At 41.5% G+C, this 72,089-nt stretch overlaps 3 protein-coding genes across 5 annotated transcripts in view; all 3 read left to right on the top strand.

Moving 5' to 3' along the window:
* nags (N-acetylglutamate synthase) overlaps positions 1 to 9,980 on the top strand; it is a 10,040-nt gene extending 60 nt beyond the window's left edge. Inside the window, exons 1-8 of the mRNA XM_031833884.1 lie at positions 1 to 516; positions 3,905 to 4,182; positions 4,283 to 4,496; positions 5,120 to 5,300; positions 6,363 to 6,402; positions 7,732 to 7,863; positions 8,194 to 8,376; positions 8,713 to 9,980. The exon at positions 1 to 516 is cut by the window's left edge and continues 60 nt beyond it. Of these exons, the coding sequence (XP_031689744.1) occupies positions 151 to 516; positions 3,905 to 4,182; positions 4,283 to 4,496; positions 5,120 to 5,300; positions 6,363 to 6,402; positions 7,732 to 7,863; positions 8,194 to 8,376; positions 8,713 to 8,887 (1,569 nt within the window). The 5' untranslated portion in view covers positions 1 to 150 and the 3' untranslated portion in view covers positions 8,888 to 9,980. The remainder of the gene's footprint in view (positions 517 to 3,904; positions 4,183 to 4,282; positions 4,497 to 5,119; positions 5,301 to 6,362; positions 6,403 to 7,731; positions 7,864 to 8,193; positions 8,377 to 8,712) is intronic.
* A 3,336-nt stretch (positions 9,981 to 13,316) lies between these two features.
* LOC109897578 (beta-1,4 N-acetylgalactosaminyltransferase 2) lies at positions 13,317 to 49,956 on the top strand. 3 transcript variants are annotated; one of them, XM_020492086.2, is made up of 11 exons: positions 13,317 to 13,436; positions 32,016 to 32,158; positions 32,387 to 32,530; positions 32,856 to 32,962; positions 33,108 to 33,145; positions 35,134 to 35,311; positions 35,411 to 35,497; positions 37,902 to 38,083; positions 44,054 to 44,197; positions 45,081 to 45,312; positions 49,303 to 49,956. In XM_020492086.2, exons 2-11 carry the CDS (start codon positions 32,016 to 32,018, stop codon positions 49,485 to 49,487), a joined length of 1,440 nt encoding a protein of 479 aa, XP_020347675.1. In that variant the 5' UTR covers positions 13,317 to 13,436; the 3' UTR covers positions 49,488 to 49,956. The 3 variants fall into 3 exon arrangements, with proteins under 3 accessions (XP_020347675.1, XP_020347676.1, XP_020347677.1); XM_020492087.2 differs by lacking the exon at positions 13,317 to 13,436 and adding an exon at positions 13,861 to 13,995; XM_020492088.2 differs by lacking the exons at positions 13,317 to 13,436; positions 32,016 to 32,158; positions 32,387 to 32,530; positions 32,856 to 32,962; positions 33,108 to 33,145 and adding an exon at positions 33,986 to 34,069.
* Positions 49,957 to 65,865: 15,909 nt separating this feature from the next.
* On the top strand, positions 65,866 to 68,090 carry gngt2a (guanine nucleotide binding protein (G protein), gamma transducing activity polypeptide 2a). The gene is made up of 3 exons (XM_020492085.2): positions 65,866 to 65,996; positions 67,306 to 67,395; positions 67,541 to 68,090. Exons 2-3 carry the CDS (start codon positions 67,312 to 67,314, stop codon positions 67,667 to 67,669), a joined length of 213 nt encoding a protein of 70 aa, XP_020347674.1. The 5' UTR covers positions 65,866 to 65,996; positions 67,306 to 67,311; the 3' UTR covers positions 67,670 to 68,090.
* Positions 68,091 to 72,089: the final 3,999 nt, after the last annotated feature.

Here is a 72,089-nt window from a genome sequence, read left to right as displayed (position 1 = left end):
ACCTTTTGAGTACCGTCCTTCCGTCGTCTACACTACTTAAATCCCTCTGCCTGAATCCTGTCTGTCAGTAATAGTTTTAGGCGTGTTGGAGGTGTAGAACCAGTTTAGTTACTTAGCTAGTTATAAAACGACCGGTATTAGCCAGCAAACATGGCTAAAGTCAACAGTGGTACCTCCAGTTGCAGAGTCATGGTAATGGCTGGTAAATACTTGACGAACCCCTCACCGGGGCTTGTCCCGAGCACATGTCACCGGCGAATGTTAAAACTTCAGCGACGCTTGGCGAGTTCAAAGGCGGCCGGCCAGGGAGGCAAAACCCCGGCGTTGGCCCAGCAAGAGTTCCCTAACTCTTTCTCAGCCTCTGACCGCTACGTTCTGTCAAACCGCACGTTAATTTATCGGGATGTGAAAGCGTTTCTCAATGAAATTGGTGGAGACCCTCGAGAAGCTCGGTACTGGTTGACCCAATTTCAGAGAGCCAGTTTGGCACAAGCGCCAGCATTTGCAGTGCTCGAGGTAAGTGGCTAACAAGTTAGGCTAATGCCAGTGTAACTTGCAAAAAAAATATAGGGGAACAATGAATGAAAATAACTGTCAAACGGAATAGCGTGATTAAAGCGAACTAATAATTGTGTACAGCTGTCAGAATTTAACTAGTTACTGCCTGGCATCTGTCCAACAAGTTTAACTAAAAAGCTCATGATAACCTATCCAATTCTAATTATGCTATAACTAGCTAACTGTAACTAGTAGCTCATACATAGGCAAATATCTCCTCCGTTTAACGTTCTGCGCAATGCTCATGTGCTACACACAAACCTTAGAAACAATAGTCGCTAGCAAAAATCGCTGGCGCTGCATAGCTTTATGGGCAGGAGGAGTGTACCTCTTGACATTGTGAGGTGACTGTAGCTCAAGAGCAGGATAAGTTCACCAGTCAGCCACTTTTAGAGCAGGCGTGGCCAACCCTCCTCCTGAAGAGTTACTGGGTGTACTGCCTGCAGGCTTTTGTTCTAGCCCTGCTTGAACACCTTATTCTAATCAGCCACTCAGCAGGACCTTGGTTACTGAATCAGGTGTGTTAGTGTATCTGGAATAAGACCGTTACATCAGGGCCGGTACTGGACACTGCCGATAATAATCAAATTGCCTCCTCTACTAGAATAGTCCCAGTAAGCAAAATTATGTTTAAAATATGTATTTTCCAGATGTTGAAATCGGAATTATTTTCAGTGATGAATGAAAGTTTTTCAAATATGTAATTTATATCAGCTACCCAACTTTATCAGGAGGAGTTATTCTGAGCCTATTTGCAATGTGTTTACACAGCGGGAAATGCAGAATAGTTTTATTTTTCACTATGATCAGCTCGTAAAAAAATGTAAGGCTACAAACTTGAAGCCACTGATCATGACAATTTAGCCCGCTGGATGCAACTCCTGAACAGCAGTTGTGAGTAGCTGGGAGTTTTTCCTAACCACGTACTTCCACATCTGCATTGCTTGCTGTTTGGGGTTTTAGGCTGGGTTTCTGTATAGCACTTTGTGATGTCTGCTGATGTAAAAAGGGCTTTATAAAATCATTTGATTGTTGATTCCATAGTGTCCATTTTACTTTGACCTGTCCTGTTTTTAGGATATGTTTAACATGTCAGAGCATTGTTTTTTATTAATTGGGTGCCATTTAGGTTAGGCTATTTGACCGGAGATACCTGCATGATGTATAAAGTTTCCATCTCATTACATTGTCATACATTTTTATCTCCAGCCTGTAGGCTACAGAACAGGCCACATACTATTTCTACCACAGGCTATATCTGTTACATGATTTGTGTTAGATAATGTTTTTGGGGGGACAGAATGTTGTTGGTGCGCCGCAGCAATGCGTCTCTCCAACAGCACCCTGTAGAGGTGCGCTGGGAATGGACAGGATAAATATGTTGCATCCCTGCCTTTGACAAAGCGGACACTGCTTATCACAGGGTGGCATCAGCTCTCACCTAAAAAGCCAACATGCCACTTGAGAGAAATTGTCATTGTTTTTAGGCAGAATTATGTGATGTTTTATGTGTTGTTGGAGGTGCGTCTTGGTCAGTTTAGCTCAGAAAATGCCGCCCTAGTCAATCTGCCGCGTTATCCTGCCTAATGAGCAGTCCGGCTCTGCTACACGCCCAGTAGCTCTCATCATGGAAGGTTTTAGGATATTGCGAGATTATTATTATTATTATTATTATTATTATTATTATTAAAAATATTTTATAAAAGACAAGCAAACGCTTGGTAATCCTTCTGTGGGAAGATGGCAGACAAAGAAGAAATGAAGAAAGTGGAGCATATTCTGAGTAAATATGGAGTGGGGGTATTGCACAAGCCTTCTGGAAGATCTGGTGAAGGAGAAGATGGTGGATTGGAGGAAATTGGGTTATGTTTTGAGGGAATATGGAATGAGGATCGCACAGAAGTTTTGCTAGAGAAGGAAAGTGAACGTGAAGAGAGTGAGGCTGAATTAATTGTGGTGGCAGGTGCAGTGATGACCACCGAGAAGGAGCTCAGTGTAGAGGGAAGCAGTGTGGTGAGGAAAGGAGCTCAGTGTAGATGGAATCAGTGTGGTGAGGAAAGGAGCTCAATGTAGAGGGAAGCAGTGTGGTGAGAAAAGGAGCTCAGTGTAGAGGGAAGCAGTGTGGTGAGGGAGGTTGGCGTCAAGTGCAAAAAGAGGGATACGTCCCATAGTAGCTCAGAGATGGAACCTGACGAGAGGAAGGCTGTAGTACCTGCAGTGAGGACTGCAGAATTTGTTGCGAGGATGCAAAGGATGATTCTGGCCCAGTGGGAGTGTGATTCGTGGAGAGAATGGATCCTTGCATTTTGGCTGATCCATATGTGGTGTCAGGTTGGGTGGAGAAGAGGTTGGGGACTGTTGAGTTAGTGAGATTAAGTGATTGGACTAGTGGTGATTTTGTGTTTCTTCAGGGAGCGGGTGCTCCGGGTCACGCGATTAGGAACACGAAATGTGACTTGCTTTGCCTTCCAGAGCAGGGTGCCGTTGAAAGGAGTGATAACGGGGAGGCATTAAGTGTTAAGGGGGATCAGTTGAAATGGAGGAGTCCCGTTGTCTGCGACGCCAGCCGCTTGGTGTGATGCATATCCGGGGGAGAGTGTGGGGAAACGGAGAAGACTCAGTCTTGCAGAGTCTTTGCCAGATAAGGTCAAGTTAGGAAGTTATCCCGTGAGAGATTCCGTTCCGAAAATACTACAGTGTTTTAGGTGTCAAGTTTATGGGCATGTTACAGCAGTGTGTAGGAGGGAGATTCCTTGATGTGAGAAGTGTGCAGGAGGAATGTGAAGTATCATTGGAGAGAGTGGTTAGTTGTGGGGGTGCCCATAGGGTTGGAGATGGGAGGTGTGAGGTTGAGGTTGCCATGGTCATAGTAGTACAGAAAGTGTTGTATGCAGACGTAGTAGAGGAAGATGGTTACAGGGTGAGGGATACTGAGAGGATTCCTGTGAGTAACCAGAGACCAATAGAGAGGAATGGGAATAATGTGTTTCAGTAAGGTGGGTTTCTTAGCATTCATAGCCACGGTTGTCAACTGTACTGCGGAAATGGATTGGAATTCACAGAAAATAAAGATTGAGGCAGCAGAGAAGTACTTGGGATTGCAAAGATTTACCTTTTCCCATATTTTTTTTATTATCGTATCAAGAATGTAATGTAGATAGGCTGTGACTGGCCTCACACACCAGTACAGAAGGTGGCGGTGTATGCGCCTAAAAGTTGGATGCGATCCGCCAAACCAAATCAGAAAGAAGAAGAAACTCTCGTCATGGTTAGCCCTTTTATGAGTTGATAAATTATTGATATCTAGCACTTGTTCACTGACATTTGAAATCTATCTTCATGTCAGGTGGACAAATCTGTATTCGACAGCCGAGAGATGCTGCAGAGTCTGGCGTTTGGGCTCTCGTTCCTGCAGCGGATGGACATGAAGCCAGTCGTAGTGATGGGACTGTCACGGCCTGAGGATGACGACGCTCCAGACGGGTTTACTTCCAACTCCAGGGCTGATATCGTTCAGCGGTGCCAGACCCTAACAGAGGTCCTACAGCACCACTCAGCCAGTGTCATACCTTTCTTCAGTGCAGAGGCCTTGCTGCTGGTGCAGGATCCACCCCAAGGAAGCAGGTCTCCCCTACCACACTTACCCTATCCTCCTTTGCATTACGATATTACTAGTTTGTTTTGACTTCTTTTTAAGAGGAATAACGGCCCTATGTGTTGTCAGTGCAGGGTCCTCCATTGCAGTGGACAAAGGCCTGCTCCAGTGGAGCCTGGACTGTGGGGCCATCCCCCTAGTGTGCCCTGTGGGGCGGGACACCACGGGCCGCTCGGTGGCCCTGGACTCGGTGAATGTCACGGCCTCCATCTCCAAGGTCCTGCAGCCACTCAAAGTCATGTTCCTCAACAGCTGGGGAGGCCTCCGCAATCAGAATCACAAGGTGGGTTGATTTGGGGTTATTTTGGGGGGGGGGGGGGGGGGGGGGGGGTGGCAGATTGCTGGAGGTTAAGTATTTTCTCAATGCACGTGCGTTCATGGTACTTGACCTACAGCATGTAGTTAAGGAGCTTGTCGCTGTCTTCTTTGCTCTTTGAAGGTAGGCCCATCAGACTTTTCACAGCAGATAAGTCCGTACATTTCCTGTACATTAGAAGCAGTAGGCTATTACGCTGTTTCAGGTGCTGCTCCAGAATCTCCAATAAGTGTTCAATTGGGTTGAGATGTGGTGACTGAGATGGCCATGGCATATGGTTTACATCGTTTTCATGCTCATCAAACCATTCAGTGACCTCGTGCCCTGTGGATGGGGGCATTGTCATCCTGGAAGAGGCCACTCCCATCAGGATAGAAGTGCTTCACCATAGGTTGAAGGTGATCACACAGAAGGGCTGTGTATTTATTGGTGTTTACCTTTCCCTCCAAGGGCATGAGAGGACCTAAACCACGTCAGGAAAATGCACCCCACTCCATAACCGAGCCGCCAGAACCCTCATTTACTCAAGTGTTTCCTTTATTTTGTTCACCTTGATGTGTTTCTGTCCCACTCTCCTGTCCACATATCAGGTGCTGGATCTAGTGTCTCTGCCCGGTGATCTTCCCAGTCTGTCGGGGGCGCCGTGGCTGAGCTTGGCAGAGCGTCGGAGGGTGGGCACCATCGCCCAGCTCCTGAACCAGCTTCCCTGCGAGTCCTCTGCAGTTATCACCTCTGCCAGCACAATGCTCACAGAGCTGTTCAGCCACAAGGGTGAGGGAGACCTGTATGTGTGTGCCCCCCCCACCCCCCCACTGACTAACCCCTATGTCTAACCGATGCTCTCTACACACTCACTCCCACTCTGCACCTGTCACTGCTGCTGTTGATGGCATGTGGGGCTCACCTCTCATGTTGCTGAGCAGAGTTTGGGGCCCCTTAAGGCAGGCATAGGCGTTCCGCAACTTCAGTCCTCTGGAGTCAGCCCCTGCTCTCTCCCTTTCCGCTGCTTCCCTTTTATCTCCCAGGGGCTTTTATGTATCTAGCATAGGGTAGGAGTGCTGATCTAGGATCAGGTCCTTCCTGTCCATATAATCGTATTCATTATGCTCCGAGACACTTCATACATACGGCCGCCGGTGTCCCAGTTCTTAATCACTCGCTGAATTGAAGTAAAGAACAGACCCCAGCAGACACTCTGGCCCTCGAGGTGTAGTAGACCACAGGAGGTTGGTGGCACCTTAATTGGGGAGGACGGAAACGCGGTAATGGCTGGAGCGGAATGAGAGGAATAGTTTAAAAAATACATAGTTTGACGCCATTCCATTCGCTCCGTTCCGGCCATTATTATGAGCCGTCCTCCCCTCAGCAGCCTCCACTGTAGTAGACTGTATGTCCATGCATGCAGCTCATGTTGTGCACGGCATCTATGTGTATCTGTGACACCTGAAATCCAACCAAGGGTCATGTTAAGGTCCTAGGATGTGTATTTTGAGAAGTGACCTTAGCACAGCAGAGGTTTTAAAGATGCACTCGTTGACCTGGGTGTCTCCATTTCTTTATCATACAGCACAGATATGTAAATGTGAGTCACTGCATGCAAAGTCTACACGACAGGTAATCAATCCTTCACTGACCTAACTGGTTAGATTTATCCCATTCCGTACACTCAAAGTACTGACACAAGGAAATGGCAGACTCCTCAACAGTCCTTGGGTAATTCACTTTTCAAGCTAGTTCACCTTGTCCTCAACATTGTATCGTGGCATGTGTGCTTCCTGACTTGACATACTTTGTGTACACAATTGTTCATTTTCACCCCTGCTGTTTTCATAGGTTCTGGTACACTGTTCAAGAATGGAGACCCCATTCACAAGTGAGTAGTTCAGTCTCTTGTTGTGGAAATTCAGTACTGCGAGAGACTTGGTCATTTCTTCAAACAATCATCTTTATTTAATATCGATTTAATTATTGCAATGAGGCTGGTCGACCGAGTAACCTAACCTTTACACAAATGCAGAGTACTATATATAGCTGACACTAGCAATGCTCAGCCATGGTTGGTTCAATCCCCTCTCATGCAGACCAAGGAGCATCATAAGCCACTCTGGGTTCATCCTGTCGTTATCTGCACTTGGGTTGTTGTCTTAACCCCTCCCTGGCTTAGTTTCCCAGATGCAAGGATGATTTAGAGACAATGAGGAATTGTTCTAAACTCCTCCTGGATATCTCGGTTACACCCACCACATCAGTCTTTAACTAATTTGTCAGCTCAAGCCGTCTCTAGTGACCATACGTCCAGATTAGCTGCAGGGAACTAGTGGAGCACATGAAAACGCAGACACTAACAGGACAGTGTTACTATTCGTTAAATATGAATTGTTAACCATTCATATCAAATAAGCCAGCTAAATATGTAAGTTCTCTATCATACTCTCTTCTCTGTTAGCTTGCAATTTTGCTTTCAACTTGGATGTGTTCACTGTGGGCGGAGCCTCCTATCTTGAGTCGTGCATGTTTAACCTGACTATTACGGAAACTCTTCCATTGACGTCACAGTGCAAATTTTTTGTGTGAAATTCAGGAACAGTTAGGCTACTTGCTCATGCCATTTACTTCTGACATTATATCGCTTAGTTTCCTCACTAAGCCTTTCGTATCGGCACCATAACAATAATTTCACCTGTCACAGTGATAGCTCTGGAACCATAAGTCTAGGGAGACAAGTGTCTGTTCACACATCACAGGTGGTATTTTCCACTTCTAATCGCACACAGGCTGTGCACCGAGTACTCCCTCATGACAAGCCCGTGCAGATGGCCATTGTGCTATCTGATGTGAAACAAGGACATTGGAACAAATACTCTCCTACAACCACAACTCCTTAACTAGATGTAGAGTTAGCAAGTTAAGGTTTGCGCAGGAAGAAAAATATCAACTACAGATTTATAGTGTTTGATAAGATCAATTCTGACTTCAGTCTTTTGTGCACTGCATGTGTGCAATTAGGCATGGGGAAAGGTGACTTTTCCCCCGTCAGCCAATTAATTCATTCTGACTTTGAGACGGGTGATGCCTGTCATCCCAAGGGTCTTGTCATAGATAGTTGAGCTTGTCAGGTCTGTTAAAAGTGATGCAAAGTTAATCACAACTACAATTACTGTGTGCAACTACCATCTCTCTCTCTATCCTTTTGTTTGGCCAGGTACAGCACTCTGGATGACATAGACCTAGACCGCCTACTGGCCCTGATAAACAAGTCTTTCGAAAAGAACCTGAGGGAGGACTACATTGAGTCACTCAAAGGCCGCCTCCACTCCATCTACCTCTCTGAAGGGTAGCCCCCCCCCCCCCACACACACACACACGTCTTCATGTGTGGCATCCTTTTTTCCTTTTCCTGATCTGTGGCTACATATCGATTCTCTACCCTTCTCCAGATGTGTAAACTTGTACAATCCGCTCTCATAGATGACCCCCAAAAAATGTTGTGAGGAATATGGCAGTGGAAGGAAACTTCCTCCAGCCATGCTTACACCAACCCAATGATTTTCAATGCATGAGGAGGAGTGAACGAGTCCACGCTACTGGAGAAGGGTAGGGAAAGAACGGGAACCTTGCCCGTGTCTCAAAGAAACCACAACATGGAATGTTCTATCACCTGCAGGTACAGTGCAGCAGCCATCATCACCAGGGAGCCTCTGAGCAGCGATACGCCCTATCTGGACAAGTTTGTGGTGAGCAGCAGCAAGCAGGGTGAGGGCACCAGCCAGATCCTGTGGGAGTGTATCAGGCAGGACCTGGGCAAGCTTTTCTGGAGGTCCCGCACCACCAACCGCATCAACCCCTGGTGAGGAGAACATGACACTGCACAATGGACACAAGAAACATGACTTATGACTGTTTTGGCCCCACATAATGGCTGAAGTATCAGAGTCAAGTTGCGAGTATCTAGAAGATTTTCTCTCCAATTCTGTGGGGCAATTTGTCAAGTTTTTTTTTTTCACTACCAAAAAATGCATTTATTTATTTTTTAACTGTGAATTAAAAATAAAAGTCAAGCTCTGTCTTTCTAATGTAGATGTTTTGGATACTAGTTGTCCCTGCCTGAACCAACACCTAGACTCACTGCTGTGTACAGGGTTGTCTCTTTTTTTTAAATGTCTTTTTCTCCACCTATCCTCAGGTACTTCAAGCATTGCGACGGAAGCTTTGTCAACGGCAGCTGGATTGTATTTTGGTTCGGTCTCTCAGACATCAGGGAGTCGTACCAGCTAGTAGAGTATGCCAAACGCGTTCCAGACTCCTTCCACGATCCGATAATGGGGGGAGCCCCCCAGCAGCCACCCCCAGGATCCTGAATGAACTCTCCCAACATTCCTCTTCCAAGCCTAAATAAATGGTTGCAGAACACCATGCTAAAATAAGCAGTTCCTCCCATTGAGAAAAACTGTTTTGTGGTAAATTTGATGTGGTGTGGCTTGGTGCAGTAGGTCATTGTTTTGAGTGCCAGAGAGCATCTTGGGTTAGACTGCGGTGGTTATATTTGGATCTGGCAGAATTGCAGTAAGCTTGCCTTCAGCACACTGGCTGCTGAAGGTTTGTTTGGTGGAAAAGGTTGTACATTTAGTCAGGATTCACCCCCCTCATGTAGTTGATTTCACTACTGTGCTTGGGCCAAATCCCAAATTGAGGTACATGCTCAAAACTCACACTCTGTGCACCTTGCATTGATGTCATTGGGGGATATGTGAGTGTTGAAGGCAGATCTCAAGTTATGATTTGGCCCTTAGAAAGCCCTGAAGCAAAATCTAATTTAAGAAATACATGATGAGAGATTAATGTCTTCTGGAGTTCATAGAGTGGCTTCCCTTTTTCATCTTGGAGCTTTTAATTATTTTTATTTTTTTTACATTTCAGCAATATGTTTCAAATACAAACATTTCAAGATCGTGCTTTAAGAGACTTGTGCCAATGTTTACATTTCAACGGGTATTTCTTCAGTGTATATCCAGCATCTGATCACTTTCATGCTGGATTAACCACAGTGGTCAATGCCAGTATCATTTTTTTTTATACTTTTGTCTTAACTCTACAACAAATGTGAAGCTTAAATTTATATGTGACATTTTTTTACTTGAATTTCAAATAGACTCAATGCTGGTTTTGGAGTTACGGTAGTCCATTCAAGGACCAAGGTAATCTAAAAAAATGCAGCTAGCCTTTTACATGGCTGACCTCCTGTTAAATGCACAAAAGATTGCCAATCAAATTAACTGACTTAAAATGGGCATGATTTTAGTCATCTGGGGGAAAAAAACAGTAATTGACTTCATACATTCTGGAGGTTTACAACATGCATATTTTGAACAATAGTTGAAATGTATAAAAATGATCAGCCATTGGTTCAGCATGTAATTTTACATGGAATTAAAGTTTACATTTTGAAACACACAGACCTACTGTGGATTTTGTCTGGAATTCCATGAATGCCTTAAATTAACTGCAACAATCCAATGGACAAGGGATGCAAACTAGGGGGGGGGGGGGGGTTGGTTGAAGAGGCAACCAATTTACTAGTTAAAACATCAGCGCACGCTCTGGAAAGGCAGCTTTACAGCAGCGCGTCCCCTGAACAGTGTTGCCATCTTAGTGACTTGGTCACTATATTTAGTGAGTATTCAGACCCCTCTAGCGACACAACATGAAACGTTACATAATACAGAATATTAGTAGACAAGGACAGAACTACATCACAGTTTTTTTTTTTTTTTTTTTAAGGCACACACCGCCTACATATCAATAGGTACTCACAAACTACCTAGGTCAAATAGGAGAGAGGCATTGTGCCGTGAGGTGTTGCTTTATCTGTTTTTTGAAACCAGGTTTGCTGTTGATTTGAGCAATATGAGTTGGCTCTACATAATACTATACGCTTTCTTGAATATTTTCTGGATTTGAGGACAGAAAAGACCCCCGGTGGAATGTCTGGTGGGGTACGTGTGTGTGTCAGAGCTGTGTGTAAGTTTACTGTGCAAACAATTTGGGATTTTCAACACAATGTTACTTATAAGAAGTGATGCCAAGAGAGACTGGCATGCATAGTATTTATCTCAGCCACCTGAATACAATGAAGAGAACGACGTGCCGCTCTGTTCTGGGCCAGCTGCAGCTTAATTTGGTCTTTCCTTGCAGTACTCGACCACACAACTGGACAATAATTAAGATTAGACAAATCTAGAGCCCGCAGGACTTGCTTTTAGGAGTGTGGTGTCTAAAAAGCAGAGCATCTCTTTATTACGGACAGACCTCTCCCCAACTTTACAACCAATTAATCTATGTGTTTTGACCATGACAATTTACAGTCTCTAGGGTAACGCCTAGTAATTTAGTCTCCTCAACTTCTTCAACAACCACACCATTCATTACCAGATTCAGCCGAGGTCTATAACTTAGGGAATGATTTGTGCCAAATACAATGCACTTAGTTTTAGAGATGTTCGGGACCAGTTTATTACTGGCCACCCAACCCAAAACAGATTGCAACTCTTTGTTAAGGGTTTCAGTGACTTCATTAGCTGTGGTTGCTGATGCGTGTCTGGTTGAATCATCAGCATACATGGACACACATGCTTTGTTTAATGCCAGTGGCAGGTCATTGGCACGCCATACTTTACATGTTTGACATTAGAGAAGCTACCATTAAAGAAAGAGATCTGAATCCACGATATGGTAGAGTTTGAAAAGCCATTACACAAATACGTATTTTTTAACAGGTTATGGTCAATAATATCAAAAGCTGCACTGAAAACTTGCAGTACAGCTCCCTCAATCTTCTTATTATCAATTTCTTTCAACCTATCAGTCATTTGTGTCAGTGCAGTACATGTTGAGTGACCTTCTCTATAAGCATGCTGATAGTCTTGTTAATTTGTTTACAGATAAATAGCATTGTATTTGGTGAAACACCATTTTTTCCAACAGTTTGCTAAGAGCTGGTAGCAAGTTTATAAATATGCTGTTAGAACCAATAAAAGCCGCTTTACAACTCTTGGGTAGTGGAATTACTTTGGCTTCCTTCCAGGCCTGAGGTGAAATACTTCCTTCTAGGCTCCGATTAAAGATACGACAACTAGGAGTGGCTATAGAGTCAGCTACCATCCCCAGCAGCTTTCCATCTAAGTTGTCAATGCCAGGAGGTTTGTCATTATTGATCGATAACAATACATTTTCCACCTCTCCCACACTAACTTTACAAAGTTTAAAGTTGCAATGCTTTTCTATGGTTACTAGTTTATTTTTATGCATGAATACGATGGCTCACTGTTCGTTGTTGGCATTTCCTGCCTAAATTTGCTCACTTTGCCAATGAAGAAACCATTAAAATAATTGACAAAAATCAAATAGTTTTGTGATGAATAAGCCATCTGATTCGATGAAATATGAAGTTGAATGTGTCTTTCTGGAAGCGAAAGAAACGCACACCAATTTAGGCGAGGTGTTGGCTAGCGGAGTGGAACACTTGGAAAAAAATAAAGGAGTGCTGCACACTCTAGGGGCTCAGATGCATCAATATTTATATAGGTCGACAGACAAGCTGTCTTCATCAGGGTATAACGACAAAACACTGCGGGATGACTAATTTATATAGTGTCAAAAGACACACATAGGCAGTGTTGACAACTCCTCAGTAAGGAAAGTAGCTATTTATTTTTATTTAAAAAATAAATACAATTGTTGGCAGATTCATTTTATTTTTAAAGTATTTTATTTTATTCAAAATACAGATCAACAATTTACATTATTACATCAAAACATTACATCAAAACAGAACGCAGGTACTAATGAGAAAATACTGGAACAAACAACAAATATTTAAATAAAACAAACAATTTTAGTGCAATTGTAATTACTCTGAGAAAATCTTATTGTAATGATTTAGGAAGATGTTATTCTTGTTATTGTTTACTAGGGTTAATGTTTTAATAAAATAGTTAAATTCAATCCAAAACATTTGTAATTTTGGTATAGAATTTTGGAATATTTGTTTGTGTATGAAGTATTTGGCAACAAGAATTTTTAAAAATCACAATCATTTCAGTGGTCTTGTTATCATTGCAATAGTAACATATATCTTTCATGTCAAAAACATAGGTAGTGTTCATAATGGTAAATAAGTATTTTGCAAGGTTTTCCCAAAATGACACAAATTTACATTCAAAGAACAAATGAGACAGATTCTGACCTTGTTTTTCACAGAAAACGCAGATATCATCAATAGCCACAAATTTGGATATTATAGAATTAGAATAGAATAGAATAGATATATCTTATGTAACATTTGGTGTGAGTTGGTTTTGTGAATGAAGAATTTGTCTTATATATTTATTACCTCAAGATCTCTCAAGTAAGGCGACACTTTCCAATCTGAGTTCTGGATAAACTTTGTGATCATTACCAAAACTAAGATGAGTTTTCGTTAGTGTAGTTAGACCACTGGGAACAGCTTTGATCACAGAAATAAACTCTCTGAAAGGTATTGGAAACTCTTTCAATGATATAAATTGTTCATATGTGAGAATATTACCCTTGTTGTCGAAAACATCAAGAACAAAGTCAATATTCCTCTCATGCCAGCTGGGGTAGAACAATGACTTATTCCTTACAGTTATGTCTGAATTATTCCACAAAGGAGCTTTATGTGGGAAAAGAATGTGCAGGAAACATATTTTCCAGGTCATTAAAGCTTGTTGGTGAAACCTAGCCAATTTAGCAGGTATGGAAAGTAGCTATTGGCTGTCCTAAAATTCGCTAAATGACGTCATCGGCCAATTTGCATAATTTACCATGTGAATGTAATTGTGATGGACGCTGCAGGAGAGAATAATAACGTCTTGGGAGAGACAAAAAGTGAGTAAAAAAACACCCTAAATATATTTAGAATTACAAATGAACTTTCTTCTGTCGATTCTTGTTTTTTTAATGTCACAATTCCAACCCTCCTCTTTTATCCGGGCTTGGGACCGGCAAAAGTTACCCAAAATAGACACTGCCGGAGTTACTTCGGTTTTTATTTTCATTTTTTGGTTTATTTTTCTTCATTTGTTTTGGTTTTGAACCTTATTGTCCACTTAGGAGCCTACAACAAGTCACAGTAAAACATGAACATTTTTAACCATAATTTTTTTTTTACATATACAATCTAAAAAGACAATAGAAACAAACTGTCAATGGCAATGTGAGAAAATGTTGGTAACTAGTCTGGCCCTAATCAGGTTAATTGTAAAAAAGAAATAATAATGTAATGTAAGCCAGAGCGGGATCAGCCAGCGGCGGCTTCCCGCATGCGCGATTCATTTCCAGTCTGGACGCGGAGGGGTGAACATCTCCTGCTCTGACTGCAGCGCGAATACTGGGCGGCTGAGAGTGCTTTGGGACGGGGGTAGGCACCCGCTGCTCGTTGAGATGAGTAAGAACGATACGTGTTTTCACGTCAGAGTCTCCAATAACACCAGAAAAAGTAGCTAGATTTGTCGCTAGTCGCTTTTTCTTTTTTTGTCTCTAGAGGGGTCTGAATACTCGCTAAATTGGCAACACTGCACACCGATGCCTGTAATCATGGCCGGGTGTGGCCTGATATCATTGTTTAATTATCATATATTAAAATAGCATACAAATAACATTAAATGGATAGCGTACGATCATAGATACCATTTGGCTGCATAGGCCTACAAACATTTACAATAGCAAAATCACAAGAATGGCTTCAGATCAAAGTCTACGTTGAGACCCGAAGGGAGCAAGGGCAGCCTCTCGTTTAAACAATACATTGTCGAGGTCACCCCCTCTCCTCGGGAGGGTGACATGTTCGAGGCCAATATAACGTAGAGACGAAATCGAGTCGTTTTCTTCCAAAAAGTGGGCCGCAACTGGGTGTCGAGTTTTTGCACCTAATGATGCTCCGAGATACGTACTTTTAATTCGCGCTTTGTATAACCCAGATCATTTTTACCACAAGGACAAGTTATAAGATAAATACCTGTCTAAGTGGAGCCCGTTTTAACTCCTTTTGATTGGGATCTGTTTCCCTGTTTGGGGGTGTTTTAAAGGATCTACATTTATAAGTGCCATTGCATTGAGCACAGCCATTTCATTTGTAGTTTCCATCCAGTAGGGGAGCAAATAGACGTTGTGCAGGGATATCTTGGTGGTAAATCAGAGTTCACCAATTGATTTCTGAGGTGTCTGCCCCGCGAGAATACGACCAAGGGAAAGTATCGGAAATGTGTTTTCGAACCATCATCGGTTCTTTGAATGTGCCAATGTTTGAACAATTCCCTTAATTTGTTCAGAACCCCTTGAATAGCGAGTAGTTAGAACGCAAGACTGCTTATTTTTGCTAGAATCACCTTGAAAAGGTCATGTTTTTAATTTTCTCAATGGCAGTATTTATCTGACCATTTTTGTACCCCTTCTACTTGAATTTTCTTTGCATCTCAGCCATATTTCTGTCGAAATCCTTTTTCTTTTTTGACCAATTCTTTTGACTCGACAGAATTGGCTGTAGGGCACACTATTTTTCAAGGGAAGTGGGTGACAACTATCAGCCCTCAACAAACTGTTACGATCAGTAGGTTTCCTGTAAAGATCAGTGTATAGAACATTATCTTCACACAAGATCAGAAGATCAAGGAAACTGATTTGACGTGTATCAGATTGCATAGTAAATCTCAGATGCTCAAAACAGGAGTTAAGAAAAGCATGGAACACCTGGAGCTGTTTTGCATCACCCCTCCATTGAACAAAAATATCATCAATATACCGATCCAAATAATGTTAGGCAAGAAAACATTTGAGAGAATTGAAAATGGACTGTTTCTCTATGTAACCCACATACAAATTAGCGTAGTTAAAAGCCATTGGGGGATCCCATAGCAGTACCCTTCGTCTGAATAAAGAAATAATTTAGAAACATTAAGTAGTTGTGTGTGTGTGTGTGTGAGTACTATTTAGACCAATGTTATAATGGATGCACTGGAAGGTAGTTCATTAGGATCACGTTGCAGAAGAAAATGTTCCATAGCTTAAATACTGCCCTCGTGTGGAATATTTGTGTAACGACTCAACATCATAAGCAACTAACAAAGTATTCTCAGGACACTTCTGGTGTCCTTTACAAAGGAGTGGAGCCGTTTTGCGAGTGGTCTCATAAAAAAGTCAATAAAAGTCAATGGAGGGGCTGTTAATGCATCAATGCCTGCTACAATAGTGCACCCTGGAGGTTTTATAACACTCCCCATCTTTACAACCAATTAATCTATAAGTTTTGAACATGACAGTTTACAGTCTAGGGTAACGCCTAGTAATTTAGTCTCCTCAACTTGTTCAACAGCCACACCATTGTTTACCAGATTCAGCCGAGGTCTAGAACTTAGGGAATGATTTGTACCAAATACAATGCACTTAGTTTTAGAGATGTTCAGGACCAGTTTATTACTGGCCACCCATTCCAAAACAGATTGCAACTCTTTGTTAAGGGTTTCAGTGACTTCATTAGCTGTGGTTGCTGATGCGTGTCTGGTTGAGTCATCAGCATACATGGACACACATGCTTTGTTTAATGCCAGTGGCAGGTCATTGGTACACCATACTTGACATGTTTGACATTAGAGAAGCTTCCATTAAAGAAAGATAGATCTGAATCCACGATATGGTAGAGTTTGAAAAGCCATAAAAAAAATATTTTTTAACAACCGGTTATGGTCAATAATATCAAAGGCTGCACGTAAATCTTGCAGTACAGCTCCCTCAATCTTATACATTTCTTTCAACAGTTGGAATTGGCTAAACTTTGATCGTTGAGGTAGTAAATGAATGATAGAACCCAGTCCCTTTCATTTCCTATGTCGGAAGTTAATGGTTCCCCGAAGAAAGACGGATTGCTTCGGAATGTGTTGTGGGGGGGATGAGAGGAGAGCAACGTGTCCATCTGTTTCCCGATTCACATCAGTGTATTAGGTGGAGGAGGTGAAGATGAGGACAGATTCTCTTAAGGGAGTAATAAAGGTTTATTATCCTGTTACATTTTTTGGCTCCACGCGAAGATGATAAAGAGGGCAAGGTTTGGAGAGAAGTGTTTAGGATTGTATGTAGGATTTGTATATAACTGTGATGTGAGATATATATATATATTTTTTTTTTTTTTGCTGTCTGATTACAGCTGTACAGAACCTTTGGGAAGACTTAAACTTGGTTAAAGCTTCTCTAGTGTCCGTGAGTCATTTACTCTGAAAAATAAGAACCTAACACAACAAATCGTCATTTGTGTCAGTGCAGTACATGTTGAGTACCCTTCTCTTTAAGCATGCTGAATGTCTGTTGTTAATTTGTTTACAGATAAATAGCATTGTATTGGTGAAACACAATTTTTTCCCAACAGTTTGCTAAGAGCTGGCAGCAAGCTTATAAATATGCTGTTAGAACCAATAAAAGCCGCTTTACAACTCTTGGGTAATGGAATTACTTTGGCTTCCTTCCAGGCCTAAGGCGAAATACTTCCTTCTAGGCTCAGATTAAAGATATGACAAATAGGAGTGGCTATAGAGTCAGCTACCATCCTCAACAGCTTTCCATCTAAGTTGTCAATGCCAGGAGGTTTGTCATTATTGATCGATAACAATACATTTTCCACCTCTCCCACACTAACTTTACAAAGTTTAAAGTTGCAATCCTTTTCTATCGTTATTCGTTTCTTATGCATGAATACGATGGCTCACTGTTCCTTGTTGGCATTTCCTGCCTAAGTTTGCCCACTTTGCCAATGAAGTAACGATTAAAATAATTGGCAAAATCAAATAGTTTTTTTAACGATTCGATGACATGGAGTTGAATTTGTATCTGCCCATAATTTCATTTGAAGTACTCTGTTTTTTTTCCATCATTCTTTATATCATTGATCTTGGCTTCATAATTCAGGTTCTTCTTCTTGTTGAGTTTAGTCACATCATTTCACAAGTCAGCTAGTCTTATTATCCACTCCTTTTGCAACATCTCTTTCAACCATACAGTTTTTAAATTCCTCATCAATCCACGGAGCCTTAACAGTTCTAACAGTCAGTTTCTTAACGGGTTGCATGTTTATCACTAAATGGAAGAAGCAGTTTCATAAATTCATCAAGTGCAGGATATTAATCACATCAGACCAACAAACATTTTGAACGTGTGGTGGGGAAATTACTATATTGTTATTGCATCAAATGGTTGTTTTATGCAACAGAATGCAGTGGTTCTCAATCCTGGTCCTGGGGACCCAAAAAGTTGCACGTTTTTGCCTTAGCACTAGACACCTGAGTCAAATCATCAGAGCCTTTTGATGAGATGATCATTTGAATCAGCTGTGTACAGTCGTGGCCAAAAGTTTTGAGAATGACACAAATATTAATTTTCAGTCTGCTGCCTCAGTTTGTATGATGGAAATGTGCAAATACTCCAGAATGTTATGAAGAGTGATCAGATGTATTGCAAAGTCCCTCTATGCCATGTAAATGAACCGAACCCCCCCCCCCCCAAAAAAAAAAAACAACAACACATTTCCACCGCATTTCAGCCCTGCCACAAAAGGACCAGCTGACATCATGTCAGTGATTCTCTCGTTAACACAGGTTTGAGTGTTGACAAGGCTGGAGATCACTCTGTCATGCTGTTTGAGTTTGAATAACAGACTGGAAGCTTCGAAAGGAGGGTGGTGCTTGGAATCATTGTTCTTCCTCTGTCAATCATGGTTAACTGCAAGGAAACACATGCCGTCATCATTACTTTGCACAAAAGGGCTTCACGGGCAAGGATATTGCTGTAAGATTGCACCTAAATCAACCATTTATCGGATCATCAAGAACTTCAAGGAGAGCAGTTCAATTGTTGTGAAGGCGGCTTCAGGGAGCCCAAGAAAGTCCAGCAAGCACCAGGACCGTCTCCTAAAGTTGACTCAGCTGCGGGATCGGTGCACCATCAGTACAGTTGTTGCTCGGGAATGGCAGCAGGCAGGTGTGAGTGCAGATGCACTCACAGTGAGGCGAAGACTTTTGGAGGATGGCCTGGTGTCAAGAAGGGCAGCAAAGAAGCCACTTCTCTCCGGGAAAAACATCAGGGACAGACTGATATTCTGCAAAAGGTACAGGGATTGGAATGCTGAGGACTGGGGTAATGTCATTTTTTTTCTGATGAATCCCCTTTCCGATTGTTTGGGGCATCTGGAAAAAAGCTTGTCCGGAGAAGACAAGGTGAGCTCTACCATCAGTCCTGTGTCATGCCAACAGTAAAGCATCCTGAGACCATTCATGTGTGGCGTTGCTTCTCAGCCAAGGGAGTGGGCTCAATCACGTTTTTGCCTAAGAACACAGCCATAAATAAAGAATGGTACCAACACATTCTCCGAGAGCAACTTCTCCCAACCACCCAGGAACAGTTTGGTGACAATCAATACCTTTTCCAGCATGATGGAGCACCTTGTCATAAGGCAAAAGTGATAACTAAGTGGCTCGGGGAACAAAACATCGATATTTTGGGTCCATGGCCAGGAAACTCCCCAGACCTTAATCCCATTGAGAACTTGTGATCAATCCTCAAGAGGCGGGTGGACAAACAAAAACCCACAAATTCTGACAAACTCCAAGCATTGATTATGAAAGAATGGGCTGCCATCAGTCAGGATGTGGCCCAGTTAGTTGACAGCATGCCAGGGTGGATTGCAGAGGTCTTGAAAAAGAAGTGTATTGACTCTTTGCATCAACTTCATGTAATTGAAAAAGCCTTTCATAAGTGTCAAATGCTTGTAATTATACTTTAGTAACATCTGACAAAAATATCTAAAGACAGGGAACAGCAAACTTTGTGGAAATTTATATTTGTATCATTCTCAAAACTTTTGGTCACGACTGTAGTGCTAGGGCAAAAACAAAAATGTGCACTCCTTCGGGTCCCCGGGACCAGGATCGAGAACCAGTGGAATAGGGTTCTTAGAACTCTATTGTGTCTGTGTGAACTGAGAGAAGCTTCTGAGCTTGAACTCTAGCAACTTATTTATGATGGTCTTATCCTCTCTCAGAGCCCACATTCCATAGACCGTTTGTGTAATGGGAGGTACCAGGGTGTAGATGACTTGGGTATGGATAATGATGTTTCCACACAATGGGAACAGTCTTTACAGCAGATACTGTCTGCTATGAATGATTCATTTCTTTCATATGAATCCTAACCTTTTTGACCCATTCCACACATCTGTCATGTAGACTAAGGTGGTGTATCTTTGCTATAAAATATATTTGTATTCTTTGTGTCAGGGCTCTCAACCCAACAGTCAAGTGTTGTGTCGACCAGCCATCGTTATTGCAGAGCACTCACATCATTCACTTGTGTGTGGTGTGACCTGCTTTCCTTTTAATACGTTTTGAATGAAGTAATATCCTGATTTACTGATATCTTGTCTCCTCATTATCGATTAGAATTTCCACAACAAACATCATCCACATAAGAGTTATAGCAAAATCTTTTGTATGTTATCTTACACTATTTTAGGCCCAGCTTTTGGAACTTAGGCTTTCCTGGATATAGCCACTATATAGTGATCACTGCATCCAATGGGTATGGATACAGCTTTAGTTCAACAGTATTAGGAAAAAATGTGATCAATACATGTGGATAATCTTGTTCCCATATCTTGGATTCAGAGCTGTCTATCTAATAGAACTCAAAGGTGTTCTTTAATGGAAGCTTCTCTAATGCTCAGTCCCCTCCTGTACTCCCTGTTCACCCACGACTGCATGGCCAGGCACGACTCCAACACCATCAAGTTTGCAGAGGACACAACACCTGATCAACGACGAGACAGCCTATAATGAGGAGGTCAGAGCCCTGGCCGGGTGGTGCCAGAATAACAACCTATCCCTCAACGTAACCAAGACCAATGAGAAGATTGTGGACTACAGGAAAAGGAGGACCGAGCATGCCCCCATTCTCATCGATGGGGCTATAATGGAACAGGTTGAGAGCTTCAAGTTCCTTGGTGTCCACATCAACAACAAACTAGACTGGTCCAAACACACCAAGACAGTTGTGAAGAGGGCACGACAAAGCCTCAGGAAACTAAAGATTTGGCATGGGTCCTGAGATCCTCAAATGGTTCTACAGCTGCAACATCAAGAGCATATTGATTGGTTTCATCACAGCCTGGTACGGCAATTGCTCGGTCTCTGACAGCAAGGGACTACATAGGGTAGTGCGTACGGCCCATGTACATCACCGGGGCTAAGCTGCCTGCCATCCAGGTCCTCGACACCAGGCGGTGTCAGAGGAAGGCCCTAAAAATGGTCAAAGACCCCAGTCAGACTGTTCTCTCTTCTACCGCATGGCAAGCGGTACCGGAGTGCCGAGTCGAGGACAAAAAGGCTTCTCAACAGTTTTTACCCCCAAGCCACAAGACTCCTGAACAGGTAATCAAATGGCTACCCAGACTATTTGCATTTTGTCCCCCCCCCCCCTCCCAACCCCTCTTTTTACGCTGCTGCCACTCTCCTCATATATGCATAGTCACTTTAACTATACATTCATGTACATACCACCTCAATTGGGCTGACCAACCAGTGCTCCTGCACATTGGCTAACCGGGCTATTTGCATTGTGTCCCACACGCCAACCCCTCTCTTACGCTACTGCTGCTCTCTGTTCATCATATATGCGTAGTCACTTTAACCATATGTACATACTACCTCAATCAGCCTGACTAACCGGTGTCTGTATGTAGCCTCGCTACTTTTATAGCCTCGCTACTGAATATAGCCTGTCTTTTTACTGTTTTATTTCTTTACCTACCTATTGTTCACCTAATACCTTTTTTGCACTATTGGTTAGAGCCTGTAAGTAAGCATATCATAAGGTCTACACCTATTGTATTCAGCGCACGTGACAAACTTTGATTTGATTTAATGTAAAGTATGGTGTACTGCAGGGCAGCTCTCTAGGCCATCTACTCTTTTCTATTTTTGACAATGACCTGCCACTGGCTTTAAACAAAGCATGTGTGCATGTATGCTGATGATTTGACCATATACGCAACAGCAACCAAAGCCAATGCAGTCACTGAAACCCTTAACAAAGAGTTGAAGTCTGTTTTGGAATGGGTGGCCAGTAATAACCTGGTCCTGAACATCTCTAAAACTAAGTGTTGTATTTGGTACAAATTATTTCCTATGTTCTAGACCTCAGCTGAATCTGGTAATGAACGGTGTGGCTGTTGAACAATTTGAGGAGACTAAATTACTTGGCATTACCTTAGATTGTAAACTGTAATTTTCAAAACCTATAGATAGATTCAATGGTTGTAAAGATGGGGGAGAGGTCTGTCCGTAATAAAGAGATGCTCTGCTTTTTTGACACCACACTCCAAAAAGCAAGTTCTGTAGGCTCTAGTCTCATTTTATCTTGATTCTTGTCCAATTGTGTGGTCCAGTGCTGCAAGGAAAGCTGCACCTCTTGCTCTTCATTGTAATCAGTGGGGCTAGAAATAGGGGGCTGATAGCCAAGATAAACTGGCATGCATAGTATTTCTAAGAGTTGAGGAGAGACTGAATGCATCACTTCTTTTTATAAGAAACATTAATCTGATAAATCCCAAATTGTTTACATAGTCAATTTACACACAACTCTGACACACACACTTACCCCACCAGACATGCCACCAGGGGTCTTTTCACAGTCCCCAAATCCAGAATATATTCAAGAAGTTGTACAGTATTATATAGAGCCATTATTGCATGGAACTCCGTTCCATCTCATATTGCTTAAATAAACAGCAAACTTGGTTTAAAAAAACAGTAACACCTCATGGCACAATGCCTCTCCCTTATTTTACCAAGATAGTTTGTGTATATGAATTGATATGTAGGATACGTGTGCCTTTAAAAATGTTCTGTATTATGTTTTGTGTGGACCGCAAGGAAGAGTAGCTGATGCTTTTGCAACAGCTAATGGGGATCCTAATAAAATATAAACCAAGATTCTCTGGTCTGATGAAACCAAGATTGAACTCTTTGGCCTGAATGGCAAGCGTCACATATGGAGGAAACATGGCACCATCCCTAAAGTGAAGCATCGTGGTTGGAGCATCATGCTGTGGGGATGTTTTTAAGTGGCCAGGACAGGAAGACTAGGCAGGTTTGAGGGGAAAGATCAATGGCGCAAAGTACAGAGAGATCCTTGTTGAAAACCTGCTCAGGACCTCAGACTGATGTGAAGGTACACCTTCCAACAGGACAACGACCCTAAGCACACATCCAAGACAGTGCAGGAGTGGCTTCGGGATAAGTCTCAATGTCCTTGAGTGGCCTAGCCAGAGCCTAGGACTTGAACCCAATCTAAGATCTCTGGAGAGACCTGAAAATAGCTGTATCCAAAGGGGCTTTAACAAAGTACAGAGTAAAGGGTCTGAATACTTATCTAAATGTGATATTTCCGTTTATTTTCATAAAAAAAAAAAACATGAGAAAAATAACCTCAATCTAATGGTGACACCTCACCTCAAATCTAAACCTGTTTTTGCTTTGTCACGATGGGATATTGTGTGGAGATTTGATGGGGGGGAAAAAAAACAATTTAATACATTTTAGAATAAGGCTTAACAAAATGTGGAACAAGTCAAGGGGTCTGAATACTTTCCGAATGCACTGTAAATACTAACATATTTTCACTAATCACTTTCACACCATGAAACTACGTTATATTAAGTGCATATAAATCTATATAAAACAGCTCACAGAAGTATTGCTTACCTAATGTGACGTTTTTGATCCACAGTAGTGTACGATGAGCATGGATGCCACTACGTGTCTCAGCAGCATTCCTAAAACACGTACACATCTAATTTTAATAGCCTAGGTACATTAATATCAGGGGGCGGAAGGATATGGACTGGTACAGTCGGTACGCTCAAAGCACCAACATAACAAGGGTTACAATGGTTTCTATCTTTATTTGAATAGAGGCGGTTGACGTTAACAACCTTATCGAATATTCAAAAAAGGGTTAATGACCTCTACAGCCGTTGTGCTGCTTTGCTGACAACGACTCATTGTTAGGGCAGAGAGACGTGTGTCTTGTCAATATATCCATAATCTTTGGTTTACCCTGCTGTAGATTTTTTTTTTTTTTTTTTTTAAAGTTAAATGACTGGACCATCGTAGAATTGTGTGCAAAAAGGTTTGTATTTTAGCCTTTTCACTAAGCAGTTTTAAAATGTAGTTAGCATAATTGATATATGCTTTCCGTTTGTGTTTTTATTTTTTTATTTTTTTATTTCACCTTTATTTAACCAGGTAGGCTAGTTGAGAACAAGTTCTCATTTGCAACTGCGACCTGGCCAAGATAAAGCATAGCAGTGTGAGCATACAACAAAGAGTTACACATGGAGTAAACAATTAACAAGTCAATAACACAGTAGAAAACAAAGGGGGGGTCTATATACAATGTGTGCAAAAGGCATGAGGAGGTAGGCAAATAATTACAATTTTGCAGATTAACACTGGAGTGATAAAAGATCAGATGGTCATGTACAGGTAGAGATATTGGTGTGCAGAAGAGCAGAAAAGTAAATAAATAAAAACAGTATGGGGATGAGGTAGGTGAAAAGGGTGGGCTATTTACCAATAGACTATGTACAGCTGCAGCGATCGGTTAGCTGCTCAGATAGCTGATGTTTGAAGTTGGTGAGGGAGATAAGTCTCCAACTTCAGCGATTTTTGCAATTCGTTCCAGTCACAGGCAGCAGAGTACTGGAACGAAAGGCGGCCAAATGAGGTGTTGGCTTTAGGGATGATCAGTGAGATACACCTGCTGGAGCGCGTGCTACGGATGGGTGTTGCCATCGTGACCAGTGAGCTGAGATAAGGCGGAGCTTTACCTAGCATAGACTTGTAGATGACCTGGAGCCAGTGGGTCTGGCGACGAATATGTAGCGAGGGCCAGCCGACTAGAGCATACAAGTCGCAGTGGTGGGTGGTATAAGGTGCTTTAGTGACAAAACGGATGGCACTGTGATAGACTGCATCCAGTTTGCTGAGTAGAGTGTTGGAAGCCATTTTGTAGATGACATCGCCGAAGTCGAGGATCGGTAGGATAGTCAGTTTTACTAGGGTAAGCTTGGCGGCTTGAGTGAAGGAGGCTTTGTTGCGGAATAGAAAGCCGACTCTTGATTTGATTTTCGATTGGAGATGTTTGATATGAGTCTGGAAGGAGAGTTTGCAGTCTAGCCAGACACCTAGGTACTTATAGACGTCCACATATTCTAGGTCGGAACCATCCAGGGTGGTGATGCTAGTCGGGCATGCAGGTGCAGGCAGCGACCGGTTGAAAAGCATGCATTTGGTTTTACTAGCGTTTAAGAGCAGTTGGAGGCCACGGAAGGAGTGTTGTATGGCATTGAAGCTTGTTTGGAGGTTAGATAGCACAGTGTTCAAAGACGGGCCGAAGGTATATAGAATGGTGTCGTCTGCGTAGAGGTGGATCAGGGAATCGCCCGCAGCAAGAGCAACATCATTGATATACACAGAGAAAGGCTGGTATGCGTCAAGGCATATATTTAGCCCTATAGTAGACCTACGGAACTTTCATTAAATGAATAGTAAACATTTGCATATTGTCTTTTCCAAATGTAAATGTTTATTATTAATATCATGAATTTGGCGTAGCCTACTATTTACAGGGCTATGGCTATATTATAACATAATTTTTTGTATTTACATTAGGCTATACAATTTGGGGTTTATCCATCCAATAATTATCTGCAAACCAGTCTTCAAAATCGGTAGATAAAAAAAATAATCGATCTCCACAAGCCTAAAATAAGATTGTAGCCTACCACTAGAAATGCGCGGAGCTTCACGAACTACTTTTCCATCCAACCTTTTTATGTGAGTAGCCTGTGTCGGATAAAAAAATGTTGACAGGCAAATTTGCCGGTAAACTTTCCAAATTTCGACAAAAACAAAATACACTAGACAAGGCAGGATCTTTTTGTCTCGGTAATTTTGTGAGAAATGGCGGTGAAACTCCTTTATGCGGCAATTATTGATATAATAACCATCATATTAAACATGGTGTCACGCGATGGTGTTGTGTTGTACCCCTACTATGACTCATGAAAGCATGCAGTTTAATAGTTTAAAATATGTTATGAACTTTATTTTAGTTTTATACTTATACTTATACTCTAATAAATATCGAGGGTCTTATTCTGGTGAAATTATGATCGATGCTTGGCTGTCGTTTGACAAATAAAAATATCGGCTTCCATTTTGTTACTTTGTAACTATTACATTGATAAGATTCCTGCAAAATTATCTGCTTTTCTTTGGCTAGCATGGTCATTATATATATTTAAGTGTGTGTGTGTACTTCCCCCCCCGCATAGGTATTTAATTTGGAACAGTAAGGATATTTTGTATATAAACAAGTCTTTTATTTTTTCATATCCTCCTGGTGAGTCAACTTTTTAATGCAGAAGGTATGTTATTCAATTATGAGGAATGTTTTATCTCGTTACAATATAGCTCACACCTAGAGAGTTCGCCATAGTCTTTGACGCTATTCCATCTGGAACTCATGTTGTTTAGAGGTGGAACCAGACCTCACCTTCTTGAGCTACCCTCACTTAAACCAGTTGACTCTCCAATAGGAAACAAATGTTTCTCATTACTTCCTCAGAACAACCGCTCTACACGTGCTTTATTTCAAAGGGATACTGTATATATTCCTTATGTTACAATTTACTAGAATACATTTGTCAATTTCTGTTGGGAAAAAGTATGGTTATTACCACCACATAAGAACCTGCTTGTTAACAAGGTCAAAGAAGTCTCTCAGAATGATCCATAAGTATTACCCTGCGAATCATTACCTGAAGAAACTCCAAAAATAAATTAACATTAACAACACGTGTTGAGCATCCAGAAACTGTTTTGACATTACGGCAAGATATTTATAATTGTTAATATTCTTGATGACTTTTGTTTATTATGGGCGAATGTGCTGCTCGGTTTCCTTATCTATAATAAGCATGAAGGAAAAACAATTTTCCCTCCATAAATCTAATTGTGCTAATGGTAAAATGTCATATTCGTAAATGTTTTTTATGACTGAACTCTTCCATGTTTTCTATAAGGAATCCGAGCAGTATATGAAGACCAGTCTTCCAATAAGAAAGCTGTTAAAACAATCAATATGTGTGTATCTTTTGAGGTCTTTGTATAATCTGTAATGTGTTGTGCCCCCTAGCATATGTTATCATTGTCTGTTTGTATACTTATTGTATGTATACTAATGTTTCTGCAATAACATCTGCAAAATATGTGGATGTGACCAATAACATTTGATATGAGGAGGAAATTATATTCATCAAACCACTTTCCAGTTTCAATGACTCACCCAATGATGTGCAGCTCACTCACTGACGATAGCCGTTGGGCTCCTGCCAAAAGCCTATCTCTTCAAGATAGGCTTTTAATGATTTTTGTTTCACCAGGAGCCATTTGCGTTTCCAACCTGTGCTATCCCACAATTGCATTTGAAATATTGCAAAAGGCCTGTTTTGGCTGCATGCTGTTCACTGACAGATTTGCCATGCGTTCCCGACTGTAAGCAATGCATTGTGACCCACAGCTAGGCTATACTTGATTTATTTTGTCATCTATTGATCCTCTGTGGCTAAATTACAGGCAAATGTATTTCAAAGTATCCGGGGTGCTGCTGCAGCACCACCAATGCCCTTCCCATGGCTATGATTCTCTAATTAAATAAATGATGAAGTTCAACTCTGGAGAGATGGTAGTTGCAGGCTCATGTCTCAGAGCAGAGAGAGGGAAAGATCATAGAAATTCTGGTTCTGTGAGAGATACAGCCAATCTACGTTTTCACATTAGAGTACTTTTTTTTTTTAGTGGCAGGGTAATTACAGAGGCAACTAAAATACATTTTGATCGTTTTGAGTAAAATGTTTACATTGCAAACAGTAAATTATTATTCATGCCACGAGAGGTACCGGATCCTGGCAAATAGATTCCGGAACGAAACAGTCCTAAACTGAGGGGTGCATCGGGCTCAAATTTAAGCATCGATCGTCATGTCACCAGAATAAAACCCTCAATATTTATTGGAAAGGAGCATCATGCTGATCTCAGTGTACTTTCACTGCCCTGTGAAGATAATAATTTATTTAATCTGTATCCTAATAAACTGCCTGGTTTCCCGAGTCGTTGTGGGAGGACAAATCAAATCAAATTTTATTTGTCACATACACATGGTTAGCAGATGTTAATGCGAGTGTAGCGAAATGCTTGTGCTTCTAGTTCCGACAATTTAGTAATAACCAACAAGTAATCTAACTAACAATTCCAAAACTACTGTCTTATACACAGTGTAAGGGGATAAAGAATATGTACATAAGGATATATGAATGAGTGATGGTACAGAGGAGCATAGGCAAGATACAGTAGATGGTATCGAGTACAGTATATACAAATGAGATGAGTATGTAAACAAAGTGGCATAGTTAAAGTGGCTAGTGATACATGTATTACATAAGGATGCAGTCGATGATATAGAGTACAGTATCTACGTATGCATATGAGATGAATAATGTAGGGTAAGTAACATTATATAAGGTAGCATTGTTTAAAGTGGCTAGTGATATATTTACATCATTTCCCATCAATTCCCATGATTAAAGTGGCTGGAGTAGAGTCAGTGGCATTGACAGTGTGTTGGCAGTAGCCACTCAATGTTAGTGGTGGCTGTTTAACAGTCTGATGGCCTTGAGATAGAAGCTGTTTTTCAGTCTCTCGGTCCCAGCTTTGATGCACCTGTACTGACCTCGCCTTCTGGATGACAGCGGGGTGAACAGGCAGTGGCTCGGGTGGTTGATGTCCTTGATGATCTTTATGGCCTTCCTGTAGCATCGGGTGGTGTAGGTGTCCTGGAGGGCAGGTAGTTTGCCCCCGGTGATGCGTTGTGCAGACCTCACTACCCTCTGGAGAGCCTTACGGTTGAGGGCGGTGCAGTTGCCATACCAGGCGGTGATACAGCCCGCCAGGATGCTCTCGATTGTGCATCTGTAGAAGTTTGTGAGTGCTTTTGGTGACAAGCCGAATTTCTTCAGCCTCCTGAGGTTGAAGAGGCGCTGCTGCGCCTTCCTCACGATGTTGTCTGTGTGAGTGGACCAATTCAGTTTGTCTGTGATGTGTATGCCGAGGAACTTAACTTGCTACCCTCTCCACTACTGTTCCATCGATGTGGATGGGGGGGGTGTTCCCTCTGCTGTTTCCTGAAGTCCACAATCATCTCCTTAGTTTTGTTGACGTTGAGTGTGAGGTTATTTTCCTGACACCACACTCCGAGGGCCCTCACCTCCTCCCTGTAGGCCGTCTCGTCGTTGTTGGTAATCAAGCCTACCACTGTTGTGTCGTCCGCAAACTTGATGATTGAGTTGGAGGCGTGCGTGGCCACGCAGTCGTGGGTGAACAGGGAGTACAGGAGAGGGCTCAGAACGCACCCTTGTGGGGCCCCAGTGTTGAGGATCAGCGGGGAGGAGATGTTGTTGCCTACCCTCACCACCTGGGGGCGGCCCGTCAGGAAGTCCAGTACCCAGTTGCACAGGGCGGGGTCGAGACCCAGGGTCTCGAGCTTGATGACGAGCTTGGAGGGTACTATGGTGTTGAATGCCGAGCTGTAGTCGATGAACAGCATTCTCACATAGGTATTCCTCTTGTCCAGATGGGTTAGGGCAGTGTGCAGTGTGGTTGAGATTGCATCGTCTGTGGACCTATTTGGGCGGTAAGCAAATTGGAGTGGGTCAAGGGTGTCAGGTAGGGTGGAGGTGATATGGTCCTTGACTAGTCTCTCAAAGCACTTCATGATGACGGATGTGAGTGCTACGGGGCGGTAGTCGTTTAGCTCAGTTACCTTAGCTTTCTTGGGAACAGGAACAATGGTGGCCCTCTTGAAGCATGTGGGAACAGGAGACTGGTATAGGGATTGGTTGAATATGTCCGTAAACACACCGGCCAGCTGGTCTGCGCATGCTCTGAGGGCGCGGCTGGGGATGCCGTCTGGGCCTGCAGCCTTGCGAGGGTTAACACGTTTAAATGTCTTACTCACTTCGGCTGCAGTGAAGGAGAGACCGCATGTTTTCGTTGCAGGCCGTGTCAGTGGCACTGTATTGTCCTCAAAGCGGGCAAAAAAGTTGTTTAGTCTGCCTGGGAGCAAGACATCCTGGTCCGTGACTGGGCTGGGTTTCTTCCTGTAGTCCGTGATTGACTGTAGACCCTGCCACATGCCTCTTGTGTCTGAGCCGTTGAATTGAGATTCTACTTTGTCTCTGTACTGGCGCTTAGCTTGTTTGATAGCCTTGCGGAGGGAATAGCTGCGCTGTTTGTATTCAGTCATGTTACCAGACACCTTGCCCTGATTAAAAGCAGTGGTTCGCGCCTTCAGTTCCACACGAATGCTGCCATCAATCCACGGTTTCTGGTTGGGGAATGTTTTAATCATTGCTATGGGAACGACATCTTCAACGCACGTTCTAATGAACTCGCACACCGAATCAGCGTATTCGTCAATGTTGTTGGCTGACGCAATACGAAACATCTCCCAGTCCACGTGATGGAAGCAGTCTTGGAGTGTGGAGTCAGCTTGGTCGGACCAGCGTTGGACAGACCTCAGCGTGGGAGCTTCTTGTTTTAGTTTCTGTCTGTAGGAAGGGATCAACAAAATGGAGTCGTGGTCAGCTTTTCCGAAAGGGGGGCGGGGCAGGGCCTTATATGCATCGCGGAAGTTAGAGTAACAATGATCCAGGGTCTTTCCACCCCTGGTTGCGCAATCGATATGCTGATAAAATTTAGGGAGTCTTGTTTTCAGATTAGCCTTGTTAAAATCCCCAGCTACAATGAATGCAGCCTCCGGATAAATCGTTTCCAGTTTGCAGAGAGTTAAATAAAGTTCGTTCAGAGCCATCGATGTGTCTGCTTGGGGGGGGGATATATACGGCTGTGATTATAATCGAAGAGAATTCTCTTGGTAGATAATGCGGTCTACATTTGATTGTGAGGAATTCTAAATCAGGTGAACAGAAGGATTTGAGTTCCTGTATGTTTCTTTCATCACACCATGTCACGTTGGCCATAAGGCATACGCCCCCGCCCCTCTTCTTACCAGAAAGATGTTCGTTTCTGTCCGCGCGATGCGTGGAGAAACCCGCTGGCTGCACCGCTTCGGATTGCGTCTCTCCAGTGAGCCACGTTTCCGTGAAACAGAGAACGTTACAGTCTCTGATGTCCCTCTGGAATGCTACCCTTGCTCGGATTTCATCAACCTTGTTGTCAAGAGACTGGACATTGGCAAGAAGAATGCTAGGGAGTGGTGCACGATGTGCCCGTCTCCGGAGTCTGACCAGAAGACCGCTTCGTTTCCCTCTTTTTCTGAGTCGTTTTTTTGGGTCGCTGCATGGGAACCATCCCGTGGCGCTGGTTGTAAGGCAGAACACAGGATCCGCATCGCGAAAAACATATTCTTGGTCGTACTGGTGGTGAGTTGACGCTGATCTTATATTCAGTAGTTCTTCTCGGCTGTATGTGATGAAACCTAAGATGACCTGGGGTACTAGTGTAAGAAATAACACATAAAAAACAAAAAACTGCATAGTTTCCTAGGAACGCGAAGCGAGGCGGCCATCTCTGTCGGCGCCATATCCTCGCGTGACTGTAAGATTACTTTCGATATGATGGTTATTATATCAATATTTCCGCATAAAGACGTTTCCACCGCCATTTCTTGCTTAATTAATTTATACAATTGTATCAATCTCCTGTTTTCATCCCATCTGGCATTTTAATATATATATATATATATATATGTGTATATATGTGTATATATTTATATATTTATATATATATTATTTATATATATATATATATATATATATATAATTTATATATTATTTATATATTATTTATATATATATATATATATATATAATTTATATATTATTTATATATTATTTATATATATATATATGGTATGACTGTATTTGCATAACTTGCATGGTGATTGAAACTTTTGGCAAAAAAATAATAAGCTGCCCTGTGAAGTCTTATAGTAGCAGAGCTGTAATTTATGAGTGAGAAAGCATATTACCCACGGGGCCCAGATGTCTAGTTTTGATGTACATGTGATTGAGTTTGTCAACAAGCAATTTTAAAAGTGAAATCAACAAAACGTGGAACCATGTCATTGGATTTAGGTTAAGAAATCCACGAAATGTCATTCTTTAGCTTGATGACTTTTTGAAAATCCTATATGTATGATGATCATAACGTTTGTTCCCAGTGGGTAGCCACTTCAATATTTTACATTGCTTCCCTGGTCAGAATATGATGCTCTTGTCTTCTACAGATGGACAGTCTTCTACAGATGGGAGGTTGCAAGCAGGTACTTGTCCTAGCTATTTTCTCTCTGTCCGCATCAGTGATGTACTCCTTATACCACTATAGCACAACAGAAGAACACACCGATCAATTAGTTCCTCAGCAAATAAGGTACCTTTTTCTTTATCAGCAACTGTTTGTTTGAACTTGTAGTTGGAAGACTTTCACCGGTTATGGTGAAGCCTGAAAACACACTTTTTTTTAAAGACGGTTCTGCCATCGTGAAAATCAATAAAGTACTGTACCAGTTTTAAAATTGTATATTGGTCCTCTATCTTCAGCAATGGAACCTTCTCAGTTCTTGCAGATTGTGTTCTATTTGTCCCTGTGAATCAATAGAGCCGTACCATCCATCAGTCTCAGACAACCCAATTGCACTTGTCAGGGAGGCGGAGTGTTGGTACTGAAAGATCACCTTCCAAAAGACCAGTATGATGACATAGTCAAACGAAGAGCTGAGGAGTACAGGAAGCATCATATCAGGTGGGTGAAAAAACTACAGATGTAACCTGGTGTTACGGAAATCACGAGGCTTAGCGAGTACTCCCCCCGGCACAAACACGAGACCTGTGCTTCGCAACACTCGTGACCGCCATCCATTAACATTTCAAGCCAACTGTGGAGTTAGTTTATTGTAATTCTGTTACACTGGCAAGCAGGTCATTTCTGGACATGATATTCTTCCATTTCAAGAATGGTAGAATACTCACCAAATGGATTGGTATGCCTTAGATATGCACATGCGCACGGCCAACTGTACGTGCTGTACTCAGGAAACATTAACGGGACCATTTGATCATTCCCTTAGGACAAGCTCCAGTCTGAACAGACTTATTTTAGCTCCATCCAACATCCCTCTTCAATATCCAATCCAGGGGTTCACTGTTGTCCCTCTTCAGAAGACATTGATACCAGGTAGCCTATGCAATAGCCATTTGTTTATGTACCGTCCATCAATATAGACTAACTGTGTGTATATATAGTATGTTCTTTGCAAAGCAGTTACACAATATATTTAGTAATTCGATATTTAAATTGTGCAATAAAAATATTATTTCAGGTTTAGCTCTCCATGCAGCAAAAAGACAAAGTTACAAGGTTGGTTCGAAACGCTTTGAATGTATACTGGGGTTATTGGTCTTCTGTTCTCCATGTTGTAATGAACACCTCTTTGTTGGTGTTTGATTGGACTCTCTGGTAAGACTTTACAGTTAAGGATATTTATTGACTTATGCAGTTCTGGCTAAAGCCGGTGTTCAGACAAACGCAGGATACAAACAAAGTCAATTTTACCCTTAATGTTAAGAGTTACCTGCTCTTTTTGGTGGTGGTTCTTTACATCCGGTGTCATATCTACCATTTTCTGCTTAGCTTTTACTTCATGTAGGGGAGAACGGGGATGAAAGTAACCCTTTTTAATTTTTTTGCTATTTACGCAGATCGATAGTGCTAGAAAAAACATTTTATGATAAACAACTTACAGTATATATGACCTATACCATTATAAACTCTAATTAAATGTCTAGCATACATTATTTTAAAATATAAAGACCGAGAACGAAACTAACACAATACTACTTTTGTACCTGCCAGGCGGGTCTAAACTAAAACGGGCTTGGGGCAAAATTAACAGCTGGCCGAAAGTGCACAATATCTATCTTATTTACATTTTTTTTGGTTTGTAATGCTCCTTACTGTCAACAAAGGTACTATCAGCAATAGTTTCTTGTTTGTGTCGCTTCAATAAATATATTGGTTCGAAATTCATAAAAATTAACCATGCGTCAGTATCGCAATGTCGCACAACCTATTTTTAAAAAAAACTTATTTTGCCTATTAATCGGACTAAAATGATCACATAATAGCTATATTAACCAACATTTATTTAATTAAAATGTTAAATGACTTCATGTTTAGCCCTACAAATCAGATGTGCGCCAGTTGTCTTTGTCATGCGTACTCCTCGTGACTTAATAGAATAAACATATTCTCTTCACAAATGGCAAACTCATCATGCTTGAGGTAATTGACCCCCAGAATTTTTATTTTATTATTTTAAAGATGTCAAATCATTTTTAAACATTTAGATAACATTATGAAAGCCATATGAATTATAAGAGGCAATGGCCAGTGCTTAAACGTGTTTATTTTATTCCAGGTCATCAGTTGAAATTTCGTCTCACCCAAGACTAGCTAACATGATACTTAAAAGCTATGCTGTCGTTTAGTCACTAGATGGGTTAAGAAAATGACATATGTAAGCACATCTCTACAAAAAAAATGGTCGCGCTGACTTCACTACATCATTCTAGCTTCTGAGTTATCTGAGAAAATGGGCATGTTACTTTCACCCTGTGTATCTTTCGTCCCAGTGTTGTGATACTTATCATTTGTCCCACAGATGGTTTGTTTATGCTTCTACCGTTGTGACTGGATGGAGTAGGCCTACAACCGCTTCATTTAGTGGACACATGACAACTGTAGCAAACCCTAAGCCATTCTAACTTGCTCCGTTTATTCACCTAACCTGCCGCGTTAGTTATCCTAACCTGCTATGTAAACAAATCCGTTTTTTTTCTCCCCCCACACTGGTTCATTCCTCGTTACGGTATGTCTTTTTGAGACCGCATTGAAATGAACAGGATTGACAAGGTTTTTTCCCAAAATGTTTTCCTAGCTAACTGCCTATCCGCAGACCGTTTCACAAATATTAAAGGCACATGTTCAAATGAAAGTTTTACCATGTAGAACAAATCATCCACCTATTTTCCACATTTGTCTACAATGACAGTAATGCTTACACGTTTTGTGCTCCAAAAGATGCAAATAATTTTTGAACTGTATCTAAACGCTAAATCTCAATTCAGTGTTTTTCTGCTTCAATCTAACTTTTATCAGCAAAATGTAATTTTAATACACCCCTGGGGACCTTAATTGATTAGAGAAAGAAGTATGCAGATGCTAACAGGAACCACATTGATTCAACAACTGTACAATCACATAAGTTGCATAGAAGTGGAAAATGGTCCATCTGCTCAACCTTTGGCCTAAGTCTATGAAAACGCTATGGTGTTATGTACCTGCAGGTGACTCTGCGTGTGTCCAGTGGTGTCCTGGCCATCAAGGCCCTTGGAGAGGGAGACCAAGAGGGACAGGGAGAGAACGAGATCACTGTCCAGTCTACCAGCCTATCTGACCTCAACAATCTTCTGGGACGAATGACCTACACCAGCACTGTGTACCGGATGAGGACTGGAGACTTGGGTAAGGCCATAGATCCAGCTTTCCTACCATACCCATGTCTTCCTCTCCACATGTCCTGAGACCCTCATATGACACCACCCGTCCCTGCTCTTTCACCAGCTCACTTCACGTTTGAACACCATGAGGCTGTCTTCCCCATTGTCATCCAGCAGACATCAATGCCTGTTTTATATGACATAGGAAACGGTGAGATGCCCCCTTTTATTCCCTTGTATTGTAGACAGTATCTGAAAAGTGAAATTGGGGATAATGAATCAACCGTAGGGGGAGGATCAAGACTCTGGATCAGAGTGGTGGGATAGACATAAAGGGTACACTAAAGATAATGTGATTGTTAATTTGTTGTTTTTGGTCATGAAGCTTCTACAGATATGTGCAAATGGCTGCGTCTTTAAAACGGCAAAACTTAGGGCTATCGTCAGGTACCAAGATTAGGTCATCAAGAGGAATTATGACATCACCCCACGTATATAATGAAAATATGAAAGCAGAGCAAACGTGCTGTCAGCTTGCCAAATTCACCATTCCATGAACCTACTTCCTCCATTCCTGAAAAGTGGAGCTTTTAAAGCATCTTCATCATGAGCCCAAACTCTGCTGGCTTACCAACTTCAACCTGCCATCACCTAACTGCTATCAGCAATGTTGCTGTATTGACATAGCCAGGTCAAATTATTGGCACCTTTTTGATAAAGATGAGCTAAAAAGACTATAAAATTAAAAAAACATAGTTGCTGTATATTGTATGCAAGAAAATAGAGAGATTGTTATTTTATAGTAATACAACTGCTCAGAAATAGATTTAAGAAGTAAAAAAAGACTCGAGCATAATGACAGACTTTCTAAAATGCTTTGTGAGTTTGGAGAACGCATTGGGAGGGATCTTAGACCATTCCTCCATACAGAATCTTTTACAGAACCTTGACATCCTGGTATTTGGTAAAGTTCATGATGCCATTGACCTTAAGGGCATGGAAGCAACAACAAAAAAACCCATAATATAACAGTCCGTAGGAACAGTCTGTGTGGAAGCCAGATGTTAAATAAAATTGAAGTTGTCTGGTAACTTATTATTATTTTTAAATTTTACCCCTTTTTCTCCCCACTTTCATGGTATCTTATTGTTAGTAGCTACTATCTTGTCTCATCACTACAACTCCCATACGGGCTCTGGAGAGACAAAGGTTGAAAGTCATGCGTCCTCCGATACACAACTCAACCAAGCCGCACTGCTTCTTAACACAACGGCCATCCAACCCGGAAGCCAGCCGCACCAATGTGTCGGAGGAAGCACCTGGTTAGCGCGAACTGCGCCCAGCCCGCCACAGGAGTCGCTGGTGCGTGATGAGACAAGGATTTCCCTACCGGCCAAACCCGGGCGACGCTAGGCCAATTGTGCGTCGCCCCACGGACCTCCCGGTCGCAGCCGGTTACGACAGAGCCTGGGCGTGAACCCAGAGTCTCTGGAGGCACAGCTGGCGCTGCAGTACAGAGCCCTTAACCACTGCGCCGCCCGGGAGGCCCCTGGGGCTGTACATTATCAAACATGAGGTTATGGCGGTGAGTGGCACGACAATGGGCCTCAGGATCTCGTCACGGTATCTCTGTCCATTTCAAATTGCCATCGATAAAATGCAATTGTGTTCTTAGCTTATGCCTGCCCATACCATAACCCCGCCGCCACCATGTGACACTTTGTTCACAACGTTGACATCAGCAAACCGCTCGTCCACACAAGGCCGTCTGCCCAGTACAGTTGAAACCAGGATTAATCCATGAAGAGCATACTTCTCCAGCATGCCAGTGGCCATGGAAGGTGAGCATTTGCCCACAGAAGTTGGTGACGACGCCAAACTGCAGTCAGGTCGAGACACTGGTGAGGACAGCGAGTATGCAGATGAGCTTCCCTGAGGTGGTTTCTGACAGTTTGTGTAGAAATTCTTCGGTTGTGTAAACCCACAGTTTCATCAGCTGTCTGGGTGGCTGGTCTCAGACGATCCTGCAGGTGAAGAAGCTAGATGTGGAGATCCTGGAATGGCATGGGTACATGTGGTCTGCTGTTGTGAGGCCGGTTGGATGTACTGGCAAATTCTGTAGAATGACGGTGGCGGCTTATGGTAGAGAAATGAACATTCAATTATCTGGCAACAGCTCTGGTGGACATTCCTGCGGTCAGCATGCCAATTGTACGCTCCCTCAACTTGAGACATCTGTGGCATTGTGATGTGTGACAAAACTGCACATTTTAGTGGCCTGTTATTGTCCCAAGCACAAGGTGCACCTGTGTAATGATCATGCTGTTTAATCAGCTTCTTGATATGCCACACCTGTCAGGGGGATGGATTATCTTGGAAAAGGAGAAATGCTCTATCAGGGATGTAAACAGATTTGTGCACAACATTTGAGAGAAATACACTTGTGTGTGTGGAAAACTTCTGGGATCTTTTATTTCAGCGCATGAAACATGGGACCAGCACTTACATGTTCCGTTTATATTTTTTTTCATTATACAAATCAAACACATATCCACCTCAAATTGCAGTAGGATCTCGGATGTCGCTGCATTAAACCAGAGATTCTCTCATTGCAGATATCAACTACCGGGTGACCATCGTCACCAAGACGTTTCTGAGATACACCGAGCTGCAGGTCCTCATCAGTAGCATAAGGACCTATTACAAGGACATCAAAATCATCATCGCCGACGACAGCCTGGAGCCACAGAAAGTGAACGGCTCCAACATTGAGCAGTACATCATGCCCCCAGCACAGGTACAAGCTGGTTTTGGTCAAATTGAAAACCTCAAAGTGGACATTCAACGTGAATTGATGATGGACATAACATGCATGTGTGATTGAATTTCTCAGTTGAAATTAATAGAAATAACATTTTATTGAAATGTTATTGTCAGTTATTAATTAACCCAGGTGTATGTATTTGTCTCCAGGAGCTGATCAGTGCAATAAGGGCAACCTTATTGTGTCTCCAAGGTGGCATAGCAGTTCAGACGTCTTTTGTCCTCGTCTTGTCGTGTCCTGTATATATATATATTTACAACTTTTTCACATACATTTTATTTTTATTTTCCATCAACTCATCTTCAAAACACTCTCCTGCAACCCGCCTCACCAATGTATATTTATAAAAAAGTATTATTTACCTCAGATCTGTAATCCTCCAAGAAGCTAGCCAGAAACTCCAAGAAGCTAGCCTGAAACTAGCCAGAAGCTAATCCAGAAGCTAGTTCAGAAGCTAGTTAGCTCCTTTACTGGCAAATCGTTAATATTCAGCTAACCACGGTTTGTGGTCATCAGCTATCCTTTAGCTCGAAAATCTATCGCCAGTTCTGTACGGCGCAGCGCGGCTCGGAACGGAACATACCGGACCAATTTTTCTCTCCATGTCCCTGGACATTCATACCCGGATCTCACAGCTAGCTAGCTGCTATCCGTGTGACCATCGGAGCTAGCAAGCTCCGTCAATCACTCCTGAGTTCCATCAATCACACCTGGGCTGCAGTCACCTATCCGGACCCGTTTTACTGCCTTCGCGGAGCCCCACCGGGCCTTCACAACTGGACTGCCGACGTTATCTACCCGAAGGAGTTATTCGGCCGGCTCCTCCGTCGCGACGTTACCTGAACGCCCATCTGCGGCCTGCTAACCGTTAGCTGTCTTACCGGCTGCTATCTGAATAGACAATCGGACAATTTTTTTATTATTATTTTTTTTAAATTATTTTTTTAATTATTATTATTATATTTTCTTCTTGGGCCTCTATAACTATATCTATTGTTTTTATTTTTGTTGTTGTTGTGTGATTTGGATTAATCCCCTCTACCACACGGAACCCCACTAATCTACTGACGGAACGTAAGGGGTGGCTAACAGACCTCCATCCTATGCTAGCTTGCTACCGATGCCCTGGCTAGCTGTCTAAATCACCAACCAACCTCTCCACTCACCGGACCCTTTTGATCACTCGACTAAGCATGCCTATCCTTAATGTCAATATGTCTTGTCCATTTCTGTTCTGGTTAGTGTTTATTGGCTTATTTCACTGTAGAGCCTCTAGTCCTGCTCACTATACCTTATCCAACCTATTAGTTCCACCACCCACACATGCAATGACATCTCCTGGTTTCAACGATGTTTCTAGAGACAATATCTCTCTCTTCATCACTCAATACCTAGGTTTACCTCCACTGTATTCACATCCTGCCATACATTTGTCTGTACATTATACCTTGATGCTATTTTATCGCCCCCAGAAACCTCCTTTTACTCTATGTTCCAGACGTTCTAGACGACCAATTCTCATAGCTTTTAGCCGTACCCTTATTCTACTCCTCCTATGTTCCTCTGGCGATGTAGAGGTGAATCCAGGCCCTGCAGTGCCTAGCTCCACTCCTATTCCCCAGGCGCTCTCTTTTGACGACTTCTGTAACCGTAATAGCCTTGGTTTCATGCATGTTAACATTAGAAGCCTCCTCCCTAAGTTTGTTCTATTCACTGCTTTAGCACACTCTGCCAACCCGGATGTTCTAGCTGTGTCTGAATCCTGGCTTAGGAAGACCACCAAAAACTCAGACATTTTAATTCCAAACTACAACATTTTCAGACAAGATAGAACTGCCAAAGGGGGCGGTGTTGCAATCTACTGCAAAGATAGCCTGCAGAGTTCTGTCCTACTATCCAGGTCTGTACCCAAACAATTTGAACTTCTACTTTTAAAAATCCACCTCTCTAAAAACAAGTCTCTCACCGTTGCCGCCTGCTATAGACCACCCTCTGCCCCCAGCTGTGCTCTGGACACCATATGTGAACTGATTGCCCCCCATCTATCTTCAGAGTTCGTGCTGCTAGGCGACCTAAACTGGAACATGCTTAACACCCCAGCCATCCTACAATCTAAACTTGATGCCCTCAATCTCACACAAATAATCAATGAACCTACCAGGTACCTCCCCAAAACCTTAAACACGGGCACCCTCATAGATATCATCCTAACCAACTTCCCCTCTAAATACACCTCTGCTGTCTTCAACCAAGATCTCAGCGATCACTGCCTCATTGCCTGCATCCGTAATGGGTCAGCGGTCAAACGACCTCCACTCATCACTGTAAAACGCTCCCTGAAACACTTCTGCGAGCAGGCCTTTCTAATCGACCTGGCCGGGGTATCCTGGAAGGATATTGATCTCATCCCGTCAGTAGAGGATGCCTGGATATTTTTTAAAAATGCCTTCCTAACCATCTTAAATAAACATGCCCCATTCAAGAAATTTAGAACCAGGAACAGATATAGCCCTTGGTTCTCCCCAGACCTGACTGCCCTTAACCAACACAAAAACATCCTATGGCGTTCTGCATTAGCATCGAACAGCCCCCGTGATATGCAGCTGTTCAGGGAAGCTAGAAATCATTATACACAGGCAGTTAGAAAAGCCAAGGCTAGCTTTTTCAAGCAGAAATTTGCTTCCTGCAACACTAACTCAAAAAAGTTCTGGGACACTGTAAAGTCCATGGAGAATAAGAACACCTCCTCCCAGCTGCCCACTGCACTGAAGATAGGAAACACTGTCACCACTGATAAATCCACCATAATTGAGAATTTCAATAAGCATTTTTGTACGGCTGGCCATGCTTTCCACCTGGCTACTCCTACCCCGGACAACAGCACTGCACCCCCAACAGCAACTCGCCCAAGCCTTCCCCATTTCTCCTTCTCCCAAATCTATTCAGCTGATGTTCTGAAAGAGCTGCAAAATCTGGACCCCTACAAATCAGCCGGGCTAGACAATCTGGACCCTTTCTTCCTAAAATTATCTGCCGAAATTGTTGCCACCCCTATTACTAGCCTGTTCAACCTCTCTTTCGTGTCGTCTGAGATTCCCAAAGATTGGAAAGCAGCTGCGGTCATCCCCCTCTTCAAAGGGGGGGACACTCTTGACCCAAACTGCTACAGACCTATATCTATCCTACCGTGCCTTTCTAAGGTCTTCGAAAGCCAAGTCAACAAACAGATTACCGACCATTTCGAATCTCACCATACCTTCTCTGCTATGCAATCCGGTTTCAGAGCTGGTCATGGGTGCACCTCAGCCACGCTCAAGGTCTTAAACGATATCTTAACCGCCATCGATAAGAAACATTACTGTGCAGCCGTATTCATTGATCTGGCCAAGGCTTTCGACTCTGTCAATCACCATATCCTCATCGGCAGACTCGACAGCCTTGGTTTCTCAAATGATTGCCTCGCCTGGTTCACCAACTACTTCTCTGATAGAGTTCAGTGTGTCAAATCGGAGGGTCTGCTGTCCGGACCTCTGGCAGTCTCTATGGGGGTGCCACAGGGTTCAATCCTTGGACCGACTCTCTTCTCTGTATACATCAATGAGGTCGCTCTTGCTGCTGGTGAGTCCCTGATCCACCTCTACGCAGACGACACCATTCTGTATACTTCCGGCCCTTCTTTGGACACTGTGTTAACAACCCTCCAGGCAAGCTTCAATGCCATACAACTCTCCTTCCGTGGCCTCCAATTGCTCTTAAATACAAGTAAAACTAAATGCATGCTCTTCAACCGATCGCTACCTGCACCTACCCGCCTGTCCAACATCACTACTCTGGACGGCTCTGACTTAGAATACGTGGACAACTACAAATACTTAGGTGTCTGGTTAGACTGTAAACTCTCCTTCCAGACCCATATCAAACATCTCCAATCCAAAGTTAAATCTAGAATTGGCTTCCTATTTCGCAACAAAGCATCCTTCACTCATGCTGCCAAACATACCCTTGTAAAACTGACCATCCTACCAATCCTCGACTTTGGCGATGTCATTTACAAAATAGCCTCCAATACCCTACTCAACAAATTGGATGCAGTCTATCACAGTGCAATCCGTTTTATCACCAAAGCCCCATATACTACCCACCATTGCGACCTGTACGCTCTCGTTGGCTGGCCCTCGCTTCATACTCGTCGCCAAACCCACTGGCTCCATGTCATCTACAAGACCCTGCTAGGTAAAGTCCCCCCTTATCTCAGCTCGCTGGTCACCATAGCATCTCCCACCTGTAGCACACGCTCCAGCAGGTATATCTCTCTAGTCACCCCCAAAACCAATTCTTTCTTTGGCCGCCTCTCCTTCCAGTTCTCTGCTGCCAATGACTGGAACGAACTACAAAAATCTCTGAAACTGGAAACACTTATCTCCCTCACTAGCTTTAAGCACCAACTGTCAGAGCAGCTCACAGATTACTGCACCTGTACATAGCCCACCTATAATTTAGCCCAAACAACTACCTCTTTCCCAACTGTATTTAATTTTAATTTATTTATTTATTTTGCTCCTTTGCACCCCATTATTTTTTATTTCTACTTTGCACATTCTTCCATTGCAAAACTACCATTCCAGTATTTTACTTGCTATATTGTATTTACTTTGCCATCATGGCCTTTTTTGCCTTTACCTCCCTTCTCACCTCACATTGTATATAGACTTGTTTATACTGCATTATTGACTGTATGTTTGTTTTTACTCCATGTGTAACTCTGTGTCGTTTTATCTGTCGAACTGCTTTGCTTTATCTTGGCCAGGTCGCAATTGTAAATGAGAACTTGTTCTCAACTTGCCTACCTGGTTAAATAAAGGTAAAATAAATAAATAAAAAAACCTGCCATAGACTTACACTTACAGATGTAGGATCTTAATTTGAGCCAGTTTGCTACAGCAGGAAAATAATCCTGCAGCAACAGGAAATGTGGATTATAATTAATGAACATTTTTGTAGGGGGTTGATGCTTTTTTTCTTCCGTTGGGGCAAGTTTTGAAGTGCAAATTACAAATGTTAGCTGTGCAGCAAAATTCTAAGCAACAAATGAGTCATCAAATTAAGATCCTACATCTGTAACGGACTCCAGTCGGCCACACTGGAATTGAATACAAATACATTTGAGAAGAACGCAGACAACCACCAAAGCCTTGAAGTTTGAATTGTCATTATCAGCAGCAGTCAGTCAAATGAGCAGGTTTAGAAAACAGCCTTCGTAAGCATGCACGTTTATTTACATGACGTCACATACGTTTTTCTCATTGACTGTCAATATATACTGAGCAGTGGAGGCTGGTGTGAGGAGCTATAGCAGGACAGGCTCATTGTAATGGCTGGAATGAAATTAATTAGTCCAATTCTAGCTATTACAATGAGCCCATCCTATAGCTCCTCCCACCAGCCTCCACTGACACTTAGCGTACAAAACATAAAGAGCACCTTCCTAATATTGAGTTGCACTCCCCCCTTAATATAATAGTTTGATTAAGACATTCACATGCTTTTGTAAGAACGATTTCCATAACAATCCTGTTTACATGGACACACCTGAAATCAGGCTACCTAATGCTACTTTGATGAACGCCAGTCAAAGCAAAACGTTCTACCACAGCGAGAATCCTATTTCCTTTTTTTTTTTTGCCAGCTAATAGCCTAACCACATATCAAGCAACATTTTATGTACTAAACGTTCAACTCCCTTTGCTGCAGGACTATTTTGCGACGACAGTGCTGGTCAAATTAAGATCCTACATCTGTATGCCTTTAGAACCCTGTACCCACAGACGATGATGAACTGTTGAGTCGGGAACATTCTGCTGTTAACAAGTTGACCATTCTTTTTATAGGATATTTTCATCACAGATTGCAAAGTAATTTTGAGGACATTTTCCTTCCCAAAAGGGCTGGTTTGCTGGCAGGAACCTGGCTGTCTCTCAGGTCACGACCAAATACTTCCTCTGGGTCGATGACGACTTCCTGTTCACAGACAAAACCAAGATCGAGAATCTGGTGGAGGTGATGGAGGCCACACCAGAACTAGACGTGGTGAGCAGCGTAACTGTAGCCTGATTCCCCCGATATGTCACCAGGCTAGAACAAGTATTACCTGTTTTGCTTAGACTGGGGCTGGAATTCAGTGGTAGCACAGCTCTCAATCAACACTTTCTCTTCACAATATTAATGTTGTGAGAAAAAAAAAATCCTGCTTCAGACCAACTAAGCTATCCACAACTCTTGATCCAAGTACCTGTCTGGCGTCATTCTACCCTCCTGCCCCACACGCACATTTCCCTCCTCCAGGTCCCTCTCCCTTCAGCAGACTAATTACTATGTGACAGGGCTTTCAGTTGAGCGGCTCTGTGGCTATATAACGTACTTCCATACACTGTCAGGGCTGCAGAGTCTCTGTCCTCATTTAAGGCACAGGTCAATAACCTGCTGTTCAGAAAAGCTTTCAAAGACCTCTGCTAAATCTATTTTCATGCCCTCTGGATCTGACAACACATGAATATAGCTTTGCTTGTTGTCTGTGTTCCACACTCTTGGGAGAAAAAAAAGGTTCCAAAAGGGTTCTTCAGCTGTCCCCATAGGATAACCCAATTTGGTTTCATGTAGACCCGTTTTGGGTTCCATGTAGAACCCTCTGTAAAACGATTTCTACAAAGAACCCGAAAAGTATTCTACCAATAACTAAAAATAGTTACTCAAAGGGTTCTCCTATGGGTAAAGCAGAATAACTCTTTTAGGTTCTAGATACACTCTTAGCACTTTATTTTTTATTTTTTTCCTATGTTCTGTGTATTGGATTGTTTATATTCAATTTTTTTTCTACGCATTGGGTCTGAGATGTGCTTTACAAATGAAATGAAGAATAATATATTTTATTACTACATGTGGACCTGCTCTGTTCTCTGCCTCCTGTGATCAGGTCGGGGGCTCTGTGGGGGGCCACGGCCAGTTCTACTTCTCTTTGGTGTACGAGGAGGGTAATGGGGAGGACGGGGGTTGTCTGAAGAGAAAGGGTGCAGTGAAATACCAACCTGTTCCAGGCTTCCCTACCTGCTCCTTCACCAGCGGAGTGGTCAACTTATTCCTCGGTCGCACCGACGCCGTGCGCAAAGTGGGCTTTGACCCCCGGCTGAAGAGAGTGGCGCATTCAGGTTGGCTTTTATTTATTTATTTTTTACATATATTTAACCTTTATTTATCCAGGAAGTCTCGCTGAGGTCTGAAGAGCTCCATTAGATGGGACACTTTTTAATTTAATTTTATATACATACAGTACCAGTCAAAGTTTGGACACACCTACTCATTCCAGGGTATTTCTTTATTTGTACTTTTTTTTTACAATGTACAATAATAGTGAAGATATCAAAACAGTGAAATAACCAAAAGAAAGTGTTACATTGATTGATTTATTTTATATTCTTCAAAAGTAGCCACCCTTTGCCTTGACAGCTTTGCACACTCTTGGCATTCCCTCAACCAGCTTCCTGGAATGCATTTAAAAGTGAATTTGTGGAAATCAAATCAAACTTTATTTGTCACATGCGCAGAGTACAAACGGTGGAATGCTTACTTTACAAGCCCTTAACCAACAATGCAGTTCAAGAAGAGTTAAGAAAATATTTACCAAATAAACTAAAGTAAAAAAATTATAAAAAGTATCACAATAAAATAGCAATAACAAGCCTATATACAGGGGGTGCCGGTACCGAGTCAATGTGCGGGGGTACAGGTTTGTCGCGGAAATTTGTACATGTAGTTAGGGGTAAAGTGACTGCTGCTACTTACTGTTTAATATCTATGCAATGTCAAAACAAATGGGGGGGGTCAATGTAAATAGTCCAGATGGCCATTTGATTTATTGTTCTTAACAGCTTCTACCCCCAAGCCTTAAGTAGCCTTTTGGTCCCTGACTTGGTGCTCCGGTACAGCTTGCCGGTAACCGAGAGAACAGTCTAATTTGGGTGATTGGAGTCTGACAATTTTTGGGACTTTCCTCTGCCTAGTATATAGGTCTCGGATGGCAGGATGCTTGGCCCCAGTTATGTATTGGGCCATACACACTACCCTCTGTAGCACCTTACGGTCAGATACCGAGCAGTTGCCATACCAGGCGGTGATGTAACCGGTCAGGATGCTCTCGATGGTGCAGATGTGGAACTGGACCCATGACAAATCTTTTCGGTCTCCTGAGGGAGAAAAGGTGTTGTGCCCTCTTCACAACTGTCTTGGTGTGGTTGGACCATGATAGTTCGTTGGTGATGTGGACACCAAGGAACTTGAAGCTCTCGACCCGCTCCACTACAGCCTCGTCAATGTCCCTTTGAAGACTGAATTTCTTTCCTTAATGCGTTTGAGTCAATCAGTTGGGTTGTGACATGGTAGGATTGGTATACAGAAGATAGCCCTATTTGGTAAAAGACCAAGTCCATATTATGGCAAGAACAGCTCAAATAAGCAAAGAGAAATGGCAGTGCATCATTACTTTAAGATATGACTGTCAGTCAATATGGAACATTTCAAGAACTTTGAAAGTTTATTCAAGTGCAGTCGCAAAAACCATCAAGCACTATGACAACACTGGCTCTCATGAGGACTGCCACAGGAAAGGAAGACCCATAGTTACCTCTGCTGCAGAGAATAATTTAACTTCAGTTACCAGCCTTAGAATTTGCAGCCCAAATAAATGCTTCACAGAGTTGAAGTAACAGACACATCTCAACATCAACTGTTCAGGGGAGACTGTGTGAATCAGGCCTTCATGCTCAAATTGCTGCCAAGAAACCACTACTAAAGGACACCAATTAGAAGAAGATGTGGGACCAAGAAACACGAGCGATGAGTTGGACCGCAGTGAAGGAAAAGCAGCCAACGAGTGCACAGCATATGTGGGAACTCCTTCAAGACTGTTGGACAGGCATTCCAGGTGAAGCTGGTTAAGAGTGTGCAAAGCTGTCATCAAGGCAAAGGGTGGCTACTTTGAAAAATATATTTGGATTTGTTACTACATGATTCCATATGTGTTATTTCATAGTTTTGATGTCTTCGCTATTCTACAATATAGTAAAAACTAAAACTTGAATGAGTAGGTGTCTCCAAACTTTTGACTGGTACTGTATACATATTAGTTGTTTAGCTTCTTGATTATTTTAGGAGGGAGACTTGGCCAGTATGTGTTATGTACAGTTGAAGTCGAAAGTTTACACACACCTTACCCAAATACTTTTAATCTCAGTTTTTCACAATTCCTGACATTTAATCCTAGTAAAAATTCCCTGTCTTAGGTCAGTTAGGATCACCACTTTTATTTTAAGAATGTGAAATGTCAGAATAATAGTAGAGTGATTTATTTCATCACATTCCCAGTGGGTCAGAAGTTTACATACACTCAATTAGCATTTGGTAGCATTTCCTTTAAATTGTTTAACTTGGATCAAACGTTCCAGGTAGCCTTCCATAAGCTTCCCACAATAAGTTGGATGAATTTTGGCCCATTCCTCCTGATAGAGCTTGTGTAACTGAGTCAGGTTTGTAGGCCTCCTTGCTCGCACACGCTTTTTCAGTTCTGCCCACATAACTTCTATTGGATTTGAGGTCAGGGCTTTGATGGCCCCTCCAATACCTTGACATTGTTGTCCTTAAGCCATTTTGCAACAACTTTGGAGGGATGCTTGGTCATTGTCCATTTGGAAGACCTATTTGCGGCCAAGCTTTAACTTTCTGACTGATATCTTGATGTTGCTTCAGTATATCCACATTTCCCCTCATGATGCCATCTATTTTGTGAAGTGCACCAGTCCCTCCTGCAGCAATGCACCCCCACAACATGATGCTGACACCCCCGTGCTTCACGGTTGGGATGGTGTTCTTCGACTTGGAAGCCTCCCCCTTTTTCCTCCAAACATAACGATGGTCATTATGACAGTTCTATGTTTGTTTCATCAGACCAGAGGACATTTCTCCAAAAAGTGTGATCTTTGTCCCCATGTACAGTTGCAAACCGTAGTCTGGCTTTTTATGGCGTTTTTTGGAGCAGTGGCTTCTTCGATATAGGACTTGTTTTTACTGTGGATATAGATCTTTTTGTACCTGTTTCCTCCAGCATCTTCACAAGGTCCTTTGCTGTTGTTCTGGGATTGATTTGCACTTTTCGCACCAAAGTATGTTCATCTCTAGGAGACAGAACGCGTCTCCTTCCTGAGCGGTATGACGGCTGCGTGGTCCCATGGTGTTTGTACTTGCGTACTATTCTTTGTACAAATGAACGTGGTACCTACAGGCGTTTGGAAATTGCTCCCAAGGATGAACCAGACTTGTGGAGGTCTACACATTTTTTTCCTGAGGTCTTCGCTGATTTACTTTGACTTTCCCATGATGTCAAGCAAAGAGGCACTGACTCAGAAGCTTCTAAAGCCATGACATAATTTTCTGGAATTTTCCAAGCTATTTAAAGGCAGTCAACTTCGTTCATGTAAACTTCTGGCCCACTGGAATTGTGAAATAATCTGTCTGTAAACAATTTTTGGAAAAATGACCTGTCATGCACAAAGTAGATGTCTTAACCGACTTGCCAAAACTATAGTTTGTTAACAAGAAATTTGTGGAGTGGTTGAAAAATGAGTTTTAATGACTCCAACCTAAGTGTGTGTGAACTTCCTACCTCATCTGTATGTAGATATACAGTATGAGAAGTGAACAAAGTGTATGGCGGCGGTATTGTATAATGTGTGTATTTTTCAGTCTGTTTGTACTGTATATAGCAGTACTGTGTGTCTAAGACAATTTTTCCCACCAGTGACATTAAAGTTCATCTTACGCTAAGAGGGCCGGTAAATCCCCGTATAAACCTTTGCACATATTTTACATTTGAGTAATTTAGCCGACACTCTTATCCAGAGTAACTTGCAGGAACAGTTAGGGTTAGGTGCTTTGCTCAATGGCACATCGACAGATTGCAGCAAGTCTGTAAACTATGTCAGTAGGAAATCTGGAAAGCTGTGTCAAGACAAATGGACAAATTCAGTTAAGTTTTGAATAAGTCAATTGTTTCTATAGATGTTGCTGTTCTTACGCTTAAGGCACTGCTGTCTTTGGTAATTAATCTTTTCTCCATTCCATTTTCCCTGTCCATATGTCTGTTTCAGAGTTCTTCATGGATGGGTTGGGCAGTTTGCTGGTTGCCACCTGTAGTCATGTCAGCATCGGCCACCAACCCAAAATTGCAAACGCAAAGTACTCGTCGTTCCGACGTCAAAAATCAAAAGATGTAGAAGACAAACTAGCCCACCACTTCTTCAAGAACCACCTGAAATGTATCCGTTATGGATAGTTTACAAAGAATTACAGTGAAAATAGTGGTGCAATAGTGAGGTGCAAAGTTAGTTAGATTCCAAATGTGTAATCGCGGCATCCCGTCTGTAGTGTTGCAGTTCTCTTCAAAAAATATACAGGGGGCAAATGAGTATGAGGTGACGAAACCAGTATCTTTTTTTTTTTTGGGACCGTTTGTGAAAAAATAAAGGTTTTAAAGAGTCACATTTAGAACAGTCTGAAACTGTTGCTCTAGGTACTTTATCCTCTACTGAGTTCTGTGCTCACAGGAGTGATAAAGAGTATATAGTAGACAGTTGTGGTCAAAAAGTGATTTCTGAGTTATTCCTGTGTCCTGTGTTTATGCCCTTTTTTAAGGATATCCTGTCTGGATGTTCTCGCTATTTCTGGTGTGCTTGTGTAAATTGATAGGGCACCTGTCTCTTTGAAGTAAAGCACATGTTTGAAATAAAAAGTAATGGACTGGTGATTGATGTGTGGTGAAGTAACCTTGTTGAAATTAAAGAATGTGTTTGAACATTTGAAACGGTTGGGCATTTTTGTAGTGAATGAGGGAGGCCTGAGTTTCAACGGTTTGACATTTTTGAAACTGTTTGGAATTTATGTAGTGAGCTTGTGACCCTTTGTAGAGTGAAAAAGTCCTTTCTAGGTAGGTCTGCCTGAGTATAAGTAAGTGTTAGACTTGTCCTGTGAATACTACGAGTGACAAGAAACCCGAGAGAAACTACAGAAAACATGTCTCCTAGACCAATTCTAGGTGTCTTGTGTCCTTCATGTCTGGGTCACGATGACAAAACCATCGATGCCATTCTTTGTGACACACCTGATTGTTTTAATGGTGTGATTGATATGAGTGAAGGCCATATGGGTTACATTTCCCAACCGAACGATTCATCAGTGAAGATTTTCATACACAGCTGACTCAACACCCTTTTTTTTGCCAACAAACTGGAGGTTTTCTCCTGTGTTTCGCATGAGAGAATGGCTTAAGATAAGACTTGCTCTGTCAGATCGAACAGGCCCAGGAATGAATTCGCTCTTCCTCTGGACCTCTCTCTCCACCCCCCCAAAGGGGGGGGGGGGTAATATCTCAGATAGGGAGGAGTGAGGCCTAAGAGGGTTTTTATAAATTAAGCATCAGCCAGTGGGTCTTGCGAAGGGTATACAGAGATGATCAGTTTACAGATGAGTGATGGAGTACACAATGATGTGTCCTATAAGGAGCATTGGTGGCAAATCCGATGGCCGAATGTTAAAGAACATCTAGCCACTCGAGAGCACCCTTACCTGCCAATCTATGAATTATGTCTCCGTAATCTGGCATGGGTAGGAAGGTCATCTGAATCAGGGTTAGTTTGGCAGCTGGGGTGAAAGAGGAGCAATTACGATAGAGAAAACCAAGCCTAGATTTAACTTTTAGCCTGCAGCTTTGATATGTGCTGAGAGAAGGATAGTGTACCGCCTAGCCATTCTCCCAAGTACTTGTATGAGGTGACTACCTCAAGCTTTAAACCCTCAGAGGTTGTAATCACAACTGTGGGGAGAGGGCATTCTTCTTACCAAACCACATTACCTTTGTTTTGGAGGTGTTCAGAACAAGGTTAAGGGTAGAGAAAGCTTGTTGTACACTAAGAAAGCTTTGTTGTAGAGCGTTTAACACAAAATCCGGGGAGGTGCCAGCTGAGTATAAGACACTATCATCTGCATATAAATGGCTAAGGAACTTCCTAGCTATGTTGATGTAAATTGAGAAGAGCGTGGGGCCTAGGATTGACCCTTGGGGTTTTTCCTTGGTGACGGGCAGTGGCTGGGACAGCAGATGTTCTGACTTTATACACTGCAATCTTTGAGATAGGTAGTTAGCAAAACAGGACAAAGACCCCTCAGAGACACCAATACTCTTTAGCCGGCCCACAAGAATGGAATGGTCTACCATGTCTAAAGCTTTGGCCAAGTCGATAGAAATAGCAGCACAGCATTGTTTAGAATCAAGGGCAGTGGTGATATCATCGAGGACCTTTTTAAGGTTGCAGTGACACATCCATAACCTGAGCGGAAACCAGATTGCGTACCAGAGAGAATACGACAGACATCAAGAAAGCCAGTCAGTTGATTATTGACAAGTTTTTCCAACACTTTTGATAAACAGGGCAAAACAGAAATAGGCCTATCAGGATCAGCTTGATCTCCACCCCGAGGACAAACCATTCAGATTTTTTTTTTTGGTCACTCTTTTCAATGGAGTTTTCATTGAGAATCCAGATTTCTATGGGACCTTGCAGTTCCTACCGCTTCCACTGGATGTCACCAGTCTTTAGAAATTGGTTGAGGTTTTTCCTTTGTGTAATGAAGTACGGCCATCTTGAACGAGGGTAGCTTGAAGTGTACTGTTAGAGGCGCGTGACCAGAAAGCATGCTACAGTTTGTTTTCCTCCTGTATTGAACACAGATCATCCGTCTTCAATTTTATTGATTATTTACATTATAAAATACCTAAAGTTGTATTACAAAAGTAGTTTGAAATGTTTTGGCAAAGTTTACAGGTAACTTTTGTGATATTTTGTAGTCACGTTGCGCAAGTTGGAACCAGTGTTTTTCTGGAACAATGCGCCAAATAAATGGACATTTTGGATATATATCTACGGACTTAATCGAACAAAAGGACCATTTGTGATGTTTATGGGACATATTGACAAGCTTCTTTTGTTGGCACTCCAAAGGTAAGGCATGAATTATATTTTTATTTCTGCGTTTTGTGTCGCGCCTGCAGGGTTGAAATATGCTTTTCTCTCTTTATTTACTATGGTGCTATCCTCAGATAATAGCATCGTTTGCTTTCGCTGAAAAGCCTTTTTGAAATGTGACATGTTGGCTGGATTCACAACAAGTGTAGCTTTAATTGCATGTGTGATTTAATGAAAGTTTGATTTTTTTTATAGTAATGTATTTGAATTTGGGGCTCTGCATTTTCCCTGGCTTTTGGCCAGGTGGGATGTGCTAATCGCATTAGAAGTGGTGGGAGGTTAGGAAATGTTGGATGGGCAAAGAGGCATGGCTGAGTCAAATAGGAATCCTGACTTAATGAAGTGGTGATTAAAGAGCTCAGCCATGTGCTTCTTGTCAGTATCAACCACATCAACATTAAGGGATATGGGCAGCTGTGAAGAGGAGGGTTTATTTTCCATAATGAGAGAACTGCTAACTAACTTTGGCCTTCCGGATAGCCTTACTCAGGCTGACTGGCTCTCGTATGCATGTGCCTTTCACCAAATGCAATTATTGAGGTGGAGTAACTCTGCAAGATCACATTCGAACCAAGGGCTGAACCTGTTTTTTTTATTCTTATTTTCTTTATGGGGTCATGTTGATTCACAATACCACTGAAAATATATAAAAGGTCCAAGCGTCTTCGACAGAGAGGATCAAACTGATTCTATCCTATTTTACAGAGGCCACTTCATGATGAAGGCTTGCTCATGAAAGTCTTTTTAGCAAGCGTCTATGACAAATCAGGACAGGTCGTTTCAATGAGCATCCGTTACGAACACAGTGATCACTCAGATCATTACAGAAGACACCAGACTGATACCTATCAGGATTATTTGTGAGGATAACATCGAGGAGAGGAGCCTTTCAGGTGGTTTAAGCATGTCCCAGTTTAGGTCACTTAGCAGGATAAATTCAGGCATAGTGTAAGGGGCCAGGAGAGAGCTTAGGGCAGGTAGGGTACAGGCCAGTGCTGATGGAGGATGATAGCAATCAGCAACAGTCAACAAAGAGCTATTTGAATGTGTAATGCTTAACACCAGCAAATCAAATTGTTTCGGGACCAACTTGGTGGAGACAACCTGAGCACTGAAGGTGATCCTTGGTAAAGATTGCCACTCCCCCACCTTTTGGAAGATCTGTCTTGTCGATAAAGGTTATAACCAGAAAGGGTAACATCAGTATTCAAAACACTCTTCCTTAACCGTGTCTCAGTAATGATCAACACATCTGGATTAGAGTTGTGAACCCACACTTTTCAATTGAACCATTTTAGGTAATACTCTTCTAGTGTTAACGTGCAGAAAACCCAGGCTTTTACGAGAGCAGAAATCAGTGAAGTAGATATCAGAGTGCAGAATTGGGGCTATCAACAGTAGCTGGGACAGGGTGTACATACAGATATCATCAGCGGTAATACAATCAAGCAGTGGCGTGGCGTGCCTGGGGGCTGGGCCTTCAGTGAGGTCCTACACAGTCCCACCCGAATGAATCCACCTCTTATTACCATTATTATGATGCCATGGCTAGACACTATACATTTAGACAGAAACGCAGTATAAAACCAGGCGTTGCGTCACCTTGAAATTGACATTTTTCTTCATAGAATTGCAGGGGAAGAGTACAATACCTTTTCATTGTGCAGCTCCCGTTGCCCTGCGCGCTTGTTCGTTGAGCTGTAGATCCACTCGGGTGTCCCCAAAGTTTTCAAAAGCACCATTGCTTGTAAGTGCCCAGCCGTGTCTCATTGCTGCCTTGGTTAGACAACTCAAGTTTGCAAAGCCAGTGTGGCTCCAAACACCAAATCTATCACTTGCATATAATAGGCATTCACAGCAGTACAGTTTGCGGTGTTTCTCGGAGCCTGTGAGCCATTGATAGCGCTCGTTAGTTGGAACTTTGAAAGTGGCGAACAAACCCCTTTCCCGCCTGTGACAGGCTTTGTAGCGTCGGCGTCGGGCGACCTCTCCTGACAATGTCTAACTTTTCTATAAAAGTTTGTCTGGAGAATGGCGTTATAATTATATCCTCGACCAAATCAATATCTTCTCCTCCTTCCGCCATTGTGGGTTAAAAAACAGCTTAGTAGTACGCAAATTAATTAGTTTATCAAATTCAGTTTCCTAGTTCTGAGGTTTGCATATACCTGCCCATATAGGACCTGCCTCTCAATATTGGTAATCCATTCAAAAGACGTGCACGCACTACGTCTGCTAGCTGGCTCCTGTGTAACACTGGAACCAGCCAGCAGGCGTACAATAGCCAACTCTAAAGCTGATTGTTTGACACTAAATTTTCATTTCCATTCACTTTAAACTACAAGCACCCGCACTGTTGATTCTGAAGGCCTGAGGGCAGATTTGAGACCCCTGGCAACACATGATGGCTGAATATGATTGGATAAAAGATCTAACATAAAGACCAGCCCTCCAAATCTCAACCTGGGGCTGGAAGCAGTGCAACCAAGAGGAAAGCTATGAAATGAAGAGTATAACTCTTACTCTGGGGAATAATTTAATACATATTTGTGGGAAAATATATAAAAAAATATATATATTCTGATGATGTTTAGGCCAGCAGAGAAGGCCTTGCTGGCCCTGACGGCCCACCACTGCAATCAAGGCACGCAGAGGACGGGGAGAGCATTAGATGGCAATTAGATGGCAACAAGATCATACTGTACAGCAATTTCATCAGGTAACATAAATACAAAGCCGGTGGAGGTGGTTAGAATAGGAGGGGATGCCAAAAGTCAGTGTAACCAATAGTCAGAGTCCCGACTCTGGTTATAGACTGGTTATCTGTATAAAACTTTGACAACTGCTGATGCAAAAAGGGGTTTTAACTTCTTGCGTCGAGCCATCCCGGATCCGGGATCGTGAATACAGCCTCAAGCTCATTACCATAACGCAACGTTAACCTGTTAAGCCCACCTGAGACGCAACCGTCTCATCTAGCCATCAGCAAATGCAAATGCGCTACGCTAAATGCTAATAGCACTCGTTAAAACACACATGCAGGGTAGTGAATTAAAGCTACACTCGTTTTGAATCTAGCCAACAAGTCAGATTATTAAAATGCTTTTCGGCGAAAGCATGAGAAGCTATTATCTGATAGCATGCAACACCCCAAAATACCTGAATGCGACGTAAACAAAAGAATTAGCGTAGCCGGCGCTACACAAATAGCAGAAATAAAATATAAAACTTTCATTACCTTTGGCGAGCTTCTTTGTTGGCACTCCTATATGTCCCATAAACATCACTATTGGGTATTTTTTTTCGATTAAATCGGTCCATATATACCCAAAATAGCCATCTATGGAAACTGTGTGATTCAGAAAAAAACAGTTTGAAAACGCTACGTCATTTTTTTAAATAAAAAAAGTTGACGATAAACTTTCACAAAACACTTCGAAATACTTTTGTAATCCAACTTTAGGTATCAGTAAACGTTAATAATCTATCAAATTGATCACGGGGCGATGTGTATTCAATAGCTCCACGATTTCAAATCATCTTCCAAAATCTCTCTTCCAAAACTTCCTGTCGGAGACCGGATGGAAAGTGATCTCTCTAGTACGTTTGACCAGAAACAAAGGCACCACAAATGACGAGACTGGCGACATCGTGTGGAAGCTGTAGGAATTGCAATCTCGGCCCCATTTTAATTTAGTTTCCATTCAACAATACATGCAAGTGGCGCATTGATACTTTTTTCAGTTTTCAGTGACCAGATTTTCTTGCACTTTTCGATGAAACACACGCTCTGTTATAGTCACAGCCGTGATTTAACCAGTTTTAGAAACGTGAGAGTGTTTTCTATCCACACATACTAATCATATGCATATACTATATTCCTGGCATGAGTAGCAGGACGCTGAAATGTTGCGCGATTTTTAACAGAATGTTCGAAAAAGTCGGGGGTAGGCTTAACTATTCATGAAAATCGCAAATTAAATTAAATTAATATGCTAGCTCTCAAGCTTAGCCTTTTGTTAACAACACTGTCATCTTAGATTTTCAAAATATGCTTCTCAACCATAGCAAAACAAGCATTTGTGTAACAGCTAGCGCACCTAGCGTAGCATTTAGCGTTAGCATTAGCAGGCAACATTTTCACAAAAACCAGAAAATCATTCAAATAAAATCATTACCTTTTGAAGAACTTCAGATGTTTTCAATGAGGAGACTCTCAGTTAGATAGCAAATGCTCAGTTTTTCCTGAAAGATTATTTGTTTAGGAGAAATCGCTCCATTTGGTGCATCACGTTTGGCTACCAAAAAAAAACAAAAATGTAGTCTTCAAAACGCCGAACTTTTTTCCAAATTAACTCCATAATATCGACTGAAACATGGTAAACGTTGTTTAGAATCAATCCTCAATGTATTTTTCACATATCTCTTCATGATATATCGTTCGTTGAAAGCCTTCTCTCCCCTCTCAATCACTGGATGACTGCGTGCAGCTTGTAGATTACGCACCAATTTAGACAAAGGACACCGGGCAGACCCCTGGAAAATGTAGTCTCTTATGGCCAATCTTCCAATGATATGCCTACAAATACGTCACAATGCTGCAGACACCTTGGAGAAACGATAGGAAGGGCAGGCTCATTCCCGGCGCATTCACAGCCATATAAGGAGACAACAGAGCTTTGAAAATTCTGCCCATTTCCTGGTTGAAGTATCATCTTGGTTTCGCCTGTAGCATGAGTTCTGTGGCACTCACAGATAATATCTTTGCAGTTTTGGAAACCTTCGTGTTTTCTTTCCAAAGCTGCCAATTATATGCATAGTCGCATTTTTTCGTGACAAAATATTGCGCTTAAATGGGCACGTTTTTTATCCATAAATTAAAAGAGCGCCCCCTATATCCAAGAAGTTAAGAAATACATTTGGTTGATTGACAGATTTGTATTATAATATAACAATATTATTATTATAATGTTACAGGTGAGACATATCCAGATATGTCAATATCTTGTCAAGTGCTCAAACCAGGCCTTATGGATTAACCCCCAAAAAGACTATATGAGCTTGGAGAAGCTGACCATGAGTGATAAAAAAAATAGATGCTCGGATTTCTCTGTACAGCAGCCCCAGACAATTTTTTATTTATTTATTTTACCTTTATTTAACCTTTAACCTTTATTTAACAATCATGTACAGTAGCTCCAACTTACAAGAATTGGTTTACAGGACAGTAATAAACAGTTTATATGAGCACTAATTCAAACATACAATGATATATATTTGATGCAATTACTAATTCAAAACTGTTGTTACAAAATCACTTCTCATTGTGTACATTTCAAGGTTTCACAAATATAAAACTACTATCTAATTCATGTTTATCAGACTAACACACTGAGTTTCCTATTTACTAAAGAACAATAATTAAGACAAAACAAAAAGTTGTAAAATAATCTGCATATGTTCTCTACTGAAAACAGGTACAGGCTAAAAGATTTTGTTGTTGTGGATAAAAATTGTGTTCTCACAACATCTTAATTTAGGATACTGTTTTATTTTAAATGGACTTAAATTGTATTATTTATGTTTCATACCATGCTAATACACTACCAAGCAATGCAAGCAGATGTGGAAATATCCCCAAAACAGTGGTGTGTCTTTTTGAATCGAGAATTGATCAGGAATTCCAGTAGGCTTGATCCTATTCCTATTCAGGCATCATATAATGCACAGTCACATGCAAATCAATAAACTCCACCAATAAAACATTGAAAACCTTAACATGACTACTGGCAATATCATTACTTTCGTCACCATCCATCAATGGTTGACTTGCATTATTTTTATTGGTACATGCACTGAGCATCCATTGGCTGGAGCCAAGCAATGTGGTAAATGAAAAAGGCCCAAATAAAAAGTATGTGAAAAAATGTGGTCAAAGTAAAGATTTGCTGTTATTTTATATTTAACAACAACCAGGTCTTCCTAACATTTGCCATAACTAGTATACCTTACATCCTGACTCTCTCTGGGCTACCAATTATATGCACCTGGGCACACATGGGACGGGTGGGACCACATGCACTTCTAAGTAATTGAGGCGAGAACATTATTGCTATATTGTCATTTTAAAATCATTGATCCATTTAGAGAACATATGACAAAAGCAAGGCGTGACCCTTTTATAGAGTTAAAACAACATTATTCTTCATGAGAAATATAATCTTATTATAACGTTTCAGGTAAGACCCAAGTGCAGACTGTGCTGAAGTAACAATTTTTATTACATCTACAGGGGCAGACAAAGGTCAAGGCAGGCAGGGGTCGATAATCCAGAGTAGTGGGGCAAAGGTACAGGACAGCAGGCAGGCTCGGGGTCCGGTCAGACAGAGGTCAGTAATCCAGAGTAGAGGCAACGGTACAGGACGGCAGTCAGGTTCAGGCAGAGTGGTCAGGCAGGCGGGCTCAGAGTCCGGACAGTCAAGGGGAAAAAACCAGGAGGGGGGTAAAAAGAGAGACTTGGGAAAAGCAGGAGCTGAGACAACCGCTAGTTGACTTGACAAACAAGACGAACTGGCAACAGACAAACAGAACACAGGTATGAATACACCGGGGATAATGGGGAAGTGTTGAAGGAATTCTAAATTCCTCTGTTTTAATTCCCAATCAAAATTAAACACTCTGTCAATGCATTAAGGATTTGTAAGACCGTATATTTTATAAGAATGGACAGAGCCCCAGTCTTAAGTCAGGTAACAGCCTTTAATTCAAGAGAGTACTAAGTTCATACACATTTTACCACAGGTTATAAACTGAAAATGACGTCAGCGTTTTCTAAATGTTCCGTCTCTTCTTGACACTGGTAGAAAGGCCCTATAGTTCTCAAGCCTTCCCTCCTCGCTGTTACGGCTTTCTTCCATTGAAAGAGAGTCGGACCAAAATGCAGCGTGGTAAGTTAGATACATATTTAATGATGAAGAAAAACGAACAAAACAAAACAACAAACGTAATGTGAAAGACTGTTTAGGTTATCTTGTGCTAACACACAGAGACATGAACAATCACCCACAAACACACAGTGAAACCCGGGCTACCTAAATATGGTTCCCAATCAGAGACAACGATAATCACCTGACTCTGATTGAGAACCGCCTCAGGCAGCCATAGACTTTACTAGACAACCCTACTCAGCCACAATCCCAATACCTACTAAAACCCCAATACAAAAACACAACACAAAATAAACCCATGTCACACCCTGGCCTGACCAAATAAATATATAAACACAAAATACTAAGACCAGGGCTTGACACTCGCCTGGAGCCAAGGTCAGTCAGTGTAGATAAGCATTCTAGACAGTCTGGAGATAGTTCATTCATTTGTACCAAGGCATTGCTCTAAACTCCTGACTACATTATATACAATTGGAAAAGGGAGCAAGAGAGAATTCATACATGTACAGTAACATAATGGTCTTTTAATTCATCCTGATTGAAATGTATACATAATTAGTCATTATAGATAAAAAAATTCCCTTAACAGGAAGATGGGCGACACCTGGAGGGGGGTGGAGACAATTACAAGGACAGGTGAAACGGATCAGGGCGTGACACTAATACATGTTTGCATATCCAAAGACATGAAAACTGGCTCCAACATTGTATTTAGCTAGATATAAAACTTTCATATTGGCAGTAAGGTCATTGAGAATAACAATAGACAATAGTTATTGTTGGTAGTTTAGGGATGAAGATAGTGAAGGTTCATAAATTTTGAAGATTTGTTCACAGTGGCGATTCTGAAAGAGGAGGATTCGAACCCCAAAGTAATAGTATTCTGAAAGAGGGGGTTTAGAACCCCAAAGTAATAGTGGTAAGAAAGATCATAAAGGTAATTTCAGGTTCAGGTTTAGGGGGGTAATAACTTTATGGAAACAACTATTCACACTATGTGGATTATAAACATGTACAGACATAGAGAACCATCACATCAAGGAGGTGTAACAATGATGAATGGCTATTCAATGTACAACCGTAGTCTTCTGTAACAAGCAATATGTGTTACGTATGTTTACATACAGTACATCCATGACTGAATGGTTTCATGAACTCCTTTAAAGGTTTTGTAAGTTGTAAACAGGTCCTCATTCAGCAGTCTGTATTAACCTAGAGTCACCAAAACATCAACGTTTAGAGAAGCTTGGAGATTGTAAGTTGTAACAGGTCCTCATTCAGCAGTCTGTATTAACCTAGAGTCACCAAAACATCAACGTTTAGAGAAGCTTGGAGATTGTTCCACAAGTAAGCTGCAAAGAGCTAATTGATCTAACTCTGTACAGACCAAAGGAATTTCCAGAGCTAGCAATCCCTGAGACTGTGTATGATAACTCCGACTAGTATGTCTAATGGCTATTATAGATGCTAGTTACAAAGGGAGTTTACAGTATGTCAAATTAACTAATTTATGATATATATATATATTTTTAACTTAAACTTAACGTCTATACTGATACACCATACTAGGTACATACACTTCAATCATTAGAATCATTTTTTTTGCACTCTAGAAAACAACATATACATAGTTTTGCACGTATTCAATAATAATTTGACGTCCAATAAAGGTTTTCTGTCAAAATAATGAAAGCATACTGTAGTTCAGATAGATCATGATCAGCGGGGCGGGGCAATAGAATACACAACTGTATCGTCTGCATAAAGGTGCAGGTAAAACGTTATTATTATGTTTATATTTTTCTGACCAGACAATATTGTCAATGTATACAAAGAAGTTAGTTAGTTAGTAGTAGTTAGTTGTTTATTAGACATTCTAGCATGTAACGCAATGCCTATGTACTTAAAGATGTATATGCAACATTTTAAACAACAATTTCGACCTCCCTTAGGTTATAATGTATATGACATGACCAGATACATTGGCTATTTTAGTCATCTTTTTTTAAATTTACGTGTTTATAATCCAAAAGTATGTTTTTAGAGAGGAGGGAAATATTGTTCATGTTAAACTGTAGAGAGCGAGAACCTTCGGTGAATCAAGGAGTAACGGATGTTTTATATACAGTACCACACATATCGAGAAGGCTCGCTCTGACAATAGACAAGGAGCTTTATTAAAGTTTCAAACGAGACTGTCAAGACAGGACCGTACTGTAGTACTGCACTATTACACTGTTACGTACTACTAATGTACTAGAATCTAAGATGCTATGGAATATCTACAGGGGGAACATGTGCACACTATAACACATTCCCCACATCATCTAAGGATGAATACACTGACACTGACGTTGCATTTTGTTATGTGAAATTAGCATAAGTATGTGTAAAGGGTTTACAATTTTGTTTAGAATATGTCTCTTGTGAATATTGAGATGTGGTACATTTATATATTATTATGTATTTCAATTTGTTACTCATTTTTAATAGCACTTGTGAGTTGTAGACATGTTTTTCAGAGGTTATAACACATACATATTTGGATTTAGTTATTATGCGTTGAGTTGTTTTTTTTTTACATGTAAATATTATGTCATTGTTGATTCAATACTTTTTGTTGATTTGATACGTCACATTTTTGGGTATGTCTCACCTGTAACATTATTATGATTATGATAATAATAAGATCTGTCAATCAACCAAATGTATTTCTTAAACTATTTTTTGCAACCAGTCTAAAAACCTAAGACCAATCAATGCATATGTCGAAGCACAGCATCTAGGAAACACTCCCTAGAAGTCATAAACCTAGGACTGAAATGAGAGAGAAACCATGCTCCGAGGGCTGTGCTGAGTACATGTGTCCCTTGTTTTTTTTATTCAGGATGTTCCTACGTTCGTAATGACCAGAAGGGTCAGATAATTGCCAGGGTGGCTATAGAGTGGGCATAAGTTCAACACTCAGGAATCAACAGATGGACACTAACACTTGTCATGACTGTCCTGTGAGGATCACAATGGGTCAGATGCGCTTGGCAATTGCTGACAATAACCAGACCTACTCCCACCCGCAGAGGGGAGGATGGAACTGGTGTTGGGGCTTTGACACCTCCACACACGAGGTGAAGAAAGAAACTCACCTTCCTTTAGACCAGAGAGACAAAGAGCTGTAGCTCATGTCCATCGCGGTTTGAATCCTGAAGACCAACATGAGGAGGAAGAGGCGAGTTGCTCACCTCAGACAATCACTGGTACAGCTGATTAGCTGTCCTAAGTACGGTATCTAGGAAAGTGAATTCAATTAGGACCAGAGACAGAGGTCCAGAGGAATAACTATGTAATTTCTTTTCTTTTCTTTCAAACATTTTATTTTCTTCGAAAACTTTAGTACAGAAATGCATACATATTAAATAATTTTTATTAAATTAAGTTTACCATGCAATATTAAACTATAACCCTAATGTTTTTTAAAAACCTTTTTGTCTAAATCATACATATTACTATTATAAAACTACAATTTAAAACAAAATAAATGTTTATATGTATAATTATTATTTTAGGTGTAAAGACTGTTTGTAAATGTATTTCTTCTTAGAAAGGAGTATTTTCCTCTGCTTGTAAACCCACAGCTTTTAACCTGACACCTCCCCATGCAACAAAGACCCACACAGGTTAAGGGTTAGGTTAAGGTATTGTCCCATACACCTTCAAACATTCAACCTCCAGCTGTGTACTCCCTCTAGCACCAGGGTCAGCACACTCTCAAATGTTTTTTTTGTTGCCATCATTGTAAACCTGCCACACACACACTATACGATACATATATTAAACATAAGAATGAGTGTGAGTTTTTGTCACAACCCGGCTCGGTTAGAGGACCAAGGCACAAATAATAATATAATAATTATCAATAATGTTGCTCTTTATTTAGCCATCTTACATGTTAAACCTTATTTGTTCATCAAAAATTGTGAATAACTCAAAACAGGTTAATGAGAAGGGTGTGCTTGAAAGGATGCACATGACTCTGCAATGTTAGGTTGTAATGGAGAGTCTCAGTCTTAAATCCTTTTCTACACACAGTCTGTCTGTATTCATGCTAGTGAGGGCCGAGAATCCACTCTCACATAGGTACGTGGATGCAAAGGGCATCAGTGTCTTAACAGCCGATTTGCCAAGGCAGGATAGCCTGTTTTGTGTTGGGTTTTGTGGGTGGTTGTTTCCTGTCTTTGTGTTTCCTGTGTCAGTGTTTGTGCCACACGGGACTGTTTTTGGTTTTTCACATTTCTTGTTTTGTAGTTGTGTTCATGTTGAGTTTTCCTATTAAAACCATGGACACTTACCACGCTGCATTTTGGTCAGATCCTTGTTTCACCTTTTCAGAGGAAGAGGAGGAAATCTGCCGTGACAACTTGCCTGTCCAAGCTACTCAGTAGCTCATCATATCAGATGCTTCTAGTCCCTTCTTATTACAGTACTACCAGTAGAGCTGGTATGTGTCTCTATGGACGAGGGTCTTACTTTTTTTAACCATTTATCCATTTTCAAGCAAATTGAATGACCAGCAGATACATTTGGCTACATTCAGAATTACAGTGTCTTTTTGTGTGTGTGTGTCAGCTGCAATGTGCATTGTAACACTTTGGTCACACAGGGTTCAGTCATTAATCTAATGGATTAAGACAGACAAGACTCTGAAATGGGATTGGGAGGATTTGACTCAGGAAGCAATTTGTCTTTAGGCTAAAGGGGTTGGTCATTCAGGATGTGGCCTTTTAAAGGGACAATCTGGGATTGATTCATATTGATGATATATAGCCATTGATTTTTGAAGAATGTCAATAATAAATGCCTCATGAAATGAGTTCAGTGGTCTTTCTCCGTCACAATCCAAAATATTAGATTGTTGAACTAAATTATCTGTAAATAATGTGATTGCAAACCATCAGTGTAACGCTTCAAAACATGGTTAAAACTATAATTTTGATCTCATAGATAGGCTATGGATGCAAGAACTGACCGTCCATACATATGACAGTGTTTCATTTCTCCAGCTGGAGGATTTCTACAGATGGAGGATCTTAATTTGAGCCAGTTTACTACAGCAGGAACATAAGAGGGGTTGATACACTTTTCATTAGGGCAAATCAAGTCTGACATTTTAATGTGAAAATTACAAACATTAGAAGCCTTTTTAAACATTGAATACACTATAAGTTTGCATTTCCGGCTGTGCAGGAAAATTCTCAACAATAAAAGACTGATCAAATTAAGACTCTACACCTGTATCTGTCCGAGATTGCTCCTTTAATAAGAGGTGACATGGGGCCAGATACCAAATGTGCCAGGCCTCAGGTTCAGATGGGACAGAAGCAGTCAACCAGGAAGGTCACTCTTAAGAGGCAAAACAGGGATGAGGGATTGGAAATGTTCGTGCAAGTGAAGTCCAGAAGGATCTATAGTGTATTCAATGTTTAAAAAAGGCTTCTAATGTTTGTAATTTTCACATTAAAATGTCAGTTCTTGCATCCATACTCATAACATGCCTGACAATCCTCTTAAGGATTCACCCCTTAAAAAAAATGACATACCCAAATCTAACTGCCTGTAGCTCAGGTCCTGAAGCAAGGATATGCATATTCTTGGTACCATTTGAAATGAAACACTTTGACGTTTGTGGAGATGTGAAAGGAATCAAATCAAATATTGGTCACATACACATGGTTAGCAGATGTTAATGCGAGTGTAGCAAAATGCTTGTGCTTCTAGTTCCAACAGTGCAGTAATATCTAACAAATAATGGCATTATTTAAAGTGGCATTGTTTAAAGTGACTAGTGATCCATTTATTAAAGTGTCCAGTGATTGGGTTTCAATACAATATATACAAGTGATGTGAGTAATGTAAGATATGTAGACATTATTAAAGTGGCATTATTTAGAGTGGCATTGTTAAAAGTGACAGTGATGCGTTTAAGAATTTAAACTTTCTGCCAATATCAGATATGTCTATGTCTTGGGAAATGTTCTTGTTACTTAGGCTAATGAGATTAGCATGAGGTTCTATGTTAGCTCAACCGTCCCGTGGAAGGGACACAGATCCCGAAGAATATTTATTAAACAGTATGCCTATTATATAGTGTATAGGTCTTATACTGTACATGTTCTTATTATCATCTCTTCTCTAATTTTATCTTAACTCTAACCCCTCCCCCCCAATTAAATCCATCACAATCCTCACCTGTCCTTACAATACAGAGTTAACATTCTGAGTGAACCCAGTGCAGTTTACCTTTCCAAATCAATTGACCGAATTGGGGGCCTGAGTTTGGGGCTGAGACCGTATGGGAATGAAGGTCTGTCGGTGGGCCTGGCTGTTTTAAAAGAATTTCCTGGTCATTCAGAATGCTCATATTTCTCCCGTTTTTGACCTCTGAGAGTGACCCAGGTGAGATTGGAAGTTTCTTATAAAAAGCACAGATCTGTGGCCAGGATTGGCACTGTGAGCATTTGTCTGAAGCTGATACTCTCTCTCTGTCCTCCTGTGACACTCAAAGGTCATATGTGATTTGAGGTTGACATTTGGCGCAGCTAATTATTATAGACTAATCTGATTAGGAACCGGGGGGGGGGGGTTGTGCAATAGTCTCCTCCCAATCTGCCATCGTGCCATCTGGAGAACGCCCTGAAGAGGAGAGGTGAGGGACAGGGTAAGCCAGTTGAACTCAGGAGGGAGACAACCCAATCGCAGCGGTCCATAGAGGGAGAGAGACTACAATTTCCCTGCATCGACTGTCCCCACAACCAATAGGTGAGTGTCGGCCTGAAGAGAGGATGTAGCGACTAACTACAGTCTTGGCCATTAGCCTGGACCAGTGTTCAGGGAGATTCTAGTTCATCTGAGCAATTAATTGAATTAAATAGTATGCATTAAGAACAACTTTTAGATTTTTTTATTGAGGGATGGATTTTTTTAAATTGACCAGAGTCAACAAGCCACACTACTACATTTGATGTAGTATCACATTTCTAATACGATCAATTATTTGTTTAATTGACCCCCTTCGAATTGTTTTCAATGTTGTTAGACATAACTCGGAGGTCTCTTTTTTTTAGATTGAGTGATGTCTGAGGTCTTTTTTGGGGGGGGGACTGAATTTCTGTCTGTGCTCTTCTATTTCTGTTCCAAACAATGGCCTTGTTTGGGACAGAAATGAATGGATGAATGCAGTGTGTGTTTGCTCAGTGTGGCTAGAAGTCACAATGTAATAAAGCTGTTGTCTGCACCACCCAGTGTCACAGTGGCTCCCTTACCTGCTATGATTGTTCATGTGACATGTAATTGCTCGTTTTGGGTTTGGTTGGTTGCCTGATTATGTTGGCACAGTGTGTTGGTAGAGGCTAGGGTTGAAGTAGGACCCAACAAAGAACACCAACCACATAGCCTTCATGTATTTCAAAAGTTCAGTTGTATGATAGATTCTTTCAGGATAGGGAAGAGTTAACAAGGACTACAGATATGTCAAAAGTTCATTGGTTTGTTCATACAGTCAGATATCTAAGGTTTCCCTTTTGTAGTCCAGCGGATGAATTTACCTCCCTAAAAAATATAGTGTAAACTGTATATATTTTGGAACTCAGTCGGTGTATTCTCAATTCCTGGCAACTAGCCATACAAAGTTAGACAATGTATAGGGTGCGTTCTTATTGGATAATCCTGTTCTGCAACCTTCTTTAGCTTGTTGTGACATCATAGGTTTATTTTACCACACATGCAATAGAAAACAGGCCAGGGTGCCTTGGACCGGTCATCCCAGCATGAGATTCCTAAGAAAGAGGAATTAAATGGATTTGAAAGGTGAAGATTAAGACCTGGGTTCATGGGCTTACCCATTGAAGCGCTTTGTTGAAGACAGATATAAGAATTTCAAACGAGTATGCCAACCTGTTCAATTAGTGAAGTCATTCACAAATCCCAAAGACCCTCACGTGGATTTGGATGAATTATGATCAATATTGACAAGCAACAAGATAAGAGGTACTTGTTATAGCATGGTGAATGTTTGTTGTTTATTCTGTGTGCCCTCTCTCATGGGTCCTCTCCCCTCCTTCCTTCTCAGGGAAAGATGGCTCGGGATATGTCAGACATTGACATCCTTAAGATGGAGCTGGAACAGCTGAAGAAAGAGGTCTCAACGCCCAGGGAGCCTGTAAGCACCATCAAAGGGTCCATGTAGAGAAGCTCTGTAGTATAACAAAGGCATCCCTGCAAACTGACACAGTCCCATTGAACTGAATTAGAATGCTGCATTGAAAGAATCCAAACTTCTATTGACCCCTCTCCGTTTCTCTTAGGTGTCCAAGACATCCAAGGACATCATGGACTGGTGTGAGGCTGCGTCTGGTACCGACCTCCTGATAACAGGAGTACCAGATGATAAGAACCCCTACAAGCCTGAGAAGGGAGGCTGCATAATCACCTAGCACACAGGGACACAGGGAAAAACATCAGATGTATTTGTCAGTTTCAGCCTTTTCAGCACTGTAAAGAGTGGTACATAGCTGCAGTAAGTTAGCCATGTGTTCCCATGTGACTACCCACACAAGAGACTTCCGCTAGGTTAGCCAGTTTTGGACAACACAACATTGCACACTGACTGGGCTACGCAAAGGTCACCTCAGGAGGAGGAGATTTATCCGGGTACAGTTCAGGGGACAGGAGGGATCATTTGGTTACGATGGTGTCCTTCCTTTCTCTTTGACGATCTATGACCCTAACCTCCTCACCTGTCAGTTATCTCTGGCGGTTCTAGAGCTTCCAAACAGGTTCCGGAATGTTCCAAGTGCACCCACTGACCTGGTTTTGTTTGGCTTGTAAATAAAGTGTATCCACTACAGCAGTGTCTTCGACGTCTCTTTGTTCTCTCTGTGACTTCTCCTTTGTTTTGCACCTCATATGAACATGGATCGTCTCGTGCTGCACGTATCCCTTGATTCAATCAAGTTGTAATGTATGTTTTAGAAATCAACATTTTGATCAGAAGGTGGGTTGATGTATGATATGTCACTGAGAACGGATACAGTCCCATTGAACTAGAACATTGAATTGTAAGAATTCAAACTCGCCTTTCGTTTTCAGTCAGACTTTATTCGGATAGTCCCATACAGATGGGCAAACTATCGACAAACTATCTCTTGATATCCAACAGCTTGCTGAGTTAGAATAAGGGTAAGGGTTGAGGTTAGGGTAACAGTTACCTTTAGGGTTAAGGTAAGGGTTAAGGTTAGTAGATAGTTAGTTGAATTGATGTTGAAAGTTATTTTTGTATATTTGACTGTGATATGTGATTGTCTCACGTAGCTATCTTAAGATGAATGAACTTGCTGTAAGGCACTCAGGATAAGCGCATCTGCTGAATGAAAAAAAAAACTAGATTATTTGTCTATCTGAAATTAAACCATCAAGTGATATATTTTGAACAAACACATGGCTGTCATTGAACAACCCCATGCCATGATTAGGTAGTGAGAAAAACACACTCATCTCTTTCCTAGTTTCTTTCAACAATAAAAAGCTAATTTAGCAACATAAAAAAAAATGGATACATAGCGTTTTGGAGAGAAACTTCATACAGTGCCTTCAGAAAGTATTCATACCCCTCCACATTTTGTTGTGCTACAGCCACATTTCAAAATGGATTAAATATGTTTTTTCTCAGCCATCTACACACAATACCCCATAATGACAAAGTGAACACGTTTTTAGACATTTTTGCAAATGTATAAAAAAATATAGTAAATATATATCTAATTTGGTTAAGTATTAACAACTCTGAGTCAACACATTTTAGAATCCCCTTTGACATAAATGACAGATGTGAATCTTTCTGGGTGTGTCTCTAAGAGCTTTGCACACCTGGGTTGTACAATATTTGCCACTTATTCTTTCTGAAATTCGTTAAGCTCTGTCAAGTTGATGGTTGATCATTGCTAGACAACCATTATCAAGTCTTGCCATAGATCTTAAGCAGATGTATGTCAAAACTGTAACTCAGCTCAGGAACATTCACTGTCTTCTTGGTAAGCAACTCCAGTGTGGATTTGTCATTGCGTTTTATGTTATTGTCCTGCTGAAAGGTAAATTAATCTCCCAGTGTCTGGTGGAAAGCAGAGAGAACCAGGTTTTCTTCTAGGATTTTGCCTGTGCTTAGCTCCATTCCGTTTATTTTTTATCATGAAAAGCTCCCCAGCCCTTAACAATTACAAGCATACCCATAACATGATGCAGCCACCACTATGTTTGAAAATATGGAGAGTGGTACTTAGTAATGTGTTGCATAGGATTTGCCCCAAACATAACATGTTGTATTTGGGACAAAAAGTGAATTGCTTTGCCACATTTTTTGCAGTATTACTTTAGTGCCTTGTTGCAAACAGGATGCATGTTTTGGTATATTTGTATTCTGTACAGGCTTCCTTCTTTTCATTCTGTCAATTAGGTTAGTATTTTGGAGTAACGACAATGTTTGTTGAAAGTGTCATTAATAACTTCAACGTGCTCAAAGGGATATTCAATGTCTGCTTTAAAAAAAAGAAATTTTTGCGAAGAATTGGAAACCCTCCCTGGTCTTTGTGGTTGAATCTGTGTTTGAAATCAACTGCTCAATTAAGGGACCTTACAGATAATAGCACTGTGTGTGGGGTACAGAGACGAGGTAGTCCTTCAACAACCATGTTAAACACCATGATTGCCCACAGAGTGAGTCCATGCGACTTATCATATACATTTTTAACGCTGAACTCATTTAGACTTTATCATAACAAAGGGGTTGAATGCAGTGGAGGTATAGGCACGGAACGCACGGATACCACAAAGTGTGTTTCAAAAATCATCAAAGACAAATTATTTTTAACCTAAAGCATTTAATAGAGACATGTATAGTACAATATTATGGGGAAGGGGAAGGAGAGGGCTACTTACACCATGTGGGAAAGGGATCACAGCAGGGATTGAATGAGGGTATGAGACATGAGTTGAGGTGTTCAGAGGCTTGACCAGTGCAGGACAGGATTTGACTGGGAAGACAAAAAAACTATAACACAAGACACAGTTGTCACAAAGAGCTAAGAATGAGTTCGTCCAAGCAAGGAGTAAAATCGTTGCAGTGTAAAAAGGTGATTGTGATTGACTCTACATACAGTAACGAGAGAAAATCAATAGGGTTGCTCACATTGCTTGGAAGGGAAACATTCAATGTGCCAGTGGATGAGCGGACACATGAGACGTCGTGGCTTCAGTTCATGCCAGGAGAAAGTTGACAAAGGTAGTGGACTAGTCATCACCTCTTAATCAGGGAACAGGAGGGGACTTAGCTGTAAATACAAATAGCAGGTACAGTAGACTACAACTGATGAAGCAGATCTCACAGGGCTGACCTTGCTTTATGCATCTTTGCATCATGCAGGCCTATTTTTTTTAAACCCTTAATTAACTAGGCAAGTCAGTTAAGAACAAATTCGTATATACAATGACAGCCTACGAACAGTGGGTTATTTGCCTTGTTCAGGGGCAGAACGACAGATTTGTACCTTGTCAGCTCAGGGATTCGATCTCTTTGGAATATATTCTAAATTTGTTCACATTCACATTTTCTCCTGACACACAAACAAACTATAAATACATAACGTTACCATTTAGTTTACCCTGACCAGATGGACCGGGCACATAGGCTGTATGCACCTGCTCTTATTAGTAGCCTACAGTTGATCAGACGGAAAGATTGTCTCGTTTTCATCCCATACTGCATGTCAGATCTCCAATGTTTAAGGGTAGCCTAGGCTGCTGCAACATTTATGCCATGAGTTTTTGCTCGTGTCTGTCTGGAGTGATTACGTGTTATCATCGTTGCTAAATAAATACCGGAGGAAAGTGCACAGCCTACTTTGTGTGCTGCGTCAACCTCTCTAATCCAACTTTGAATGGATGATGCGATGGAAGCTATCGAATCATTCGGAATTGTTTTCGACATCCCAGAAAAGATGTTCAGCATGTAAAGCATCGTAACGTGCAATTACAGGCGGCTTGATGATAGGCTCCCTGTTAACCAGCTATACATTTGACCCTCGCCTTTAATTTGCACCTTTTCATCCTTCTTCATGAAACTGATCTCAGGCAGAGGTCGACCCTCGCCTTTAATTTGCACCTTTTCATCCTTCTTCATGAAACTGATCTCAGGCAGAGAGTCGACCCTCGCCTTTAATTTGCACCTTTTCATCCTTCTTCATGAAACTGATCTCAGGCAGAGGTCGACCTTCGCCTTTAATTTGCACCTTTTCCATGTATCCCAGAGAATGAAAGGGGTTCTTCAACACATAGAACCCCCATAATGCTCTGTGGCACAATCTCAATACAACACACTAGGTTCAATCTCTGATCCTATGATTGGATGGACAACATGTCAGGTCATACAGCAAAAGCTTTGATTGGTTGGAGGACGTCCCCCGGAAGTGGTCATAATTACCATGTAAGTTTATGGTAATGGAAAGGGGGTGAGCCCTACCAGCCTCCTAGGTTTTGTAATGAAGTCAATGTAGCCAGAGGAGGACGGAAGCTAGCTGTAGACCTTCATTGCAAACACTGTATTTTGACAAATTATTTGGTGACATATGAATATATTTAGTGTAGTTTTATCTAAAAAGGAAAACATTTTTAATGTTTCACTATTTTTATGAAATTTCACAGAGGAGGATGGTCCTCCCCTTCCTCCTGTGAGGAACCTCCACTGGTTGAATGCTTATTGACTCAAGACATTTCAGCTTTTTAGCGAATTTGTAAAAATTTAGAAAAAACAGAATTCCATGTTGACATTATAGGGTATTGCGTGTAGGCCAGCGATGAAAAATC

The sequence above is a fragment of the Oncorhynchus kisutch genome, linkage group LG10 (genome assembly GCF_002021735.2).
Source record: "Oncorhynchus kisutch isolate 150728-3 linkage group LG10, Okis_V2, whole genome shotgun sequence".
Classification (NCBI taxonomy): domain Eukaryota; kingdom Metazoa; phylum Chordata; class Actinopteri; order Salmoniformes; family Salmonidae; genus Oncorhynchus; species Oncorhynchus kisutch.
This window is presented reverse-complemented; position numbering and strand designations above follow the sequence as displayed.

Coding starts and splice junctions, on each gene's coding strand:
- gngt2a (XM_020492085.2), top strand. CDS start 67,312: ATGGCTCGGGATATGTCAGACATTGACATCCTTAAGATGGAGCTGGAA. Junction 67,396..67,540: donor TCTCAACGCCCAGGGAGCCT/GTAAGCACCATC, acceptor CGTTTCTCTTAG/GTGTCCAAGACATCCAAGGA.
- LOC109897578 (XM_020492086.2), top strand. CDS start 32,016: ATGGACAGTCTTCTACAGATGGGAGGTTGCAAGCAGGTACTTGTCCTA. Junction 32,159..32,386: donor TTAGTTCCTCAGCAAATAAG/GTACCTTTTTCT, acceptor GTGAATCAATAG/AGCCGTACCATCCATCAGTC. Junction 35,498..37,901: donor TTTATATGACATAGGAAACG/GTGAGATGCCCC, acceptor CTCTCATTGCAG/ATATCAACTACCGGGTGACC.